Source organism: Elgaria multicarinata, chromosome 5 (assembly GCF_023053635.1).
Source record: "Elgaria multicarinata webbii isolate HBS135686 ecotype San Diego chromosome 5, rElgMul1.1.pri, whole genome shotgun sequence".
NCBI lineage: Eukaryota > Metazoa > Chordata > Lepidosauria > Squamata > Anguidae > Elgaria > Elgaria multicarinata.
In genome coordinates, this window is record NC_086175.1 from 14,811,551 (window position 1) to 14,883,639 (window position 72,089).

Genomic DNA, 72,089 nt, shown 5'->3' on the forward strand with positions numbered 1-72,089 from the left:
CCTAATTTTAAGCATTACTGTGCTAAATATAAGGTGATTTGCACCTTATGAAGATTAAATAAGAGACAAAATGAGCAAGTGTATTGTAGGCAGTGAAGCAAATGATTAAAATTTCATACAGATACGAAGGCAATTGCATTTGTTTGTGTCACAAAACAAAACAAGAGGTGATGCCATCTGCCAGAGAAATCATCACTGAAATCTGTTGAAGTCACAATTGTGCAAAATAAGGACACCTTATTTTCCAGCATTTCCAGCATTGGGCGTGTTGGCTGAGCTACAAGCAAGGCAGATAAATAAAACTCGCAAGGCATTTTAAAAGTACCTTCAACTAATCATCACTAATAAAGATTCCTTTACCCATAACCATTTGCCAAGCGGTAATTTATCATAGTATGCACATAACCTGCTGGAAAGCAGGTAATCTATAGTCAAGTGCTGACGAGTAGCCTGGTATCAACATATGGCAACCTGGAGCAGCTGCCAGGGTCCCAGCATTCTAGGAAAGACAAATGATATTGACATTTAAAGGGTCTTGGTTCCCTAGTGATGGGTAGGGGGCAGCTAAGGGCAAGTTGGTGGGTTCTGGGAGCCAAATTCAACCCCATGGAACATCCTATCAGATTCATTACCAAATTTTGGCAGAAGCAATGGCAAAACAATTGGCAGTTCACATGCTTTCTTTTAAACCTAAATTTGGCCTTTGTAAGCCCCTGCTACAGTTTCATGCTGAAATTCAGGCCTTTGCTAGACCAGGGGTTTATTTTATTTTATTTTATTTATTTTATTTATTACATTTTTATACCGCCCAATAGCCGAAGCTCTCTGGGCGGTTCACAAAGTATCAGCCTGGGCGGTACCCCAGCTGATACCGGGGTCGCCCCTGTGCGTCCAGATGACGCACAGGCAGGGCTGGTGCCAGACTATTTTATGCCCTAGGCAAGGTGAGCTACTTTCACCCCACCCCACCCCCCAAAATGCCAACTTTGATTTTTAAGAACATATGTTTCCTGGAAAAAATAAGAAGCACAAAACTTGAAACTGCTAAATTTATTTTAAAGTGCAAGAAATACATCATGCCAATTATAGCAAACAAATTGGAAAGGGACATCTATGGGTCTAAAATGCATTTTTTAATAGGAATAATCAAATCATCCCCCCCAACTCACATGCGCGTGCACACACAAATACTCAGCATCACTCACTCCAAACAAACACATGCATGAACACATGCATTCACTCAAAGACCCCATGCACCCCATTCACTCATACATTCTCTCTATCTCTCTCTCTTCTGGGTGCGTTCCGGAAGTCTGAACGTGGAGCCACCCCACCCCCACCCCAGCGTCCCTGGCTTCGCTTTGGCTGGGGGGGGACTATCTCGCCCACCCAGGCCCAGCTGAATCCTCGGGCCAGGCCGGCTCACAGCCAACGCACGTGAGTGCTGCCCTGTGCCCGGCGCCCCTCTTAGCTTGGCGCTCTAGGCAGCCACCTGAGAGGCCTCTATGGTAGCACTGGCCCTGCACACAGGGGATCCCGAGCTCAGGAAGGGATCATCCCTCCCTGGCCCCAGGATAAAGCCCTACACTTGGGCCTGCTTTTTCTCACAGTCTTGGGCTGAGCACAAGACCGCAAGCGTATGGCCCATTTCCGCAGCTTTTCCTGGCTCCGTGTGATTACTCGCACGAAGCCGGGAGCCGCGCATGGGGCGCAGCACTCCTCAGGAGTGCTGCACCCATCAGGGCCAGGGTGGAGGGAGTGGGAAAATCAAGGGGTTTTTTGGGAAACAACACCACACACTTACCTTGCTGCTTGTCCTCTCATGCAGCCAGCCCTTTAAAAGTTTTTTTTTAAAATGGCGGTTGCGCGGCAGCTCTCTTCTTGAGCTCATCGTGACTCACGTGTAAACAAGGGCAAGATCTCACATTATTCATAATGCAAGGTCTCCCCTCCTCTCCCCCAGATTTTCACTTAGGTCTAGCCAAGGCCTCAGTGGCAAATTCAATGGAAAAATGTATTCTAGGGAGCAATGCTATATAGAGCCTGTTCAGATGACATGCTAGGCCATGGTGGTTAAGTATTTTGAGCTAAATATTATGGTTTAGTGTGTCATGTAAACCATGTCTTAGTCCATGGCTAGATCAGGCTTATGTATATCCCGGGATTGACCCGGGATCATCCCTGTGCATCCAAATGACACACAGGGGATCCCGGTAGCAGGCAGGGATGACCCCTCCATTTGCCTGGGATAATCCTTAGGTATAGCTAAGTCCTTAGTATGCCATTCCTAACCATGGTGAACCATACCTAACTATGGTGGTTATATAACCATGATTTAAACATGCTCACTATTTCCTGAAAAAGGGCTAGCAGCTTAACAATGGCTTAGCATGTTGTCTGAATAGGCCCTTTGAATTGTTTGGTTTCTGGGCTCCAAGCTTGGAAACAGGGCTCTGTTTGGCAGTAGAGAAAACAAAGGAAAGGAAGAAATTGGGACAGTTGAGAGCTACAAGCAACGAGTGTGTTAAATGAAGATATATGTATTTCCCAGTTATTTGTTAGCTTTCGTTCACATTTTCTGATAAATTTTAGACATAATGAAAAAAATGAACAGAGAAGCACCATTAGAGTTGATTCTCACAGGCATAATCAAGGGAGTGTGAAGAGGCCATCACAGCTATGGCATAACAAGCAGAACTTTCATAACACTTGAAGCATGACGCTTCACTGTAGTGTCTGCTCACACATCCAGCTGCTAGTTATCTAAAGTACAGCAACCAAATATAAAAAAGCAATTAACAGACCTACCTGTGTAAACTATGTCACAGTGTATTTATTTATTTATTTATTTATTACATTTTTACATTTGTACGAATTGAATCAATTGAAAAGCATTGTGTCTAAGATGATGTCAGAGTTATGTCTGTGGTATATTATTTGTCTGGGATCATTCACACATATTAGTCACTGCCTGATGCTTCGTTGTCACGTGATGAACAGGCACGTGGGGAATAAGTCATGGTAAAACAAATGCCAGCCTTCTGACTCCCATTAAAAATGAACTTGATATTTCTCTCTGTGTGTCTCTCTCTGTCTCTCTCTCTTTAATCATGATGTTTCCATGAACATCTTAACTTCTCTAAAGTATACACACAAATCACATTAAGTGCTTTAACCGTATGGTAATCAAAGCTGAAATTCTGATGCAGCTGATGCACACTTAGAATAAGATGCTGGCAAGCTGACAAAAATAGATTAAAAGACTCAACTTGAAAAATGCAATTGTGAGAAGCAAATTTAAGAACTGTGGTTTTTTTAAAAAAATCCAGATTGTATGCAAGATATAAAACATGTAGATAAGTGACAAGTACAGTTATTAAACTGCCACCAATAGAGATAGTGTCACAGTGATCAAAAGTCTTCTGGGAAAATATAAACAAAACAGTGCCATGCTGAAATAAACAGTGTAAGTTCCTCTAGTGCAAATTCAGAATCTGTCTTTGGTTTCAGAACACATCTACAGATAGCAGAAGCAGCGACTTTATCAAGTAAAAATGCCTTTGCCAGCAGCAAAGATAGCAGCTTTGCAGTACACAAGTGGGAGATGAAAAGGAAGCAAGGTGGAAACACCTTGAAAAACATCCCATGGAAGTATATAGAAAAACTGAACCATGGCACACACAATTTGCAAGGATAAAATGCACAGCAGAGGTCACTATGTGCCTATATCCTGATAATGGTATTGATCATTTAGCAACAAGTACGGTATATGAATCCAATTAACATTGCTACATTAGAGCAATGTTACCTATGCTTCCAACTTATCCAGCTTTATTCTGTCAAGAAATCCATTCATCATGTCCAAAACTCAGAGGAAAAGGTGCTATTGTCCATTAAGTGTGTTCTACCAATTTTTCAAATGACACTCCTAACATTGCCTCAACATTTAGTAACAAACTCTTTATGCTTAAGACAGTTTGTTCAAGAGGTAATGGCTGAAATTCTGTCCATGAATAATTTCAGTATGGATACATAGAGAAACGTTCTCACTTGTACCCCATTTCAGGAAGTTCAGAGGTGAAAGGGTCACAAAACAAGGCTTCCTAGGGGGTTGGGGGAAGCAATAGAGGCTTTCACCGTCTTTTCTTTTTAAGTTGCCCACCATGTTTGTTCTCCGATAATGCATCCTGAACAGTGTTACATCACGATGGAGCAATGTTCTGAGATTCATTGTGGGGAAGACAAGACTGACAGGATGCTTAGAGGGACAGGCAAGAAAAGAAAGTTTTAGAATCCAGAAAGGAAAAAAAGAAGACAGGAAACGTCTCTGCTTCCATGGTTAAGGTTCTGGTAAACACTTATCAAAAGTTATTTGTCTCCTGCCACCTCTGAAGATCCCCCCACAAAACCCACCACCAAATTGGAAGCCTGTGAATGCAATCACAAAAGTGGAGGGACATTTTCAGCTCATATAGTGCCAACAGCATGAACAAATTATTTTGAAGAAGTCTGGATGTCTGAGCCAAAATTGCTAGATAAAAGGCCAGTGTTGCCAGGGCAGTTTCTCCCCCGGCTACACACTCTGAGCAAACCTAAATTGTTGTGGATTATTTTCATCTTCCTTAGCCCACTGTCTACCTCTTACTAGGCATTGGAGAAAACCCTCTCACCAGGAAATAAACTTCCTGACGCTACTGAGGAGGAGTAACTATGGTTGACATTCTGTCTTCTTAGGCTATCTGGCATTTTGCAAATATTTTTAAAATAATCTCATAGAGACACCAGAGAAATCCTCAATCTATTCTAAAAAGAATAATGGGAGGAGATTTGCAAGTTTGTGTTTGTTTGCAAATGTGCACCTGTGCTAATACACATTAGTGCAAATGCACATTGCGGAAGTGGAAGGCGAAATAACAAGACGAGACAAAAGTATTGGGTTTAAATAGGGCCACATTTAGTGAGTAGAGTGAAGGGTGATGGAGGCCTAAATGGGCATCCTGACTAGGCCACTTATTAGGGATCGGGTGAGCCATTCGTATCCTGATAGGTAATGCTTGTATGTCACCACCCATCCTGATACCCCTTTTGGGGTAGGGAGGCCTTCCAATGTCACTCCCACTCATGTTGTAAAACTCTGAGTAAGGGAGTAAGCTTGGCCTCAGAGGTAACCTTATCCCATCATCTGGTGCCGCAGGACTCCCAGCTGAGGGCCTCAGGTGTTACCAATCACCTGAATGGTGCCTAAGAATGCTCACCAACCCTAACCTTGCTGCTGATGCCGATACACCTGCCCCAAGATAAATGTGACCAAACTGTACCAAATTAACCTAATTAATACTCCCCTGCTGTCTTACAGTGTGAAGTAGGCAAAAAAACCCTCCCAGTCCAAAATGATTAAGAGCAAAAAAAATCAGATTGGCCCCCTGAGGGGCAACCAGCAAAGCCGCACTGTATATAGGGAGGGAGGGAGAGAGGGAGCTGCACTAATAAGTGGTGGCTGGAAGGGGTGTCCTCCCCTTAAGGAGAGAATCACAGGCTCCTCCCCACACCGTGGCACCACGCAGAGACCTCCAATAGCACACCTCCACACCTCACTTGCCCTCACCCGCAACTGCATTACCGTGCCCAGGAAGTTGGGCGTGGGTGTAATGCCTTTTGGAAATGAATGAAATTATCATCCAAAAATCTGATTCTGTCAATGAGTAGAGAACAGAATGATAGATGCCTAACAAAAAGCAAAATACAGATGGGATGGATTTAACAAAATCTCATATGCTACATAAAATGGACAATTCAGAATCTCATATTCTCTTCTCACCCACCATCACCACAGGGATTCCTTACAGATTTTGACAGATCAACTTTCTTTGATTTGAATTGTTCTTCAACTCCACTGAAACACACACACACACACACACACACACACACACACAGAATGCTAGCCTGACCCCCAAACAATTTACCACATTCTTGCAAAGTTAGGATATAACCTTGTCAAGGAAAAAAAAACATTCTATATACTATACAAATATGAGAATTTAGCAATATAGCTAATGTTCTTGTAAAATGAATATCTTAAAATGTACTGGTTCTCAGTGCCTATATCTATAGGAAAACAGGCACTGTGTTCACAGAATAATTTAACACTTCATCATGTTTTTTCGGCAGCTTTGCTACATTGGAACAATTTCAATAACCAAAACTTTCATTCATAACAAATAAAGGCAAAGTCTCCAAAAGACTCAGTACCATATTGGCACACTCATTCTCCTATATAACTTTAAAACATTGTGTGTGTGTGTGTGTGTTTAATCAGTGTTACCACAGTGGCAGTAGTAGTAGTTTATTATCTATGGTCTACTGGCTGCATACATACCAATAAAAGAATACATAAATTCAAAATATGGTACATAAAAATTGAGAGCAGAACCAAGAAACAATCATAGAGGGTCTACATTAAAAATGGCTGCATTAATTTTTTTAGCAACTTGCTCTGTAATTGAAATGTTAGAACCCTCAAATAAAATAATCAGCAAGGACTCTAAGGTTCATCTAGGCAAAGATTTGGTAAAAGGGTAAAACAAAGTTTCTCTTGCCCCTTGATAAAAACTGTAATTGGAGGGGGACATACAGAACAGATTCCACCTCTTCAGTGCTGCACAGGCAACATCTATTATTAACTGGAATTTTATTATATCTATCATCTAGATCACATTGTACTGAACCAGAGAAAAAACCAGTGAGGATAGATCACTAATTTAAATAGCACATCCCATTTTGGAAGTTTGGATTTGTCAAATGACCAAGGAGAGTATGGACTCTGTGCCTCTCCGTAAAGATCTTAGAATCAATATCTATTAGACTCTGTTTAACAATACATTTGCCTCTCTCCCAATTCACAGATAGCAAATAGGGGAAACTAGACTTAGGCCTTAGCTAGACCAGGCGAAATCCCGGGGCAAACCTCAGGATCATCCCTGTGCATCCACATGATGCACAGGGATCTTGCCCTCCACTTTGGGCCCACTTTTTCCATGGTCCTGGGCTGAGCCTGGGACCGTGGAATGTGTGGCCCATTGCCACGGGTTGACCAGCTCTGTGTGATTAGTCATACAGAGCTGGCAGCTGTGCCCATTGGGGGTAGGGTGGGGGGAGTGGGGAAATTAAGTTGAAATTTAAAAAAACCCTTACCTTTGTGCACAACCATTCATGCTCTCCGTCTCCTTTAAAAATAAAAAATGGTGGGCTCAATGCCTCTCTTCCTGAGGTCATCGCACCTCACATGTAAATGGAGGAGGGATCTCACGTTAATCGCAACACAAGATCTTCCCTCCTCCATCCAGGATTATCAGGTAGGTCTAGCTAAGGCCTCAAACAACATTCTTCACCCCTTATTTCTGCCAAGCAGACTTGCATAGACCCAGAAATATTGCTTAGGGATGTGGAAAAATCCGTAACAACCGAATGTGTTCAGATTTTCACAAATCCAACCCACAGATTTTGCTTTCACCCTTGTCAAGCAAATTCCATCACTTGTGGACCATTTTCAGGAATTTTGTGCAAATTTTGTCATAGAAAAAATATTTATTTATTTTTTAAAAAATGTATCCCTCCCTATATCACTAGGATCTCAGGGCGGCGAAAATACACAATTAAAAAAAAAACCCAGCTAAAATGTGCATTTCCCTCATAGTCTGAAGCATGAAAATGCATATTTTGCAGGAATTTGTGCATTTGGGCATAATTTACACATTTCTGCACATGCAAATTTGTGCAAATTTGGGAAGTAAAACTAAAATCCAATTCTGTTGCAATGGAACAATGGAACAAAAGGTGACTGATAATCTGCGAAACACAGGCAGAATGAATTTTACACAATCCATACATCCATAATATTACTACTCCAATGTAGCATTCAAAAGATCAATTGAAAAAAATAGGATTTATCAGAGTACCTTTTCACTTCCTCAACGTTATCTCAACTCACTTCTGCGTGTGCGTGGTGACTGGGGGGAGGATTTATCCCCATTCTCTTGTTGTTTTGGGAAATTCTCAAGGAAGTGGTATTTTGTTGTTGCCGTTGGTTGTTTTAAAGCAGCAAGGCCTACAAAACTGAAGGAGGTGCTAGCCAAAGTAGGTGCTGGGGCTTCAAAATCCTGAACCTTTATCTCAGATGTGGCAGGGCAGGGCTGGCTAAGGTCGGGAAGGAAATACGTTCAGAAGCAATTTCCTCTAATCCTACTAGGTTATATGTTCCACACAAACACTCACCACTGTTCTTCTCTCTTGCCAACTGCTTTAAATTATGATCTCCCCCTCCCTGCCCCCCCTCTCTCTCTCTCTCTCTCTCTCTCTCCCTCTCCCTCTCCCATGCACATCAATGGAACCTTTTCTTTGAAAATTGCCTGAACATTGCATCCAGAGAGAGGATCTTCCAGAGCTTTGAGCGCAAGCTCCTCTTACATTACAGTACATCCCTTGGCATCTAGCACTCCATGCAGAAAAATAAACGAAGCTCCCCTTCCCTCTAAAAAGAAAGCTTCCCCCAGGGCATATGTGCATGCAAGTATACATGTGTGTACGCATACACACTGAAAAAGGGTATGCTCTCCTCATTGCCTGGAGGAGCAATATGAGCCCTCTGCTCCTTCTGGGGCTCATATTGGATTTTCGATGCCCTTGTAGGTTAAGATGTTTGCCTGGACTGGAGAGGATGGTGGAAATGGCTTCCAGTTCATGGACAGAAAAGTGAAGACTTTTTTGGGGGGAGGGTGGTTACCTTGTAATTTTCTTTTTTAAAAAAAATGGCCTCCACAATGGGCGCGATGCCTGGGACATCACGTGGCCCATTTTGGCTGAGGAGGAGGATCTCACAATTGGCATATCATGAGATCCTCCCCCTCCCCTCCCCTGGTGTAGACATGCCTTTGTTCACCACTTTGTCGAGGGTTGATAAGCCTTGATAAGAATTAATATAATCAGGCATATAATCATGTTAAGCTTCCTTCCCCCCACCCCTTTTGACAGTATTATATATTTTAAACTCAAGCAGAGAAGAGTGAATGCCTTTCTTCATTTTAAATATGAAAAATATCAAGGTATGAATGGTTGATAGAGAAAAGTAAATGCAAAAGTGCATCACATTCAGAAACAAAAGGTGAAACATAACTGCAGAGAAAATAAAATTGTAACTAGGGGTGCTCCGCTTCACTTCCAGATCCGCGATTTTCGGATCGGGCCGCTTCGCCCCACCCCCGCTCTGCCCATTTCCACTCCGCTCCGCTCGGAGCTCCGTTTTTCCCCCCATGGGGTTGCATTGAAAGCTAAAAAAGTAAACAACTTTTTTTGGTTCAAGTTAGAAACCTCACATTTGGCACCATGACACCTCATGGACATATACACACGCACGCCAAGTTTAAAGGCAATCCCATCATCCCCTGATTTTTGGGGAATTTATGAAAATCGGGCACCCCATTCAGACCCCTTGGGATAGCTCCGTCAATTTGCACGTTAGAAACCTCAAACTTGCCACCATGACAGCTTATCCATGTGTCCACACGGACGCCCAGACTCAAGGCAGTCCCATCATCCCCTGATTTTTGGCAGGGCTCTAACCTCTAACGCACCACCCATAACCCTAAGTCACACCCCTTTTGATAGCTCCGTCAATTTGCACGTTAGAAACCTCAAACTCGGCACCATGATAGCTTATCCATGTGTCCACATGAACGCCAAGTTTCAAGGAAATCCCATCATCCCCTGATTTTTGGGGAATTTTTGAAAATCGGGCACCCCATTCACACCCCTTTCGATAGCTCTGTCAATTTGCATGTTAGAAACCTCAAACTCGCCACCATGAAAGCTTATCCAGGGATACATAAGCCACACGCCAAGACTCAAGGCAGTCCCATCATCCCCTGTTTTTTGGCGGGGCTTAAACCTGCAGACATCTCAATGGGGCCATTTCAAAGGAAATCCCAACATGCCATGAATTGGGGAGTAGAGATCAACCTATATGAATCTTCTTCCACACTTGAAAAATGGATTTGGAACTTCCAAAACTCCAAGTGAGTGCAGGAAGGACTTCTCCCCTGAGTCAAAGCCAGACACACACAACATCCCTGCAAGGTGGGCAGGGGAGGAGAGAGGGAAGGCAGGCAGGCAGGCAGCAGACATTTCTGGGGGCATAAAGAAATGAGCCAAGGATATAAGCCAGAAATGCATATAAAATGGAATAAATAAATAAATAAACAAAGGAGGGGTGGAATTAAAAGCAGCAGTGTTGCTGAATAAACAGCAAGAAGAACTTTTTTTAAAAGGCTATACCTGTCTTTTACCAGCAATAGGGGGACGTGCCCAGGGGAGGGGGAAGCAGCAGCTGCCAATTTGACTGGTCAACCAGTCTTTTAAGAAGCAAGGCTGTCAGTTCAACTCATGAAAGCCATTGCTCCACCGCTAAGAAGTAGAACTGTCACTTCAACTCATGATAGGCATCGCTCCACCACTAAGAGAAGTAGACCGCTCACTTCAACTCATGATAGGCATTGCTCCACCGGGTTACTCTCTTTGGAAGGCTCTGATGGCCTTCCAAGTACAGGAGAGAGTGGGGGCACATCCACAATGAGATGCCCTAGGGGAGCTCATCCCCTTGCACCACATCTTTTCAGTTGTTCCCCAAAGTTAGGGTGGGTAGCAGTGCTGTGTTTCTATCTCTTATTATTGGCTTAGTATATGATTTCACAGGTTGTGTTTGTGCATTTGGTGGGGCTACTGTTTTAAAAAACACTGGGAAAAGTCTGTTCAGACTAAGAAAGAGAAGTTCCCAGAATCCCAAGTTACCCGTTTTGCCTATCCCCTCCTCCAACTTTGGGATCATGTGATCATGACCGGGAGTTGACTCTGCCCCTCAGCAATCGAAAAGGTAATCTTTTTCCCGCCTTTACCCTACTTTTTAAAAAATTCTAGCGCACGACCCGCACCACGCAGAGAGGTGAGAGTAGTCTCAAATGACCCCCATCCACAACTGTCTAAGCACAAGAATTTTCAGAACGATAGCTTAAAAAACAACCCAGTTATCCCCGATTCTTTTCCGCAATGCAATCCTATGGCGAAAACCGCCGTTTGACCCGCGCTGTCCGTTTGTTTACCCAATTTTTTAAAAAATATAGCACGCGACCCGCATGACACAAAGAGGTGAGAGTAGTCTCAAAATGACCCCCATCCACGACTGTCTAAGCACAAGAATTTCCAGAATGATAGCTTCAAAAACAACCCAGTTATCTATGGGCGAAATGTTTCAAGATGGCGATCGGAGGGCTCCGCAGAAAGAGAAGCGCTCCGAAAATGGTCGCTTCTCTTCGCCTTGCTTCTAGGGGTCCGCGGTCCGCTTCTACTCCGCCTCTGGGCAAGGCGGAGCAGGCCAATTCGCTCCTGCTTCTGCACTTCTAATAGGAGCGGAGCACATGCCTAATTGTAACTATGAAACATAATGCCATGTGACTGATACATGTAAAATTTACACCATGTAACGTTAGCTACAGTTTAACTCTTGCTGAGGCCTATTAGAAAAAAAACTGTATTAGGTTATCAAATGGAATACATCTGGCATACAAAAGTTATAAATGGCCAAACTAGCAGCATTTTAAATTGTTACTTGCTTCACTTAAACTCCCACCAGGGCACACTAGTTAAATGCAACACTTAAAGCTTCCAACTATATATAGCTGTGAAAGTTCAAGCCTTTAGAGAAAAGAAAGCAGGGATGAAAAGGGAAATCATAGCTACCTATCCCAAGGAAAAATCTAAGGAAAAGGCTCGTGTGAACCCAGAGAAAGATTGATAAAGACTTCTCCCTAGGTCTAAGGTGTAGAACTCAGCCAAATTCAAATGGAAAAATTAATCCAAGTAGAAAGTGAAGAAAATATTTTAAAATAGAAAAAGGAGAACCTCACCAGTGAGTAAAACCAAAGTGCTTAGGCGCTAGGCATCTAGCTGCAAATGAATAGCTCATTTAAAAAAAGAAAGGAAGGACAGCAGCAGCCTCAAGACTGAAGAACAATCATGATCAAAGTAAGAAATCCCTTCTTCTCTCTAAAAGAAGGAAAACATACAAATTGTGTCCTAAACCCCCTCAAGCAACAAAAAAGCAAACACTTGAGTTATGTAAAAAAGAATATATATATATATATATATATATATATATATATATATATATATATATGTGTGTGTGTGTGTGTGTGTGTGTGTGTGTGTGTGTGTGTGTGTGTGTGTGTGTGTGTGAAAGAAAGTCCCCTTTTTATGGTTCAGGAGCTTTTGATCAACTGACTCTACCAACAAAAGCAAAGCAAAACAAAACAAAAACTCTGCCTTTTGATTTGCCTTCTGTTTACTTCCCAGTTACAAACTAGAAAATTGGTTCTGGAATGGTGAATGACATATTGGGTAAACAGAAACATGCAAAAAAATAGTTTTAAGCAGCTCAAGTTACCCTCTGCTTTATGAGGTTACACAGGAATACTCCAGACTCAGGGAGCCACTAGCTGCAGTGAGTAACAAATGTTGTAACTTCTTCTCATACGGGACCATTGATCCATGGCTTGATCCATAGTTTTGTCACTATCACTGTCTGCCTCTCAAACTCTCATTTCTGCCATCTAGTAAAGACAGGACTGCTTGTGAACCCAAGCCTAACACCATCCCATTACACAGCTCCCCTATCTGCCCTCTGTCCTCAACACCAGAATCCCTAAAAAAATGACCTGAGTAACATGAATAATGGCAAAATTTCGAATAAATTGGTCCCACTCTGAAATTAAAACAGAGGAATCAGAACGTCAAAATCTGGAAAGAAATTTGGATGAGAAGAATTTTCATTCATTCTAGGAGGAGGGCTTTCTCCGCTGTGGCACCTCGGTTGTGGAATGAGCTCCCCAGAGAGGTCCGCCTGGCGCCTACACTGTACTCCTTTCGTCGCCAGCTGAAGACCTTTTTATTCACTCAGTATTTTAACACTTAATTTTAAATTAAATTTAAATTATACTGTTTTAACTCTGTATTTTAACCTTATATCAATTTTGCTGCGTGGTTTTATCCTGGTTGTGCTTTTTATATTGTATTTTGTATTTGTATTTTTAACTTGTTGGTTGTTTTATGATGGTTTTAATTTTTGTGAACCGCCCAGAGAGCTTCGGCTATTGGGCGGTATAAAAATGTAATAAATAAATAAATAAATAAATATAAAGAGGTTTCCAGGTTAACCCTGTGTATTACTCTAAATCAGAGATGGGTTTTCAATGGCTGAGAAGCTCTTGGAGGACACATTCCAGTGGTGGGTGGAACCAAAATCAAAGGGGGTGGAGCCAAAAGAGGTGGAGCTTAAAGCTCTTACCGCCAGTAACAATGGCTTAGAAGAGGCATCTGACCTCTTTAGAATGGGGAAAAGATTTCCGAAGTCAAGGAAATTACCAATTGATAGGTAAATGGGAAAAAGGGAGAAGGCCTTCTGGGGACTCCCAGGAGGGCCAGACCTGGTCCCTGGGCCTAAGGTTCCCCACCCCTGCTCTAAATGTACATCAACACTTGGCCAGGGTTGTATATGTGGACCCTGGAGACCTTTTGAAAAATGGTTTTGTAGGGAGAGCAGGAGCCTGGATTTCCATTTATTCCCAAGGTCTAAATTGAGTAGGAAAGCCAGTCTGTGTCAGAATATGAGTTGGATTAGTCAGCATGCTGTAGAGCAGGGATGATGAAGTGGAGATTCCTGGATCATGTCCGGGTGCTGAGGCAACTCTACCTGGCCCTTTACAACCCTTCCAAAATTCTGCCCTCTTTCTCCTCCTACTCCTTTTTTTTAAAGTCTTTCTTTCTGCAGAGCCCCAGCTGTTCCATGTTCCATTATGTTGAAATCAGCCCCTATGTATTTATAACTATAGAACATTATGTCAGAAAAAGTTCACAGTACCAACATTTTTTCTCCAGTGAGTTAATAAAGACAATGCAATTTCCTATATATTTTCCAGTCCAGTTTGCATTCCTCTAAAATTCTCAATCTGTGACACCTTCCTCCCATTTAAACTCGAGTATTTGCTCCTCATGTACAAAGCTGAAGAGGAAGCACTCCAAAATATTTAGGCAGTAGCCATGGAATAGCATAAAACTCTTTAGAACTTTACTGTTCAGCTATGTGAAACCATTGTTTTACACTCTGTGGGTATTCTGTTTTATTGTGGAGGTATAATTTCCATTCATCAACAAACCTTTTCCAATGAAGCCAGCATCCTTCCTTCCATGGAACATATCATCAATTTGCCCCTGGGGGGTGGGGTGGAGAATGCCATTACATCCATACAGCTCTAAGAAAGCAGTCATCCGCTGAACAGAAACCACATAACCTAAGGCACATAAAAATGTTCTCCATCCGATGTGGGGAAAAATGTGTTTAAAGTTTGTAATAAATGGTAGAAAAGAATCACTGCTTGGCAGATGTGGAGAAGATTTCTCTTTGAAAATAAAATTTGCACTGTGGGATAATTTTAGATGATACTGCCATTTTCTATGCTTTGATATCTTCTGATTATAGAGATCCCTTAGCCCTTTGCAGGCAGGTTGCCCTGATGGATGACCTTTAGAGAGAGAGAGAGAGAGAGAGAGAGAAAGAGAGAGAGAGGAGGAGTGCAACCCTGTTAATCCTGCTCGATCTCTCATCGGCTTTTGATACCATCGACTATGGTATCCTCCTGGATCGACTCTGTGGGATGGGCATTGGAGGCACTGTGCTACAGTGGTTCCGGTCCTACCTACAGGGTCGTTTTCAGAGAGTAGCACTGGGTGACCAGTTCTCAGCCCCTTGGCAATTGAACTATAGGGTGCCACAGGGCATCATCTTGTCCCCAATGTTATTTAACATCTATATGAAGCCATTGGGAATGGTCATTAGGGGATTTGGAGCTAAATGCCATCAATATGATGATGACACACAACTCTATCTCCCTGTGACAACTGAATCAGGTGAGGCTGTGCAGGTGCCTAGATTTAGTAATGGGCTGGATAAGGGCCAATAAACTGAAAGTGAATCCTGGCAAGATGGAAGCCCTTTGGGGGAGTGCTTCCCGAGTCAGGGAGATAGGCTCATTGCATGTTCTGGATGGGGTTGCACTCCCTTTGAAAGATCAGGTTCGGGGGGCGGAGCTTGGCAGCCTGAGCGATGGCGGGTTTCTTCTGAGGCTCTGAACGGCGCTTGCCGGAAAAGGCAATTATCTCTCTTCTAATGGGCATAAATCTTTGAGCAACCGACAGAAAATGATTATAAAACCAACAGGAGCTGGGAAAGTGGAGAGATTTGAAGAAGGGAGGTGAGATGAACTATGATTAATGCAATGTCTGTCTAAACGGCAACTCTATCAAAAGCGAAAGTAAACGCTGACTCTGACGCAGTTTAAAAAGAAGGAATTTACGCTTGCTGGACATTGATTTGTGTTATAACCTTTCATCTTTATCTCACATGGGAACGATTGAAATGCTGGCTTTCTAAGGTGGAAGTTGTTGATTGGATTTATTGGCGTGGCGAGAAGGGGGGGGTGAAGGGGCGAAAAAAGCTGCATTTGGCATTCGGTGAGGGAGATGTGGGATGTTGAGAGACTGTGAATGATTAAATCTGATCCCCTCTAGTGAATGCTGTTGTGAACTGGATATTTCCCCCCTTCTCGTGAAGAAGGAGCTGTGAGTGCTACATAACAGAGAAGCCAGCATAAGTTGCTAAGGAAGAGAGTTGGACTCTAAGATTTATGCCCTACCCAGAAGGGACCCATGCCCAACGTTAAAAAAAAGATCAAAAGTTGGGAAAAGCTTAATATATTAAAAAAGAAACCTTCAAATCATAATTTGGCTTACCTCTCCTTCCTGGAAAGTACAGCCCCTGGAGTTGAACAGGAAGAGGAAGATATAGACCCAATAAACTGAAAGTGAATCCTGGCAAGATGGAAGCCCTTTGGGGGAGTGCTTCCCGAGTCAGGGAGATAGGCTCATTGCATGTTCTGGATGGGGTTGCACTCCCTTTGAAAGATCAGGTTCGTAGTTTGGGGGTACTCTTAGATCCATCTTTGTCGCTGGAGGCTCAAGTGGCAATGGTGGCTTGGAGTGCCTTTTACCTTCTAACCAAGGAACACTTCTCTATCAGGCCTCTCAAACACACAGAGGCCTTTACTTCCACTCAAGGGAACACAAGTAGAAGACCCCGTCAGTCCTTACCCCTCAATATTGGATTGAAGTAAGAGGGATTAAGGGGGTGGAACTTGAATATACACCCACATTCTCTCTCCACTTTAACCTTCATGTGACCATTTTGAACACCTACCTGCGACTCTTGTTTTCTGTTGCTCCATAGAGTGGGACATAGTTTAAACTGACAAGAAAAGGGATTTTGATTTAGAAGAACTTTGTTTATTAAACTTTTTTATCCTGTCCTATATTGCCGGGATCTCAGGGCAGCATACAGATAAAATCATAGAAACTTTCCAGCTGTTTGACAGGGGAACAGTCTGCTTTGAAGGGAATGGCTACCAAATAGCTACACTTGTATAGTGATGCTTTTGTGCAATGGCAAGTTGATCTTTGAGAGCCCTCCTTATTCTATTGCATGGTTCTGTTTTCAGCCTGGTTCTCATTTATTTTTAGGGCAGAAATTGTAGGGAAAGCCTCCCTGTCTCTGATGCAGAGCTGGATTAGACATTGCACTATTTATTTATTTATTTATTTATTTATTTATTTATTACATTTTTATACCGCCCAATAGCCGAAGCTCTCTGGGCAGTTCACAAAAATTAAAACCATGAAGAGCATAAAACAACCAACAATTGAAAAACATGAATACAAAATACAATATAAAAAGCACAACCAGGATTAAAACCACACAGCAAAAATTGATATAGGTTAAAATATAGAATTAAAACAGCAAAGTTTAAATTTAAGTTCAATTAAGTGTTAAAATGCTGAGAAAATTAAAAAAAAAACTTCAGCTGGCGACGAAAGGAGTACACTGTAGGTGCCAAGCGTACCTCTCTGGGGAGCTCATTCCACTTCCGGGGTGCCACAGTGGAGAAAGCCATCCTCCTAGTAGCCACCTGCCTCACTTCCTTTGGCAGGGGCTCACGGAGAAGGGCCCCTGTAAATGATTTTAAGGTCCAGGCAGGCACATATGGGAAGAGGCATTCCTTCAAATAACCTGGCCCCAGCCATTTAGGCTTTGAATGTTAGTACAAACATTAGTACTAACTAATGTTAGTTGGGCCTGGACCTGGATTGGCAGCCAATGAAGTTGTAGAAGGACTGGCGTGATATGGTCTCACCAGCCAGTCCCTGTTAATAGGTGGGCTGTAGTCCAAAGGTGGGCAACTGGCCTCCCACCACCTCAAACTGAATCAAGATAAGGAAGGCCCACACTCATACAGAAACACTTGGGCTTCTCTAAATGATCTGGCTCCTGACTGAAAGGCATTTAGGTCAGTGAATATCTGAAGGGCTGTCACAGAGAAGATGAAACAGACTTCTTCTGTATTGCTCCAGAGGGCCGAGTGCTAGAGCGAATGGGTAAAAAGGGCAAGGAATCAGATTTTAGGCAGACTTCTTTAGGAGCTCGTAGGCTCTCCTGTGTTGGAAATATTTAGGCAGAAGCTAGACAGCCATCGGCCAGGAATGCTGTAGTTGCAAGATTCGTTCACTAAGGAGGAGATTGGGGTATATGACCTCCATGGTACCGTACAATTCTAAATTACTGTTGGGAGCATGCAAGAGGTTGTCTAATCTGCGGAAGGGGGAGCCTGCTGCATCTTACTTCAGGAGTGATCGAATGATCCAGTCACACCTGATATGGAGATGAAACAAATTTTCTCTGTACATTAGAGGAGGCTAATTAGAAAGAGGCCAGGCCAGGCCAGGTCAGAGCAGTCAATCACCCAGAAAAGCTTGAGGCCAACCTCCTCTGTAGATGTTTATTTTGGACTCACAGAAGGATGCAATTGTTCAATCTATTTCTTGCTTTACTCCTACATAGTTCATGGTTAAGGGGATGCTTCCAGTAACCTCAGTGGACAAGTAAACGATGCCCCTTGGGAAAGTGCAGAAGCTCTCAAATTTAGGGACGGATGAATCTGTCAGTTTCACCTTTGTTTGAGTTTTTTATATATATATATATATATATAGAGAGAGAGAGAGAGAGAGAGAGAGAGAGAGAGAGAGCACCAACAATGTACTTGGTGCTGTACAAAATATACAAATAAAACAGCGATACCCTGCCTCGAGACTTACAATCTAAAAAGTTCTTTCCATTCCAAATATGAAGAAATTTGCAAATATTGGACAGCTCTTATTAAAAAAGGAACAATATGAAATTCTCACCTATCCTTACTACGATTTAGGTGTAAAATCTTATTGAACTCAAAAGATTTAGTTCTGGATAGTAAGGGCATACACCAACTATGAGAGGGAGGTTGTTATGTGATTCACTTCTCCTTGCCCTCTTCATGTTTTATAGGTGTATGGGGGAGGTTGGGGGGTTGGCATTTTATATGAAAATGGTGAATTTCATAGAGATATCCATAGGCAAGAAGCCTACAAAGATTTCAGAAGGATAGTTGCAGGTGTTAGGAAATTAGGATGAATGAAAAATAGTTTAAGACTTTGTGTGTGTGTGTGTGTGTGTGTGTGTGTGTGTGTGTGTTTGTTTCCTGCTCAGTTGGTACCAAACTCATAGAAAGTGCAATAGGTCAGGGAGATGATGGATGTGGAGCATACAGTGGCAAAGGCAGAAGGGCATGAACATCCAACATTTTCCACACAAGCACCCAAGGACACACATTCCCAGGTTCCATAGGCTCCACTAAATCTCTTTTAGCATTCCTGCTACTGGGAGACAGAACTAGTAAAGAACACTGAATGCAGGATCAGTCTTATGTTAAATAACTTCAACATATCTCACCCGAAGCACAGGAATTGGAGAGTCCTGGGCCCTATTCACACCTGCCTAGAGGGGGGCAGGGTAACTTTGGCAAGTGGAGGGGTAACGGAACCATGACAAGTGGACCCGTCACACAAAGAAGAACCATGCCATGCCCCATGGCTCTTCTACCCACCGCCCCTCCATAGTTCCATACAATTTAACAGCACATCCTGCTGTCCTCCACTCCACAAACAGACACCCAGCAGCAACTCTGCCAAAAAAAAAAAGATAGAAAAAAGGTTCCTGACCATAGAGAAAGTCTGGGGTGGCAAGAGTGTCAATGGAAATGGAGTCGTTCTTGCTGGCAGATGCTGTGGTTGATGGCGTTTTTAATTCACATATACACACACACACACACACACCCTGAAATGACGAGAAAAACCTACAGAGTTCCTGCCAAATGAGGTGGGAACTACATGGGTGGTCCACTGACCCTTGTGCAGCAGGTGAGTATTGGGCATGAGTACTCTGCCCATCATGGGTGTCAGGGGGAGAATCCTGCTGCACCCATCCTCTCACCTCTAACCCATCAGGGTTTGAATTTACAATCTACAGTGGGTTACCTTAACGCCTGAACAGACCATTGATAAAACCAATAACTGTGGTTAGAATCTAGAGCTGCCAGTGACACACCCTTCCCTCTCTGTATACCTTGATGGTTTTTTTTCCCTCCTAATGTGGAGAGCATGGAGAGAAATGTATCAGTTTTTGGAGATTCGCTGTGCTCTATGTCCCTCTGAATCCTGTTTCTTCAGGAGTGTTCAGATTGTTCAGAGTGTTCAGGGGTGTATCTTCAGGAGTGTTCAGCCTACACTGTACTGCTTTCGTCGCCAGCTGAAGACCTTTTTATTCTCTCAGTATTTTAACACTTAATTTTAACTTAAATTTTACTGTTCTAACTCTGTATTTTAATCTTATATCAATTTTGTTGTGTGCTTTTATCCTGGTTGTGCTTTTTAGACTGTATTTTGTAATTGTGCTTTTAACATGTTGGTTGTTTTATCATGGTTTTAATTTTTGTGAACCGCCCAGAGAGCTTCGGCTATTGGGCGGTATAGAAATGTAATAAATAAATAAATAAATAAATAAAATTTGGTTTGGTCTGTCTAGGAGTAGAGATGTCTTCTATTCAGACATCTTCCAATACTGTCCAAAACAGCCCAATTGGTTAATGGATTCGACCAAAACTGATGCATACCCCTACTGAATAAACATGTGTAGAGCTCAAATGCCAGACTCACCTTCAATAACTTGTAAAGTCTATATTCACAAGAGCAAATACCATAGTTTGTTTCATTTAATGAAGGCAACATCTCAAAATGTTAGGCTATTCAGGTTTTGTTTGTTTGTTCATTTTTAAGTACAACCAACACCATTTCCTGGGATAAATGCAGGTAATATTGTTTCAAGCTCATCGATGCTGATTTAATTTCTCTCTATAACTCCTTTCATTTAGTCTATATTTCATTTCTTGGGGTGGGGGAAAACCAGAGTATTTTCTCCTGAGCAATGTTTTGATTGATTTGCTGTCTTTATTTTCTGGTAATCTTTTGACAGAGAAATATTAGTAGAGAAGGGGAGAAAATGCTTTCTCCTAACCACAGTGCTTATGATCATAGTTTCGAAATGACCAATATATCCTGATCAAAACAAATGAGAAATGTAAATTGTACTAATTACACAGTGAGATTAAACACCATAGTGTTATTAACCTCTGTGAAAGGCAGATCATGGACATCAATGAATCCACATCAAAATAAAATGTATCCATGGGGAGAAAAGGAGCAATTAAACAATGTGGATTGCAATGGTGTGTAGAGAAGTGGAGATTACATCCCAAACCACTGATGTGGTCTGTGCAAAGAAACTGAGAAACCCTCAGCCATCATTGCTGTCTCTAGAGATGACAGCCACAGATATGCCGCTGTGAACCTCAAGTACTTTGCGGCTTCTTGCATAAGAATCAATTTGATGTAATGGAAAGACTGTTGTGTTGGGGAACTCTGTATTCAACTTAACTTGGGCCATCACTGTTGGGTAACACGAAAACAACAAATTGTTTGTTACTTAAATATTGAGCTCCATCACACCTAGGAAAAAATGCTGGCTACCGTCACTTCTCCGTCGTTGCTCAGTTACTTCCTGTTTGAAAACAGGAAGTAAGCAAGGAAGGAGCACAAGGCCCATTCAGTTGGGTGTTGTAATCATGCTGCTTCTCCCACACATAGCAGGAGAGAGCAGCAACTGGACTTTTTCTGTTTTTTCTTGTGATGCAAGGAAGGCCAGAAGGGGTGGAAGGCACATGAGAGGCAGACAACGTCATGTGATGGACCTCCTTTTCTGCCTTGGGTTCCAAAATAAATTGGGCAGCCTTGGTTAGTATTAGGGAGTATACACATTCTCTTGGGTCTGGGTGGCAGGGAGGTATCATTTGCAATTCTGCTTCAAGCTGGAAAATTCTTTGGACTGGCCATTGTTGTTCCACACTGAAGTTCTACCAGTGTTTGTGTTGAATTTCACTGATTATAGGGAGAGAAATCACATGAATTCCAGTATCATGCACATGAGAGTGCCAGTCACATATGTGATGAGATGTGCGTTACTGACCTGTCACCAGACAAAATGGAGTGCTGCCCACTGGGAATATGAACTGGTACTATGCTTCAGTCTAACATACATCACAAAGATTAAATACCAACTTGTCCTCTTCTTACTTGTAATGTCTCACACCATACGCTTCATATCTTACACCATATTCTAGGGCAGTGGTCCTCAGTCTTTTTAAAACCTTTAATCCCATCCTTCAACATTGCAACCCTCTCTAGATATTTTAATACAATCTCCAACTTCGTCCCCCACTCCCCTTCTGTTATTACATAGGAAGCTTCCTTACGACGAGATGGACCATTGGCCATCTACCTGCAGCGGCTCTTCAGGTTGTCAGGTTTGATTCTTTCCTAGATTTATGGGGGTTGACACTGGCTCCTTCAGGAGGTAAAGCATGCTGTCTGCCATTGTAATATGGCCTTTCTCCCCTTTCTCCTGTATCTTCTATTCCTACTTTAAAAATACCCTGAACAAAAGTGGAGGGAAATGGGGAACAGACATCCAGGCAGGCTGCTGTTTAAGATTTGTAAATCTAACTCATGAGGCATACTTCTCTTGGAAGGAATGAACAAAGAAAGGTATGCCAATTTGTAGAAGCAGGAATGCTAATTTTGGATTGTCAGTGAAGAAATGCTCAAAACCTTTACATGGATATAATGGTAGGAGATCAGATAATTATAAGTACAGCTCTGTAACCTTGCTCTCAAATTAGTGCTACCAACTCTATTAAAAAGCAGGGAAATGGCAGCATGTCTGGATCCAGATATTTCCCATTTCATCAGCACTTTGTTGGGCAACTTTTTAAAAAATAAAAAATAAATGCTGATTAATGCATAAATTCATTAGAGAAGTATCTATTAAGCTGAGTAAGTTTAATGAGGTGTGTTAATATGCAATGATTCTAAACTGCCACAGGGTGGTAGGAGACGCACTTTCCAGAACATTTATCTAATTTGCAGAACTAACTGCTTTGCTACACTTCTGCCACAATCAAACCCCTTATTAGGATCTGTGTTATTTTTAGTACTCAGGAGCAACCAAAAATAATTAATAAAAATACATTAAAGTGGAGTCAAATAGTTGCTCCATTTTTTCCACCATGGACTGAAATAGTGCAATCAATTAAAAAGGATGTTTGTTGACTGAATGCAGAATTCAGAAGGGCTTGAAGGTCATTCAGTTAATGGGACACGGCTGCCTTGTTCCAAATCCCTTCCTACATCAATTGCTGGGGATGCAGAGCTGGGCCTTCTCTGGGGTGGTGTTTGTCTTAGGTAAGACCCTGCTAGGAAAAGTCATCCTGCAACATCTTGAACGTGTTTCTTCTGACAGGTAAAGACACACCTTTTCTTGCAAGCTTTCCAAATCATCAGTCAATTTAAGCATTTACTACTGAGAAAGCAAGGCAGCAAGCCCTGATATACCTGCTCTTTATGAAGGCCTCTGTATATAGTTTGGTTGTGAGTGGAGAAGGAAGCATGGAATAAAGACACAGACACCAGAGACTGATAAACTAGGGCCTAACCATAGTGGCTACATAACTGTGGTTTAAACATGATCAGTAACAACTTGGTGCAAAAGAGATGGTGGCCTAAGGTCATGGTGTCCTGTGACCACCTCCACTTCCTTACGGGATGAATGGAAAATACACTATATCATCATGTAGTAAATCCAAAAGTGGATAGATCAATCACAACATTTACACATGGAATATGAAGATTTCAGTAGCTGGTCATACCCCAAAGAGAGCCTGGTCATCTTTATTCTCAGAGGTTCTTCTAAGCTTTACACAGTGACACTGGAACTGGATGTGCATTTTGACTTGCATTCTTTGCAGATGGTCAAACTCTAAAAACAAAATTGGCACTCTGTAGCTCTGAGGTCCTCAGTGTGGTACCTCTGGACACCTCTCTTGCTGCCCACCATGTTCCCTGCTCCTTCTGGTTATCTTATTTTATTTCTTACTCTCTCTCTCTCTCTCTCTCTCTCTCTCTCTCTCTCTCTCTATATATATATATATATATATATATATATATATATATGTGTGTGTGTGTGTGTGTGTGTGTGTGTGTGTGTATGTATGTATGGGAGGCTGGCATGCTGCAAAGTAAAGTGTCACCCTCCAGTGCCACATTTATTGGGGTTCAAAAGAGTTGTTTTGTGTTTTGGAGCTCAGCCTCCACTTCTGCCTAGGGATGGAATGAACATCTGTCTGGGTCTGTGAGGTTAGTGGGCTCCCTACATGCAGCCCTTGGAGACCCAGTTGGATGTAATTGGAACTAGGGATGTGCTCTGCTTCTCTTTGGTTCAGAGAAGCAGGAGCGAGGCGGCCTAATTCACCTCTGGAAAAGGCTGAGGCGAAGAGAGTCGGGGGGCTGCGGATCAAGGCGAAGAGGATCGCCTCAATTCGGAGCTTCGCCTGAAGGTAAGTGGGGGGGAGGGGGACTAATTTGGCGCTGCCGGTGCCACCATCCATGCAGCGGCAGCGGCAGCACCAGGTAAGGGAGCAGGGAGGAGGGACGCTTACCTTCCTCCATCGCGGGCTTCAATTGAGGCCCCGGTTGAAGCCGGAAGTGAAGGCCGAGGCCTCTTCCGGCTTCAATCGGGGCCTCAACTGAATCCCACAATGGAGGAAGGTAAGGGGGCGGGGGCAGGGGCAGGGTCTGGCCTACCTGACACCACCGGTGCCACCATCCATCCGGCGGTGGCGGCGGCACCAGGTAAGGGAGCAGGGAGGAGGGACACTTACCTTCCTCCGTCGTGGGCTTCAATTGAGGCCCCGGTTGAAGCTGGAAGTGAAGGACGAGGCCTCTTCCGGCTTCAACTGGGGCCTCAATTGAATCCCGCGACAGAGGAAGGTAAGGGGGTGGGGTGGGTGGGTGGTTTCTCTTGCGCCGCCGCCACCGTCCATATAGTGACGGCGGCAAAGCCAGATCTCACTCCGCGGAGCGGGAGACGGGCAAAGCGGTGTGAAGAGGATCGGGCCCGAAGCGGATTGGGGGGTCCGTGCACACCCCTAATTGGAACACTGTGCCAAGTGTTTGTGAGATCCTGTGCCCAAGTGTCTCTGGAAATCGCATGTTTGTCGTCGTCCCCCCAGGTGCTTATTGGGTAAAAGACAGTGTGGAAGGAGGGATGCACAATTTCTGGAGGCATCAGAGAACATGTGTTTCCCCCCATTTTGCACCAGTGAGGGCCTTAAAGTTGTTAATAGAGCCTTCAAAGTCCTCATTGATGCAGGGCAGGGGAGAATGCACAATCTCCAAAGGCTCCAAAAAATTGCACATTTCCCCCTGCTGGGTTAATGGCGGCCACCATTAATGCAGCAGTCATCATTAACACAGGAAGGGGGGAGGGCCAGAAGTCAGGACGGGCAGCTGCTGAGCACTTGTGAGCCTTGCAAGCATTCACAGCCCATTTTCTGCCTAGTAACTGAGGTTCATGCAGAAGTTTCTTTTCTTTTCCCCTTACCAGTTTGCCTTCTGGGAATTTAGTGTTTTGTGAATGGCCATGCCACCCCATGGTAGTCATTTAATGAATGGGCAACCACCTGATGGCAACCATTTTGTGAGTGTACCCCTGGTGTTCTCTCAAAATTTTAAATATGCTCACTGACCCTAAAAGATTGGGAAGCCCTGCTATACCTATAAGGACTTCTCAGCTATGGAAGGCATTGCATGGCAATCAAGAGGGGATTTTGAAAATTAATTGTAAAAGTGTGAACTACATTCTTTTTTTTTACAAGTTGAGAAATCTTTTGTCCTCTTTCCCAAGAGGGTGAGACTGTAGCCAAACTTTTTACTAGATCTTGATTAAGGTTTGGCCAGATAAAATTGCTTTTGGGGCGACATCAGCTCTCACAGTCCAAAAATATGTATCACAACAAGAACCTGCATGTACAAAACCAGCCATAGTTGTGGGCAAACAAATCACAGAGACATGAAGAATGGCTCTTCATTCTGATGCCTGTTCCCAGAAATGAGGCCGCCTTTCCTGAGAAAGATTCATTTTTCATTTTGCAGGTGAATGCTAGCCACTTAATGTCTAACAGTATCTCTTTTTGTTTAGGTGATCCTAGCACAATGCAAGCTGTTGTATTACCAAAAGAAAATAAATATACACACACACCGTCAAAAAAACCTCTGAATACACTGTTTCTGTTCTTTCAGTTGTTCCATTGCCTGAGTGCTATGTTGGGCATTCATATGGTTTCTTGAAACAACAAAATTCAGAAGTGATGTAAGCTACTATTTTAGTGTGGACAGTATGCTGGAGCAGGAGATGTGTTCAAATGTGACTCAGCTAGGAATATTAGTAAGGCTGAAGTCCTATGAATACTTAACTGGGTCTTTGTCTAAACTTGCTATTTTCTGGATTATGCAAGCAGTATCCAGAAAAGTACAGAAATTAGAGCATCAGAGTAAAAGCTTGCATATAGCTCTCTATCTTACAGGCTATTTTACTCCATGCAGGAAACGTTGTATGTTAGTTACACATGGTTTCAGTTGAAAACTATGGGCCTGAAATCATGACTAAATTGTCTACTGATTGCTATGGAACCTAAGGGCAACCAACTTTATCTGAACCCAAGAATTCGATTGATCTCCTGGTTGACCACTATGCATTTTTCGTGGGCGGCACCAAACTTGGTAGGTCACAGGTATTGCAGACTTCCTATAGTCTATTGGACACCTCTAGAGAGAAAAGGAAATATACAGTGTCATGCAATAATAATAATAATAATAATAATAATAATAATAATAATAATAATAATAATAATTTATAATTCCTTTAAAATTCACCATTGTAGGATCCTCCATATTTCATATAACCAAACATAACAGAGTCCTTTTACATGGCTACTGACAATATGAAAAAGTACTGGCTTTACCTGCAATTCTTCATTGTCGCTGCTCCTTAACATGAAATTTCTGGCATAGACCAACTGGCAAGATTAATGCTATCTACTGTAGTTCACCTTTCTCTACTATCCTCATTAACATTACTCATCCTCAAAGCTCATTTGATGCCGGCACAAGTTAATACCTGACTGAAAAAATATACTTCTAATTCTCAGAGAGTTGTGTCTATTAATAAGTCAGGGGAGATGTGCCTTGTCTAATTTTAGAGTGCAGGTTATACCTAGTAAATTCTCCAACCATCAAAGTATCAAATACAAAGTGTTAAGGATGGTAGTATTTAAATAAATATGTCATCTGGGAGCCAGGAAGTCCCCATTTCAAATCTCACCTCAATCATGAGCTCATTAGATAGCTTTAGGCAAGCCCCTAATGGAGATAATAATATTGACCACCCCTACAGAGTTGTTGTAAGAATTGATGAGGCAATGCATGTGAAGTGCTTTGAGCACTCAAGAAACACAAGATAATTATACTTTTTAAAATTATTGATTGATTGATGTGGAGAATGCCAAATTTAGCTGTCCTACAGTACAACTCTGCACTGGAGGAAAAGGATTTTATACCAGCTGCATTCTCTGAGCATCCGTCCCCTTCAGCTACTATTTGTCCCCTTCAACCCAATTCGGCTTCTTTTGACTTTTTTTAACAAATTATATAGTAGCTAAAATTAACTCCAGCTTTGTTAATATAAATACTGCCTAGTTTATGTCTACTTTGGTTTTTCCTCTGTCCAAGGAACCTGTCTGGTCTCACTAGGATGGAAACAGTTCTAAGTTAACAGTTGGATTTTATCTTTTCAGAAATTTATTTATTTATGTATTTATTACATTTCTATACCACCCAACAGCCGGAGCTCTCTGGGCAGTTCACAAAAATGGAGGTTTAACAATTGTCTTCTACTTCCTTGCTCACAGTGGGTCTAGGGGGCACTGAAACCTGCAACCATCACATCACCTGTTAGAGTCAAATCAGCAAACCATTCCCCAATCTTAAAGTGTAATCCCCACTCATGTGTAACCTAACTGTATAGGGTAAACACAGGAGCCAGGGGTGTGTGCTAGCCTCATCCCTTCCTCATGGATTTCTGTCACACTCTGCTGCTGGGAGTGATGTTCCCCAAATGAGAGCTTCCTCTTTCTAGGGAGGCTCTCCACATGATCTGTAATAATGGAAAGTCAGTGTTGAAAATTTCACTGAAAGCCTTCATGGATAGGGGTGTCAATCCTTTTTTGAACGTTGCCCTCTAACTGAAGGCGGCAAAGGAAATGTTTCTGGAGGGCACAGGGCTAGTACGTTCCCACTCCTCATGTTTTATATCCTACACAGTTAAGGAACACTAAAATACCTGAGAAAGAGGGCCTTCTCCCTTACTAAACTGCCCGGTCACTGAGGTCCATCAGAGGGCATGTGCCTGGTGATTCCACATGGACTTATGGCCCAACTGTAGCTACTCCTCTTTGGAGCTCCCTGTCCCTGGAGGCCAGGCTGGTGCCACCACTGTGCTGCTTCTGGTGCCTCCTGAAAACAGCTGTTCTCCAGGAAGTATTCATCTGGCCAGCCAACATTTGTTTTTGTATTCTGTTTTAAATTGAATTTTAATTTGCTTTTTAAATCCTTTTTACTGTTTTATTCCTATATCTATTTTATATATGGAGTGATATATAAATTAGGCATGTGCTCCGCTCCGATTATAAGCGTAGAAGCAGGAGCGAATTGGCCTGCTCCGCCTTGCCCAGAGGCGGAATAGAAGCAGACCGGGGACCCATAGAAGCACGGCGAAGAGAAGGTAAAGGCGGGAAAAAGGTTACCTGTTTCGATTGCTGAGGGGCAGAGTCAACTCCCGGTCATGATCACATGATCCCAAAGTTGGAGGAGGGTATAGGCAAAACAGGTAACTTGGGATTCTGGGAACTTCTCTTTCTTAGTCTGAACGGACTTTTCCCAGTGTTTTTTAAAACAGTAGCCCCACCAAATGCACAAACACAACCTGAAATCATATACTAAGCCAATAATAAGAGAGCACTGCTACCCACCCTAACTTTGGGGAACAACTGAAAAGATGTGGTGCAAGGGGATGAGCTCCCCTAGGGCATGCCATGTGGACATGCCCCCACTCTCTCCTGTACTTAGAGGGCTATGAGAGCCCTCCAAAGAGAGTAACCCGGTGGAGCAATGCCTATCATGAGTTGAAGTGAGAGCTTTACTCCTTAGTAGAGCTCTCGTGGTGGAGCAATGGCTTTCATGAGTTGAACTGACAGCGTTGCTTCTTATAAGACTGGTTCTTAGACAGGACCAGTTAAATTGGCCGATGATTCCCCCTCCCCTGGGCACGTCCCCCTATTGCTGGTAAAAGACAGATATAGCCTTTTTAAAAAAGTTCTTCTTGTTGTTTATTCAGCAACACTGCTGCTTTTAATTCCACCCCTCTTTCATTTATTTATTTATTCCATTTTATATGCATTACTGGCTTATCCTTGGCTCACTTCCTTATGCCCCCAGAAATGTCTGCTGCCTGCCTGCCTTCCCTCCCTCCTCCCCTGCCCACCTCGCAGGGAGGTTATTTGTGTCTGGCTTTGACTCAGGGAAGAAGTCCTTCCTGCGCTCAATTAGACTTTTGGAAGTTCCAAATCCATTTTTCAAGTGTGGAAGAAGATTCATATTAGGTTGATGATCTCTACTCCCAAATTCATGGCATCTTGGGATTTCCTTTGAAATGGCCCCATTGAGCTGTCTGCAGGTTTAAGCCCCGCCAAAAATCAGGGGATGATGGGACTGCCTTGAGTCTGGGTGTGCGTGTGTATCCCTGGATAAGCTATCATGGTGGTGAGTTTGAGGTTTTTAACGTGCACATTGACGGAGCTATGGAAAGGGGTGTGAATGGGGTGTTGGATTTTCATAAATTCCCCAAAAATCAGGGGATGATGGGACTGCCTTGAGTCTTGGCGTGCGTGTGTATCCCTGGATAAGCTATCATGGTGGTGAGTTTGAGGTTTTTAACATGCACATTGACGGAGCTATCGAAAGGGGTGTGAATGGGGTGCCCGATTTTCATAAATTCCCCAAAAATCAGGGGATGATGGGATTGCCTTGAGTCTTGGCGTGCGTGTGTATACCTCCACGAGGTGTCATGGTGCCAAACCTGAGGTTTCTAACTTTCACATAAAAAAAGTTGTATATTTTTTTAGCTTAATGCAAGCCTATGGGGGGGGAAACGGAGCTCCGATCCAGATCCGGAGCTCCGCAGCGGAGCGGAGCGGACATGGGCGGAGCGGGGGTGGAGCGAAGTGGCCCAATCCACAAATCGTGGATCTGGATGAGAAGCGGAGCGGGGGGTCCGTGCACACCCCTAATATAAATATTGTAAATAAATAAAATAGGGCTTCTGACGTCATAGACATCATGACTTCCAATATGGACTCTGAAAAGGAAGTGTTAGACATGATTGATAATGGTTTGCCACTAATATTAGATTGTGAGGATATACTATATTATTTTGAAGTCACGCTTTTAATGAAATCCTTGTTGTGAGGTATTTAGAGGGATACACACACACACACACACACACACACACACACACACATATATCTATATCTATATCTATATCTATATCAATCCAGGCAAGGAGTTCTACACATAGAATGTGGCTTCCATGCACATACCAGGAACTGTGAGAGTAAATAAGATACTTCCTCCAAGTGAGATGTTGTGCCACTTGTTCTGCATTAGTTACAATGAGAGGCAGATTTGGAATGCATTCTCGTTCATATCTGGATTGGGATACATATTTGGCAGGGATGTTGGAGGAATCTGGTTAAGGGGATTTGCCATGACTCCATTTCTACTTCCACCTGCTTGGTGTGCAAAGAGTCAAGACAAGTGGTGGAATTGCTGTATATCTATATCATCATCATCATCATAGCACAGCCACTTAGTGCGTAGGGACAGTTTAAGTTTCCTCCTGAGAAGCAAGCTGTCACTTCAACTCATGGACTTCCCCTATGTGCGGGTGGTACTCCAGGTGTCCACCGATCGCCCATACCACAGCCACTTTGTGTGTACGGACAGTTTAATTTTCCTGAGAAGTGAGCACTCACTTCAACTCATGGACTTCCCCAATTGCGGCTGGTACTCCAACAGTCCACCGAACGCCCATATCACAGCCACTTAGTGCATAGGGACAGTTTAAGTTTCCTCCTGAGAAGTGAGCTTTCACTTCGACTCATGACAGCCATTGACTTCACCACAGCCACTTCTCGGTGGATGCTTTGTTCCACCAGGATGTGGGTGAGGAGGATTAGTTGCAGCAGCTGGCCGAGCGTCTCTCCCCAGTCTCGCAATTCAAGTTATCTGAGAAGTGAGCTTTCACTTCGACTCATGGACTTCCCCTATGTGTGGGAGGTACTCCAGCAGTCGACCGATCGCCCATAGAACAGCCACTTAGTGTGTACGGACAGTTTAATTTTCCTGAGAAGTGAGCACTCACTTCAACTCATGAAACTCATGAAAGCCATAGACTTCCGAAGCAACCTCTCTCTCCTCAGTCTCATCCTCTTCCTCTTCCCCTTCTGCTGTAACCCGTCTTTGAGAAGCAAGCTTTCACTTAAACTCATCATTCACTTCCCCAACTGAGGGAGGTAAAGTCCAGCAGTCCACGGGTCGCCCTTTGGAGTGCCCTGGGAGTGGAAGACGTACTCCCTGATCCCGAAGTATGGTTTTGAGAAGTAAGCTGTCACTTGAACTCATGAGCCTCTGTGCAAAAGCTGTCCTTGTGTGTGTGGTTGTGAGTGTTACTGCAGCTGCCTGTCTCGCTGCGAAAATGAAACAGGCAAGTCCTCGCCTTTGAGAAGCAACCTTTCACTTAAACTCATGGAAGTCATTGACTTCAGCACAGCCACTACGTAGAGGCTGTGGACCTCTGGGTGACCCGATCAGTGTGCTGATTTTGAGAAGCAACCTTTCACTGAAACTCATTCACTTCCCCAATTGCGGCTGGTACTCCAGTAGTCCACCGAACTCCCATAGCACAGCCACTTAGTGCATAGGGACAGTTTAAGTTTCCTCCTGAGAAGTGAGCACTCACTTCAACTCATGACAGCCATTGACTTCACCACAGCCACTACTGCGGATGCTGTGGTCCTCCAGGATGTGGGTGAGGATTAGTCGCAGCAGCTGGTCGAGCTCCTCTCCCTGGTCTCGTCCCACCCCTCTTCCGCTGTAACGCCCTCTTTGAGAAGCAAGCTGTCACTGAAACTCATGAAAGCCATAGACTTCCGAAGCAACCTTTCACTTCAACTCATTGACTTCCCCTTTGAGAAAAAGCTAAGCTCCAGTAATGCACCGTTTTTCCGTGGGACAGCTCTCTTTCGAGAAGCTGCACTGCATATGCAGCAGTGCCATGGCTTTGAGAAGCCGAGACCCATCCCAGCCACCGGGAACCGGAGGAAAACTCCAGCAGTCCACGGGTCACCCTTTAGATAGCTCGGGGATCAAATGGAGTCCTTGATCTGTGTGCTGATTTTGAGAAGCAACCTTTCACTGAAACTCATTCACTTCCCCAATTGCGGCTGGTACTCCAACAGTCCACCGAACTCCCATAGCACAGCCACTTAGTGCATACTAGGGACAGTTTAAGTTTCCTCCTGAGAAGTCAGCACTCACTTCGACTCATGACAGCCATTGACTTCACCACAGCCACTTTGTGTGGGATGCTGTGGTCCTCCAGGATGTGGGGATTAGTAGTAGTCACTGGTCGAGCTTGTCTCCCCGGTCTCGTCCCACCCCTCTTCCGCTGTAACCCTGTCTTTGAGAAGCAAGCTGTCACTTCAACTCATGGACTTCCCCTCAGAGAAAAAGCTAAGCTCCAGCAGTCCACCGATCTCCCGTAGCACAGCCACTACGTTTCCTGAGAAGTGAGCTCTCACTTCAACTCGTCTTGTAGTGCGCCCGCCGAGTTGAGCACAGCCACTACAGTGGAGGCGCCTGCCCGCCTGCCTGGGAGCCATCCTTGTGAGGTAGCTGGATCTGCTGGGACTGACTCCCCCACAGATCTATGGCTTACTTGTGCAAGGTACCAGCTTTTCTGGGCCCGCCAACCCATGCCTGCCTGCCTGTCTGCCCGCCTCCCCCGGGGTGCTGCTGTGGTGGGGCATCTGCCAGGACTGACTCCTCGCCTACTCTGCCTGCCTCTCTGCCCGCCTGGTGCCTGGTTTGCTCCCAATCGTCCTCCTCTGTGCCCCTCAAGGCGTAACTGCTGGCTTAGAAAGAAAGAACCAGCCATCTTTGCCTCACTTTGCGCCCACTTATGGGTTGGTTTGCTATGCGTTAGTGCTCAAGCCATCCTTGCGGCACTACAATGCATGCTGCCTGCCTGCTTTCCCTCCCTTCTCCCCTTCCCGCCTTGCAGCGATGGTGTATGTGTCTTGCTTTGACTAAGGGGAGAAGTCCTTCCTGCGCTCACTTAGACTTTATCAAATTCAATAATCCCTTTTTCAAATGTGCCAGAAGATTTAGGGTTATCTCGTGGCATGTTGGGATTGCCTTGGAACTGGCCCCATTGAGCTGTCTGCAATTGCAACTTTAAATCCCTGACATACTGGAGTGTTCAAATTTCAAAAGTTCCCCTAACATCAGGGGATGATGGGATTGCCTTGAAACTTGGTGTCCATGGGGACACATGGGTAAGCTGTCATGGGACCAAAGGATAGGTTTCTAACGTGCAAATTGACGTAGTTGTAGAATGGGACTTGATTTGGGGTGAGTTAAAAAGTTTAAGCCGCGCCAAAAATCAGGGGATGATGGGATTTGCTTGCAACTTGGCGTGCATGTGGACACATGGATAAGCTCTCATGGTGCCGAGTTTGAGGTTTCTAACATGCAAATTGACGGAGCTATCCCAAGGGGTGTGAATGGGGTGCCCGATTTTCATAAATTCCCCAAAAATCAGGGGATGATGGGATTGCCTTGAAACTTGGCGTGCATGTGGACACGTGGATAAGCTATCATGGTGCTGAGTTTGAGGTTTCTAACGTGCAAATTGACGTAGTTGTAGAATGGGACAATTTGGGGTGAGTTAAGCCATGCCAAAAATCAGGGGATGATGGGATTTGCTTGCAACTTGGCGTGCATGTGGACACATGGATAAGCTGCCCTGGTGCCGAGTTTGAGGTTTCTAACATGCAAATTGACGGAGCTATCCCAAGGGGTGTGAATGGGGTGCCCGATTTTCATAAATTCCCCAAAAATCAGGGGATGATGGGATTGCCTTGAAACTTGGCGTGCATGTGGACACGTGGATAAGCTATCATGGTGCTGAGTTTGAGGTTTCTAACGTGCAAATTGACGGAGCTATCTAAAGGGGTGTGAATTAGGGTTATGGGAGGTGCGTTAGAGGGTAGAGCCGCGCCAAAAATCAGGGGATGATGGGATTTGCTTGCAACTTGGCGTGCATGTGGACACATGGATAAGCTGCCCTGGTGCCGAGTTTGAGGTTTCTAACATGCAAATTGACGGAGCTATCCCAAGGGGTGTGAATGGGGTGCCCGATTTTCAAAAATTCGCCAAAAATCAGGGGATGATGGGATTGCCTTGAAACTTGGCGTGTGTGTGTATACGCCCATGAGGTGTCATGGTGCCAAACGTGAGGTTTCTAACTTCAACGGAAAAAAAGTTGTTTACTTTTTTAGCTTTCAATGCAACCCTATGGGGGGGCAAAAACGGAGCTCCGGATCCGATCCGGAGCTCCGAGCGGAGCGGAGCGGAAGTGGGCGGAGCGGGGGCGGGGCGGAGCGACCCGCTCCGAAAAATGGCGGATCTGCAAGTGAAGCGGAGCGGGGGGTCCGTGCACACCCCTACTAATCATGTTTTTAATCATCGTCCCCCTCATGAGGTTGTTACTATCTATATTATTTTGAGTGCATATTAGAATTAACTGTATATTAGAATCAAAAATTTGAGCACAAAAATCATTGACAAATAAAGATTGGATTCTCAAATGAAAATAAATATACATGGGATCTACTTCTAGCATAGGCAGACCAAAATGAGCACGTATTGATTCGTTCAGAGACAATTAAATACGTGAAGATTGTGAGACAGAAAAGGAAAATAGCAGAAAACCAGAAAGAGTCGATCATTAGATTCATCAAAGAATTAATTTACAGTTACATTTTCTAAATTTTGAAGAATGAGCGTGAAGGAACATCTGGGTAATCAATTCCATCTAATGGTAAATCAGAAGGAACTGGGAAACGAGGAGCTCCATCATACAATTTTTAACTCTTATTTCAAAATTATGGAGGAAATCTCTACAAAGATAGGAGTCTCTTCCCTTCATCTTCCATATGTAGAGGGTGACAGAACTGCATGAGAAGCGGGTGGAGCAAGGCTTTTTCTTATTTATTTATTACATTTTTATACCGCCCAATAGCCGAACCTCTGGGCGGTTCACAAAAATTAAAACCATCATAAAACAACCAACAGGTTAAAAACACAAATACAAAATACAGTATAAAAAGCACAACCAGGATAAAACCACGCAACAAAATTGATATAAGGTTAAAATACAGAGTTAAAACAGTATAATTTAAATTTAATTTAAAATTAAGTGTTAAAATACTGAGTGAATAAAAAGGTCTTCAGCTGGCGACGAAAGCAGTACAGTGTAGGCGCCAGGCGGACCTCTCTGGGGAGCTCGTTCCACAACCAGGGTACCACAGTGGAGAAAGCCCTCCTCCTAGTAGCCACCTGCCTCACTTCCTTTGGCAGGGGCTCACGGAGAAGGGCCCCTGTAGATGATCTTAAGGTCCGGGTAGGTACATATGGGAGGAGGCGTTCCTTCAAATAACCTGGCCCCAAACCGTTTAGGGCTTTAAATGTCAATACCAGCACTTTGAATCAGGCCCGGACCTGGACTGGCAGCCAATGAAGTTGTAAAAGGACTGGCGTAATGTGATCTCGCCAGCCAGTCCCTGTTAGTAAACGGGCTGCCCTGTTTTGTACCAGCTGAAGCTTCTGGACCATTTTCAAAGGCAGCCCCACGTATAACGCATTGCAGTAATCCAAACCAGAGGTTATCAGAGCATGGATAACTGTAGCTAGGCTATCTCTGTCCAGATAAGGGCGCAGTTGGTATATCAGCCTAAGCTGATAAAAGGTGCTCTTTGCCACTGAGTTCACCTGTGCCTCAAGTGACAGTTCTGGATCCAAGAGCACCCCCAAACTACGGACCCGATTCTTTAGGGAGAGTGCAACCCCGTCCAGGACAGGGCAAACATCACCTCGCCGGACAAATGAACCACCCGCTAACAGTACCTCCGTCTTGTCTGGATTGAGTCTCAGTTTGTTAGCCCTCATCCAGTCCATTACCGTGCCCAGGCACTGGTTCAGAACAGTCACTGCCTCACCTGGGTTTGATGAAAAGGAAAGGTAGAGCAGGGTATCATCCGCATATTGATGACACCTCAGTCCACATCTCCGGATAACCTCCCCCAGCAACTTCATGTATATGTTAAACAGCACAGGGGATAAAATAGAGCCCTGCGGAACCCCATGGCTTAGGTGCCACGGCACAGAGCAATAATCCCCCAGCACCACCTTCTGGAATCGGACATCCAAGTAGGAGCGGAACCACTGCAACGCAGTACCTCCAACTCCCAAATCAGACAACCTATCCAGAAGGATACCATGGTCGATGGTATCGAAGGCCGCTGAGAGGTCTAGGAGAACCAACAGGGTCGCACTCCCCCTGTCCCTCTCCCGACAGAGGTCATCCCACAGGGTGACCAAGGCAGTTTCCGTTCAAAAACCAGGCCTGAAACCCGATTGAAATGGGGTTTCTTCTGCTCATGGGTTTAATCTCAACATATTCCTAATGCCTGATTAGGGTTATTGTCACTTGTTTTTTCAGGTCACACATTTATCATGCAATCCTATACATGTTTACTCAGAAGCAAGTGCCTTTATGTACAAGGTGTCTTACTCCCTAGTAAATGTGTTTAGGATTTCTGTCTCCGTTGTGTGGCCTCAGGAGTAGACCATTCAACTGTAAACTAGGGCCCTTTCTACACCTAAGAATTATCCCAGGAAAATGGAGGGATCATCCCAGCCTGTTTCCAGGATCCCCTGTGTGCCATTTGAATGCACAGGGATGATCCCGGGATAAATGGCTGGTGTAGACATGCCCTAGGCCTCAGGCCTTCAATTGTTGGGCTGTTGGTGTATTGGTGAACTTTTTTGCTGTCAATGGGTTTGTTTGTTTTTTATTCCCCTTTGATTCCAAGTGAATTCTGATTAGTATTCGTAACTTCTTCCCTAATAGGGGAAGAAAACAACAACACCTTAACAAGTGAATACTTTAATTTGTAGAACTCTGACATTAAAGAGAATCCTTCCATTCAAATGTCATTGCTTAAGGCAACACCCTTTCCAACTAGGAGAACCTTTTTGGCTCTTGTTCTGTGTCTGGAACAATTCAAGCCACTTTCATTTGAAATAATCCCCTGACTTTCCCTCCTTCAAGCAATTTGGCTGCACACATTTGTACTCTGCCTCTTCAACTTTCATTAAACGGCAATTCACTTTGTTTCACTGTATGCAGCTGTAACTGTTTTCAGATTTGGGCTTACCTTAGGATGGTGAGATATTTAGAGGATAATTGCAGGTTAATTACTTTCAACATTTTAAACTGTTGCAAGGAGTTTTGGGTTGCTTTAATCTGAATTAGATCAGTGTTATAACAACTAACCCTTGACCATTTTCTGGCCGTCTTTAGCCTATTGTAACCTTCCTCTTGCTCACTTTTCATTTAACTGTATCTTTGCCTCTCTCTAAATAATTGACTTTACCTCAACAAGGGAGAGGGATGGGCCCACACCAAGTGATCCCACCCCATTGAAATATGTGTCATTTAGCTCCTCCCCCAGGCATTTATGTATATTATGTGAATGCCTGCACGGGGGACTTTGTGCATTCAGCTATATGGATGGAAGCTTCCATATGAGCTGCAACCCCACAGGCTTGCAAGGAGGCCTCTGAGGATACAGCTGTATGTGCAAATGCCTCCCCTTACAGATGTTTGCACTCTGTATGCACATACCTGAGGGAAGAGCTAAACAGTGCAAATAACATTGGCAGGCAGGAGCTACTCAATGCAGACCATCCTGTATGCATGTTGAAGTAAATTGTTTTTCCCTCCCTAATGGCTGAATAGAGCTTCAGTCAGTTTAGAAAATCTGCTCTTCTCCATCTCTATGATGATGACCAGTCTGTGCCTTAAATCAGAAATGGGCAGGAAGTAGACTTCCATATGTTTTCAGCTCTCAGCATTACTTACTATTGACCATGCTGACAGGGGCTTCTGGAAATCTACCTTTTGCCAACCTCTGCCTTAAACATAGGCCTTACCTAGACCTACAGCGGACGAGGAAAGATCTCACATTGTGTTTACACGTGAGGCATGATGACCTCAGGAAGGGAGGCGTTGCGCCCACCATTTTTATTTTTAAAGAGGAAGGAGCGCATGAACGGTTGTGTGCTAAAGATAAGTGTTTTTTTTTTTTCAATTTTAACCTGATGGGTGCAGCTCCTGGCTCTGTGCGAGTAATTGCATGGAGCCGGGTCAAACCATGGCAATGGGTGTTCTGTGGTCTCGGGCTCAGCCCAGGACCATGGAAAAAGCAGGCCCAAAGGGAAGGGCTCTATCCCGGGACAAGGGAGGGATGATCCCTCCCTGATCCCGGGATCCCCTGTGTGTCATGATCCCGGGGCTTGCCCAGTGATAAAGCCCGGTCTAGCAAAGGCCATACTCTGCCAAACTAACCTCTGTTTTTTAAGGATAATGTTTGTGAGTATCCCTCTTGATTCTGCTCATGGACCAGGTGCAGCCCTTCAAAGCAGCCCCTTTTGAAACTTATGGGGGGGGGGGAAAGATGTCTCCATTGGGGAAACTGCTCCTGGAGAAACTGCTGCAGGTGGAGGGAGCAGGCAAAAACCCACCTTCTCCAGGGGACTCTTGGGACATGAGCACCCCACCCACCCACTCCAGCAGTTTTCCTACCAGCAGTTCTTCAAATCAGGGTTCAAGGAGCAAATAGTTTTTGAGAGCATTCTTTTTGAGCCCTCAATTATTATTATTTTTGAGCACACAAAGGAAAAAATGGAGTATTTATTTCCTCAAATATTTCAAGTCTCTCCCAGCCCTAAGATTATTCATTCAGGCCGTTGCTATCAAGGATAGCACATGTGCAACTTAGAGAACCATTATAGACTCTTAAATTTTAATACAACAAGTAACCCAGCAAATTGAGTGAAATAGCAAAATCATAAGGGAAACACAAGCAGTGTTTATGTATATGACAAGTGTAGCTTAGTTTTAATAATGTATGATAATCCTTCATGGTTAACAAGCACTTTTTTGTTTATTTGTTTTGGAATATTGGTTAGAAGTATTAAATTAGGAATGTGAAACCTTGCTGAAGTACTGAGCAATTATTTTTGCATTAAGGCCTTACAACCACGCCCGGCTTGCCTGGGTGTTGCAGGGGAGTGGAGAGAGACAAGTGGCAGCTTGCCATAGGCTGCCTCCATTTTGGTGCCACCAATGTGGCGAGGGGACAGGATGCCCTATTTAAGGAGTGCTCACCCTCCCCTGCCTCCTCTTCATCTTTTATGGCTCCCTCCCTCTCTGTAGACAGTGTGGGTTCACCAGTTGCCCCTGGGGGGGGGGGCAAGTAGGATTTTTTTTTTTTTTTGCTCTCAAACATTTCTTTGGGGAGTTTTTTCACCTACTTCACACTGTAAGATAGCAGGGGAGTATTAACTAGGCTAATTGGTTGTATTTGGTCACATTTTGACTGGGGGCAGGTGTGTGGGCATGGGGAGCAAGGATAAGGTTGGTGATCATTAGGCATCATTGTGGTGATTGGTAATACCTGAGGCCCTCAGCTGGGAGTCCTGTGGCAGCAGAGGATGGGATAAGGGTTACCTCTTGGGCCAACTTTACTCACTTAGAGTTTTGCAACCTGATGGGGAGTGACATCATAAGGCCTACCTACCCCAAAAGGGGAATCCTGACAGGTGACGATAAGAGACATGTCACAGGTCAGGATATGAATGGATTGCCCGATCCCAATTATGGCCAAGATGTTGGCCAAGATAGGATGCCTGCCTAGGCCTCCATCTTCCTTTGCAGGTATTCATAAATAAATGTGGCCCTATTTTAAATCCATCTTCTTTTCTCATCTCGTTATTTCACCTTCCATCTGCAATATACATTCAGTGTTATATGTAGGGATGGATGGACTCACCTGCATCTGACTCTGTCAGATGTCCACCAAGCTGCCACCACCTGTCCCTGCTTGTGGTGCCGAGCGAGCTGGCAAGCACCCCACAAAGCTGTGATGCTGCCTGCCCTCATCTGGAGCCTCCATTCTTGGAGGCTCTGGAAATTGCATATTTCCCATGCCTGTGAAGGTCCCATTCACAAAGGGATTGTGTTCGTTCCTTTAAACTTGCAAAAATGGGGCCTTTATGGCAGGCATTTAGACCATGTGGGAAATAAGCAGGTTTTGCAGCCTCTGCATTGGCCAAGCTGCAGAGCACTCAAAGAGTGGGCCTATGAATGTTCTACAGGCCAACGAGCTGGGTCCAGGGCAGCAGACAAGGGAAAGGCTGTCAGACTCCTGGACTCACCTATGGGCACCTACGACATCCCTCGTTATATGGATCATTCTCCATCTTTCTCAAAATGCTCCAAAAGTATTTGAGTTAGTCAAATTCTGCTTACTAAAGCTATGAGGACAAAGCATTTACCTAGAACTAGAATAGCATTTAGATTAGGAGCTGTATCAAGAGTGCAGAATTGGCTTTTGATGGGGGCCTAATTGCTCTCCAGCAGGCCCTCCACTGGCCAGAATAACAAACGGTCCACTGAGTGGTCAGAGTCAGAGAAATATGAACCCATTTGATTCCATTGTGGATTTCCCCAACATCCCTAGCTGCAGATGTATTAGACTCAAACGCCTATCATCCTTGGGATGATAGGGCTTCCCTCCAACACATCTTCAGGGCACCTAAGTTGAGGGAGGCTACCACAAAGCATTGTTTCCATTTGGTTTTGCTTTTCAGTTGTGCATTACATTTGATAATAGAGACTGACTTCCAAAACTCTATTTTGGAACTGAAACAAGCAAAAACAAGCCAATGCCTATAAATCCACTACAAGCGATAGATCATTTTGTTCAAAATTGCTACAAACTTTTGTCTGGAAGCAAAGTGGTTTATTTAGATGCTAGTTTGAAACTTATTTACATCTTGGCTCTTTGCCTTGCTTTTTCTGGCGGTCTATGTATCCCTATAGCTCTTACCTTTCCAATATCTTTTCCCATTGCCATAGCAATATGATTTCCCTTCTGATTCTCTCACTGCTGCCACAACTAAAATAATAATCCTGACTTGGAGCACTAGTTTGCCTTCTGATAGTATACAATGAGAGCAAAGTTATGACTCATTATTCTTATTATCATTTGTCATTAACCAAGGGGAATAGGATCAAGCCAATAGGAACAGAAAGTTCCTCAGTTCAGGGATTTATTATTTCAAATTAGCACTGAATTCCTTCTAGAGTTTTAGGGCAAATTTGAGGGTTTCTGCATGGATGAAATTCTGAGGCATTTTAAGAAAAAGAAAAGATGTTTCACTGCCACCAAGTTCTGCCTAAACTAAAAATTCAAAGCTAATTTTGAGGCTTGGGCCTGAGCGAAGCTTCTGAGGAATTTTTCAAGGCATGAAAGCATTTCAGCAAGGCTAGCAAACGTTATCAGGAGCACTCTCTAATGAAACAGAAAGCAAAGAAAATCTAGCAGACGATACCTTTATTAAGCTGAGGTATGCAAGGGGGAAAATGATGTTGCAAAATAGGACTTTTACATTTCTTTGTTACTCTTCAGACCTTCACATAAAAATATGCAGGATAGGAATAGATCTGCTCCAGTATGTTCATTCTACTCAAAATGAAGGTCTGAACAGCTGTATGGTAAATAAGTATTCTAATTTGAAACAAAAACTGTAAATTGCCAAGTTTTGTTTTCCTGCAGGTGTTAGCAATTGAAGTAGTGGGTCATTTTTATCCCCCTCCACTGGTGGGCTGTTCTCCCCAACATACATGGATGTTGAAAAAGAATTGAAATATGATGATGATGATGATGATGATGATGATGATGATAAAGAAAAGGGGGCTCAGTGGCTGAGTTTGGGTTGTTTTGAACCATGGATTGTTTGTTGAACTATGGGTTAGTATGTTGTCTGAACACCCAACGTTTTCCACAGGATGGGATATTGTGTTGTCTGAACGTAGCCGGTGTGGCTTGTTAACCATCCTGAATAACTCAACACCAAACCATGGGTTCTCAAGGTGGCTTGTTTGAGAAAATAAGCCACATAGTTTGGTGAATAAGCCATCCTGGCTGCATTCAGACAACACAATTCAACAAATAACCTCTGGTTCAAAACAACCCATTCTCAACCACTGAGTTATGAGAACACTGTGTTAGGTGCGTTGCGTCAACAGTCCCAAAATAGCAGCTACAGAGTGTCAAAAGGATTAGCTTGCAAGCTATTATTATTATTATTATTATTATTATTATTATTATTATTATTATTATTACTTTTATTCCGCCTTTTGCCCAATACTGGACCTCAAGGCGGCCTTACAAAGTTTAAAACATACATTGTAAAACCTAGGAAAAGAAATGTACAAAAAAATTAAATTTAAAAAATTAAAACATAAACGTTTCAAATACATGACAAAATTATAACATAGTTGGAGGACCAGATTATTCTCCAAAGGCCTGCTGGTACAAACAAGTTTTAGCCTGCTTCTGAAAGCCCATCAAGGAGGGAGCCAGTGTAGCTTCCTCGAGAAGAGAATGTTGACTCTTTTGGCACTCTGTTACCATTAAGTATGCCATTTTTTTGTTTCAACAATATATTTTTTAACTTAAATCAAGAGCAGTGGGGGTAGCCTCTGAGTTGCATGTTGCCCTCTCTGCTTTACCCTATCTTCTCTTCACTTGGCCCCTGCTCATTGTGATTGATTCCTTTTCCTCTGTCAACTTCCTGTCTATTCCTACCCCCAGACGTACTTTCCCTTCCTGTGAATCAATCCACATATGGGTATGCAGCTTCAGCTCACTCTACTTTCCCCATCAGTATTGGAATACACCCCTGTCTTCTTTGTGACCTGTTTGGAACTCTTAGCTTACTAAGCCGAGGCATTCAGGAGCCACACTCGCCAACCTTGCACCATCCCTTCACTACTTGGCATGTCATCATTCAATATTTCCTTTGCTATTTAACCATAGTTTCCCATAACACCCAAACTGGAAAACTCTGAATAACAGGGTCAGAGAAAGCCAGGATCTTTAACAACTGTTTGAAGTTGATTAATGACTTTCTTTTGTTCTTATCCTGATAGCCATATTTTTTTTCGAGTTCGGATGTAATAGGAAACTGTGGTTAAGTAATATTGAATTATGACACATGGAGAAGGTTGGATGGAAAAGGCAGTGCAAGAAAGTGGTATGAGCACATATGCATATCTTGGCTTAGTAAACTGAGATGTATATATTCCAACTGGGCCTATAGCTGTGTTCCATTCCTGTTTACAGACCTTATTTATCCTCCCCACTCTTTCATGTTTCTTCTCCAGTTGGCCCTGCAAGCCCCTCCTCAACCTACCTTATTTTGTCATCCTACACCCATCTGATCAAACTACCTATTGTCACTCGATTCTGACCTCATCTTGCTCTCAACTTATGATTCTCAGCTTCCCCACCCTCAATGCGGTCAGTTTGACCTACATCCCCTTCATGTAGCAGGTGAGCAAGTAAACAGAATGAAAAGAAAAGCAAGCATTATGGGCATGGTGGCTATAAGCACCGGTTCTGAGAAATAGCACAAGTATCCTCTAGAACCGTCTATAAACATACAACCTGTGAGGGCTTAAGCTATTCTGTTTATTTGGATGCATTGTTTACATTGAGTTATTAGATCACTCCTTCTATTATTCTCCACCTCCAATCCCTCCATAGCAAGGATGCATCAACATAAACAGTCTCAAGGTCACTTAAAGGGCAAACTTAAAGGATGTATGTATGTACAGTCCAAGTCAATAACATGAGTATTCATCTTACAGCAGATAACCTTCGACAGAGAAACATTTGCTTATTATGACACTTGAAAGCTACTATTCCAGAAGCACCTTGACATTCTGTTTTCTACAATAATGATGATCAATAAAGATGACAAGGAATTGTGCTATAGGAAACCAGCCTTTATAAAAATCTATTCTTTTCTTCCAGTACTCATCAATCATAAGGTTAGATACAACAGGGTCATAGCTTGTTTATGTACCTCGTACACTTTTTTCCTGTCATATTTGCTACACACATTTTGTACAGCCATGGTAAACCAGCTACTTGACCAAACATTTAATACATGGGTGGGGGAAGGTAGCCTTCATATTGATAGTTGCCTCTCAAGTTATTTAAAAGCATAAAATCTGCAAGGGCTGCAATAAAGTTAATGATTTGGTCAATGCAGTTACAGGAAAAATGGTATTTCTAGAGCAGAAATACCTAGGTGACTGATAGCACCCAAACATGATTTCCCCCCAAACTACTAAGACATATTCATTAAAAAGAAAAAAAGGAAAAAGATAAAATTTCATTGATTTCTTCCCTCCTTCTCATGTAGAAAAGAAGATAGTGAAAATAAGGGTGCCATGCATACTTGTTAATGGTATAGACCCAAAGAAAATGTCTCAGCTTGGGACAAGGAGGAAAAGAATCAGCCAAACCAGCAATTATATCCTTACACCCCTAATTAAAACTATGCAGTGTTTTAGACGAATGATAGCTAGATATGAAAATGCTTTATGATTTCCATTAGGAATACTGGAAACCACACCAAAATTTCTGTAGACTTCTCAGAACTATTTTAGCTTTACTTGCAATTCCTCAGTTGTTTCCCCTGATGAGGAATCTTGAAATTTGCTTTCAATTTTGAATTTGGCATCATGTGGAGGTCGGATTTGCCTGATTCAGGCATTCTCCTTCATGCACTTGTAATTGCATAAAGAACAAAGCGGGTCTGTGCCGCCTGCTGTCCTATTTCTGTGAACTCTCCACTATTGCAGGGGTCCCCATCAGTGCCAGCTCCAGGTTTCTGAGGGCTGTTGGACAAGACATACCCAATGCCCCCATCCTTCAGTGAGTCTACATTCTCACTGCCATTGTCACCAGCTACTGGTGAGATTGCTCCTCATCTTCTTTCTCATCTTTGGTACCACCTGCTTGCTTGACAGGCAGTGAGCCAGTGAGCATGTAGTTAGTGACATCTACTACTCCTCTTTCTCACTATCCCTGTTGTCTGGGCCAGAATGAGAAGCAAGTGAATAAACAGGTTGCAACTGTGAGAAGGAGGAGCAACTCCAGGTTGCTGTTGCGAATGAGTCCCTGCTGGGGTGTTGGGCCTCAGCAGGTGCCCAACCCTGCCTACTCTTGATACTGCTCCTAATGGATGGCCCTGCTACCTGCACATGTGTGGACGTAAGTGGGTTTAAGAATGCCCGAATAGGGCTACTGTGAATCCAGGATATTGGAAAAGTATGTGGATTAAACTGAAAGTTACAGTTAAGTTGCTGAAGCAGTCTCCTGCCTTGAAGTATCAGTGTCCACCTAAACAAATCACCACCAAAACCTAAAAAAAGCCACAGCCAAAGAACGAACAAGCACACAAGCTATGATGCTGACATTGCCCTAGTCAAAGATCCTATTTCCAACAGATCAAGGTAATTCCGTTATAATTGTGCTGGCAATGGTCATCCTCATTCTAAATGTGCTGAACCATTCGACAGTGAGCGAGTGAAAGAGAAGCTAATTACCAAAGGACAGCATGAAGTATCACAGAAAGGTTTGTCACCTCGAAAGTCAGCAGATAGCTGAAATATAGGAATTAATGCTCAGTGAACAAGTCAATTGAAGCAAATATAAAAGGAATTAGGAGGTGATCCATGCTATATCCCGGTATTAACTGATGGAGTTGAGTGCAACTGCTTCCTAGGCACAGGTTCACAGGTGACAGGAATTGTTCACAAATTCTGTAGAAACCAAATGACACATGAGAAATTGCACCAATGGAGAGCACCAAGTTGGGGACATCTGCTAGGGAGTCCTACAACTTTAGGGGAGCATGAAAGGTTCCCTTCATCGTACTCCCCCCCCCCTTTTGCTCAACATATTTTATCTCAGCATAAAATAAGGATGTCTACATATAAGGATTTCCAAATATATTTTATCTCAACTGCACATTTCGAAACACATTTTTGGTATGGGTTTGAGCCAAGAACAACATTTGGAAAAGTGAGAAATCTGGTGCAGAGTAACATTGTAATCTGCACATTGGTCCAGGAGGTTCAGATCAAGTTAGTTCATAGAAGAAAGAGCTTGTCCACTGCTATTAATCTACTCCTACAAAGCATGGTCAGCGTTGGTGGTAGCATAAGACATGTTCTGGGTTGCACTGTCCGTTTACGCAGAGCCACCAAGAGGTCCCAAATAATTGGCCAGTAGTGAATGAAATAAATGGCCATACACATGAAGGCTCTCAATGAATCTTGTGCAAGTAACCCTTTCCTTGCAGGCAATACAATGTGGAAAATACAGACGAGGGCAGTGACCCTGTCTGGTCACTGAGACTATTGGATGAGGTGCTCCAGGTGAAGTTGTTTTACAAGCCACGTGAAGCGGCCTAGCTCCCTATCCAGTTGATGTCACGCAGGTGCTAGCTTTAGTAATTTGCAAAGGACACGTTTTATTTAAACGAGCTTTTCTTGGACATCCAGCCATGGTTTTATGAGTATAAACTGATTTTACATATTTGTATCCATCTGTATTTTCATTCTTTTTTCATTACTATTCAGTGCTCAGGAATCTTTTTTTTAGATATAGAACAGTTTATAAATAATAAAAAATGTAAATAATTTTGTTTGGTCCATCCTTTTAAGCAAACTGACCTAATTTGCACTTCCTAGACCAATATGCAGACTCTCCTTCAATTTTGTTCACTTTTCCAGATTTTGCAATGCAAATTGTATACAAAAATGTGTATATTAGGAACAGTGACATACGGAATGTGTATAACAGGGAAAGCTGCATACAAAACATATAAAGGGAACCTGTTTTTTAAAATAAATGTGCTTGTGTGTAGTTTTTAATAATAATAATAATGCAAGCTGATGTGAAAATTGGATGGGATGTACTTATGACTGAATTCAAGCAAAGTTTATGGAACAGAAACTGTCTGATTTGTCCATCCCTAATGGTAAAGAGTCCATGAGGGTAGGATGCTTGAAAACCACTGATGTAAATTTTATATTCATGCAATAGAAAACCATTTCCACCTTAAACATGAAGCAAGACTCAATATTAAACTACCCACTAGCAATCTATCCACTTGTAAAATTGACTTTTAGCTTGTATCTCTTTCTAGTTAATTCAGTCAACTGTTGTATCTGTTGGGCTTTTGTTTTAATGCTTCAAATAGGCTGCAGAAGTATTAAAGATGAATCATTAATATTGATCAGCGGAGTGATTTAAAGTGGCAAACTGCATCTTTTGTGGATTTTAAGAGAGGGGGCTCTTTGTCATTGCACCATTGAATTCGAGACATACAAAGCAGAAACACAGGAGATTGCAGGAGAAACTTGAAAACTTTGTATGCATCTTGCTTTTTAAACCCCAGAAGAGAGAAGCATTTCCTGCTCAATTAAGGTTCCTGACATTACAAAGAGAGACAGAAACAGAGAGACAGAGAGAGAGAGATTTGTGCAGGACAGAATGCACAGTGGTTATAATGGAATGGAATTGGAAATCAAATATATTACCTAATTACAGGGGCCGGATATCGTTATACAGTGTTTATTATATGTCACATTTCTGTGGCTTAAATTATAAAAGTTTAACAAGGGAAAGAGTATTTCCATTTTGTTTTTTTCCCTACAGAGCATGTTAAGACATTGATGCATTAAAAAAAAGGAGTTGGATATGCACTGGCCATCATTCCTTCCCCACACACTCAAGGCATACTGTTTTTTGCAGCTGCAGTTAGGGATGTCAGAGAAATTGGCAATGAATTCAAAACAGTTCAGATTTCTGTGGATCTGACCTGCAGATTTCACAGCGGACCAGCTTTTTCCAAGTTATGCAGATTCCATGAAGTTGCAGACAAGTGAAAAATATATATACTGGGAGAGAGATTTCCTCAAATGTGCATTTGCACAAAAGGGACAAAATTCTCATACATCCTTGAAAAGAATCTGATTCTATCAATGAACAGATGACAGAAGGAAAGATGCAGGACAATCCACAAAACACAGGCAGAATGGATTTTGCTAAATCCATACACCCCAAGCTGCAGTACAAAGATTATATTCAGTTTGCACCCCCATTCTTCACTGCTCATTCAAGATGAGACATAGCAAGATGAATATGTCCATATTTTGAATGTAAACCCTTCCTGTCGAAACACTCAATATAGTTATTGCTAGCGTATGATTGGGTTCATTATAAGTCCATTCTAAGCCCACTGCCTCCAGATGTATTCCTCTCTTCCAGGTCCAGCTTTAGTGTGCTAAATTTTGAAATTTTCACAGCAGTCCCAAAGGAGAGGTGAAAAATACAGGGTTCCTCTCTCCCTCTCTCTCTCTCTCTCTCTCTCTCTCTCTCTCTCTCTGTCTCTCTCTCTCACACACACACACAGTTTTTCTACATGAGACATTTATTGAGTGCTCATGATCCCTTACTCATGGTTGTTCATGAGTTCTTCAGACAACATCATAACCCTCCAGTTTTACTTTTTGTTTTCTAAGAAAACTTTCCTGGAGAGAAAGGTTAAAGCAGAGGAAATGGAGTATTATTTCCAAAAGCGAAAGAAAATGTATTTTCCTACATGTGCAATTGTGCTATTCTGATATAGTATACCACCACCTAGAGGTTATCTAGTGGGAAAGCAGGAAAGGGAAAACTCTTTGTGGAGCGCTCAGATCTCAATTCTGTGATGAAACCAAAAGTAGATATAGTGGGTTAACAGCATAGTGTAGAAAAACTCGAAGTATTTTTTTTTCTGTAAATCTTGAAAGTTTCGTGAATTTACCAAAAAAAAAAAAAAAACCAAAAAAAACCTCCAACCTGGATAGCTCCATTTCACTGCAGTTCTCATTGGCATGGGCTCACCAAGTTTTTAATCTTACATATAACATTCACAATCAGGACAATATGCAAATCAACATTATAATACAAGAATAAGCTGCCCAGGGAAAGCCATTGAAAGGTGGAGTATAAATTTCAGAAATAAATTTAAGAAGAGTTGTAACTTCCCCATGAACTGTACTTTCCAGCTGCATTACAGATATGGTCCATGGGTGTGTATGTTTAGGTTTGCAGTGCCAATATTTTAAAAGTTTTGCTGAAAAAATACCTATTAGTCACTGTCAATAAGCTCAAAGAGACCCGTCTTCTACTTTAATGTTATAGATTTCACATTATTTCACAGTTAGAGCTCTCAATTGTGTAATTAAAAAGTAATTTTAGTATTTTTAGACCTCTCTAAAGTATAATGAAGTCAAAGTACCTGCCACATCCGATTATGATATAAATCATCCAGGTAAGGATAGAGAGTAATATCTGGAAGAAGAAAAAAATACCTTTAAAAATACATTGTCCATGCCTCAAATAGAATGCAACACATGTGGTTTCCCTCTCCTCCCTCACTTGTAAAAAACAAATAAAATGTTAGTATCAAGTCCTCGAATGTCAAGATACATCAAGAGAGAACCATAATGATAGTGCTATAAAGCTTTGAAAATGGAATCACATAATGGAAGGGATGATAAAATCCTGATTATAGTGTGAAAGAGACATTATAATTGTCATTGTGTCACACATACTAGCTGTGACAATTTGTGAATTACAAATGGTTGAATCTTTAGGAATGTATGAAAAGTGCATACTTTGTAATTCATGGCCCTGCTGCTTATTTGATATAATACCTACTGTTCATTTCTTTGAGATTGGTTTTTAACACTGCTTGGAGACTCGGCATGTTAGCAAACGGTATCTGAAGGTCCATGGTTTCCAAACTGGATTCCCTAGGAAACCAATGAGAAGACTGGAAAGAGTGTACAAACTTAGTGAAAGACACTAGGAGTGTGCACGGACCCCCTGATCCGCTTCTCTTCCAGATCCGCAACTTCTGGATCGGGTCCGCTCCGCTCTGCCTATAGTCCACTCCAGTTCACTGCGAAGCTCCAGATCCGGATCGGAGCTCCGCTTTCCCCCCCCATAGGCTTGCATTGAAATTCAAAAAACCTTACAACTTTTTTTCTGTTAAAGTTAGAAACCTCAAATTCATCACCATGACACCTCATGCATGTATACACACGCATGCCAAGACTCAAGCCAATCCAAGCCTCTCCTGATTTTTTGGGAATTTTTGAAAATCGGACACCCCATTTTCAGACATGGACTGTTCTCCGACATTTTGACAGATAAAAAAACTTGGAAGCAGGCACATCCGGATTCATGGCAAGTTTCAAGCAGATTCCATCATCCCCTGATTTTGGGGGGGGGGGCTTTAACCTCCAATGCAGTATCCCTAACCCCAATTCAAACACCCCTTTCTATATCTCCATCAATTTTCATGTTAGAAACCTCAAGTTAGGCACCATGACACCTCATGCACGTATACACATGTTTGCCAAGACTCAAGCCAATCCAAGCCTCCCCTGATTTTTGGGGAATTTTTGAAAATCGGACACCCCAGTATCTCAGGGATTTAAAGCTGCAGACAGCTCAATGGGGCCATTTTGAAGGAAATCCCAACATGCCATGAATTGGGGAGTAGATAAACCTAAATATGAATCTTCTTCCACACTTGAAAAATTGATTTGGAACTTCAAAAAGTCTAAGTGAGTGCAGGAAGGACTTATCCCCTGAGTCAAAGCAAGACACACACAAACCATCCCTGTGAGGCGGGCATTGGAGGAGGGAGGAAAGGCAGGCAGGCAGCAGACATTTCTGGGGGCACAAGGAAGTGCGGCAAGGATGGCTTGTTTCTTTCTAAGCCAGCAGTAACGCATTGCAAACCAACCCTGTGAGGCGGGCACAAGGAGTGAGCAAAGGATGGCTTTTTTCTTTCAAAGCCAGCAGTAACGCATTGCAAACCAGCCCTGCGAGGTGGGCACAAGGAGTGAGCAAAGGATGGCTTGTTTCTTTCTAAGCCAGCAGTAATGCATTGCAAACCATCCCTGTGAGGCGGTCACAGAGGAGGAGGACAGGTGGGCAGAGAGCCAGGCAGAGATATGCCATAGATCTAGTATGGGGGAGTCAGTCCCGGCAGATGCCCCACCACAGGGGGGGGGGGAAGCAGGCAGGCAGCAGACATTTCTGGGGGCACAAGGAAGTGAGCCAAGGATAGTTTCAAAGCCAGTAATGCAAACCATCCCTGTGAGGTGGGAGCAGCACAGAGAGATGCCTTTTCTTTTGCATCCCATAACTAAGAGGCTAGGAGGATAAGAGTAAAGCTTTGTGATCCTTGCTTCAGAGTTGATTGACTACACTGTGATCACAGCCATTATTAAACAACAACAACAACAATAGTAACGTTAATAATAGCAGTACTAATTAATATTAATAGCAATAACAACAACAACAACAACAACAACAACAACGAGTTGAACCACAATGAAAGCCTGCCTGACTTCACTGAAGAGGAAAAGCCAGTAGAGCTTGGGCTACGGGGTGTAAATATAAAATGGAATAAATAAATAAATAAATAAATAAATAAATAAATAAAGGAGGGGTGGAATTAAAAGCAGCAGTGTTGCTGAATAAACAACAACAAGAATTTTTTTTTAAAGGCTATGTCTGTATTTTACCAGTAAGAGGAAAGTGGACATGCCCAGGTGGAGGGGGATATGCCAATTTTTGACTGGCCCTAAGTAAGTACCAGTCTTAAGAAGCTACCTGTCACTTCAACTTATGACAGGCATTAGCTTCAGTCTCTCCACTGGGTTACTCTTTGGAGGGCTCTGATGACCCTCCAGGGTGGGAGAGTGTGTGCACTGGGCACGTCCACATGCCCTAGGGGACCTAATCCCCTTGCACCACATCTATTCAGTTGTTCACCAAGGTTAGGGTGGGTAGCAGTGCTGTGTTTCCTATCTGTTATTTATTTGCTTAGTATATGATTTCAGGTTGTGTTTGTGCATTTGGTGGGGCTACTGTTTTAAAAAACACTGGGAAAAGTCCGTTCAGACTAAGAAAGAGAAGTTTCCCAGTATCCCAAGTTACTAAGTATCCCGTTTTGCCTATCCCCTCCTCCAACTTTGGGGTCATGTAATCATGACTGGGAGTTGAATCTGCCTCTCAGTACTTCAAAAAGGTACCTCTCCCGCTTTTTTAACCCAATTTTTTTAAAAAATATAGCACGCGAACTGCACCATGCAGAGTGCTGAGAGTAGGCTCAGAATGACCCCCAGCCACAACTCTCTAAGCACAAGAAATTTCAGAAAGACAGCTTTAAAAACAACACAGTTATGCCTTAATCTTTTCTGCAATGCAATCCTATGGGCGAAATTATCCAAAATGGCGGGCGGATCGCTCCGCGAAAGGAGAAGCGCTCCTCCTATGGCCGCTTCTCTTCGCCATGCTTCTAAGGGTCCCCGGTTCACTTCTACTCCACCTCTGGGCAAGGCGGAGCAGGCCAATTCGCTTCTGATTCTCCGATTCTAAGCGGAGCAGAGCACATCCCTAAAAGACACCACACACCTCTGTAGCAATATTCCACTGCAATGCAGGGTTGCAATGCATTCTAGGATATACACTCAGATTGACAATTGATGTAACTAGGGATGTCTGAAAGTGGAATCTCCTTGCTTGGAATGACACTCCCATTTCCAGTTGGGGAGGGGAGCAGCACGCTAAGTGCTTTGTCCTCCTGGTGTCAATCCCAATAGAGGAAGATGCAAGGCAGAACAAGCCATTCCTATCCAAAGCAGCAGGTAGAAAAGTTCCATCTGGCTCTTTGGTCAGGGACTTCACCTCCTCTGCACCATTCCTGATGGGTGAAAGTGCAGGATTGACAAAGCCTGGAACACAACTCTTCCTGGGAGGAGTAGCCACTGTCCCCAGCTCCAGCTGAGTCTTTCTGCATAGTGCAGAAAGCTTATGCGGGCAAGTCACAAAATACATTCAACAATTGGACAAAACTGAAATTAACTTGGTAGTTGAAAATTGCAGTGATATATATGTCGATATTCCTCAAGATACTCTTATTGTTCCAGATGTTACCTAATTGACAAGAAATGCTCATGGTATATCCACTACCCATCAATAGAACTCTATACTTGATTGTGTGAAATAACTATATAGATAATGGTACATATAACTATATTTTAACGGACAACCTATGCACAATTGAAGCCCAGGAAATACAGTGTCATTCCATATGAACTATACATGTACTGAAAAAAATGAATTCCCTGAAAAAACCAATATGGAGACTTTTTGTAATATTGTATTGTTGTTTAATGAGTGGTTAGATTTTAAAATGAGTAAAACTAAAAATAAATAAATAAAATGTGTATTTCAGGTGATTCTCATGTGATGGGGAGTAAATTCTGCTTCTGAACAACACCATGGGATGTAGAGGAATTGTAGTAATAACAAGCCATTGCATGACTAGAAGTCCAAAATGGGCATTGGAGAAAATTTCTCATCCATCCCTTGTCACAGTCAGGAAAAGGAGGAGAAGGAGGCCCATTGCTTTGTTTCTTATGAACTTTACCCAGAAACAGGGTCATGAAATTCAGGCAACATTTAATTTCAGCCCTACGATTCTCTATCTATCATCTATCTAGCCCGTGTGGTGTACTGGGAGTCAGGAAATGCGGGTTCTAGTCCCCACTCGGCCACGGAAACCCACTGGGTGACTTTGGGCCAGTCACAGACTCTCAGCCCAACCTACCTCACAGGGTTGTTGTTGTGAGGATAAAATGGAGAGGAGGAGGATTATGTACATTGCCTTGGGTTCCTTGGAGAAAAAAGGCGGCATATAAATGCACTCATCACCATCACCATCATCATCTAAATACATACGTATTAGTTGTGAATTTACCTAATTTACCTAATTTTGTACTTTCAGACTGTTATGGAAACTGAAGCTCATTTATTCTTCACAATTTAAACTTCTCTGAATTTTGCAACAGACTTCTCTAATCAAAAGATATGTACACAAATTTGTATATTAGGGGGATTAACATTTTAAAATGCATTATATTAGAAACAGTGCTTGCAAAAATGTGTATATTAGGCAAAATGCATACAAAATGCATGTATTAAGATGAATGTGCAGAAAATACTCGTGAATTCACATGAGATTTTAAAACCCCTCAAAGTTCAGAATGAAAGCAATTTCAGAAAGCAATCCCCCCCTTTATTTTTATCAAAGTGAATGAGATTTGGGGCGATGGGAAATTTCCATCATAGCAGTGGGGCAGACACAAAACTATGAGCCAGTGTGGTGTAGTGGCTAAAGTGTTGGACGGGGAGTTGGGAGATCCGGGTTCTAGTCCCCACTTGGCCATGGAAACCCACTGGGTGACTTTGGGCCAGTCACAGACTCTCAGCCCAACCCACCTCACAGGGTTGTTGTTGTGAGGATAAAATGGAGAGGAAGAGGAGGACTATGTATGCAGCCTTGGGTTTCTTGGAGGAAAAAAGGTGGGATATAAATGCAATAAATAAATGTATGAATAAAATGTGTGCACATGTGAAAGTGACATGGACTAGTAATAGACTAGTTCTGCCTGTTAAATATTTAGACTATTACATGCACACTATTTGCCCTTGGCATTATTTGCTCTTTGGAGAACAATCTTAGGCATTTTCAGAGACATCATAAACTGAGGTTTATGAATATTGGTTATTGGAAACTAGGAATTATGATTATTAGATTTATTATAAAGAACAAAACAAAAATCCCAGAAATATATGCTCATTAAAACTTTCTCCCATTGTAATTTAAGTCCTTTCTTTTGGGTTGTTGTTTTTTTAATGCAGAAATTGCATTATTTTGTAATGAGAATATCTTTCAGTAATCTCTTTCTGAAACACTGAAAGTCACTTTGCTAGTTTCCACAATTGAATTCATTTATTGAAAGCTCAGCTGTAACTTTATTGACTTCAATGGAGCTACACAGAGCATAAATAAGCTCATTGCACCAGTAGCACATTTGTTCCTTGTTGGCCTTCAGATTCCTTAAACGTTGTTTTAAGATTGCTTTTTAATATGTGAAATGAAGTCTCAAGATATTTTTTTGTATAAACTGGGGTAATATAGCGGTTAATCACCAGGCTATACATTACTTTAAAGACCTATCTAGGAGCTAGACCTTTTTTCTTTTCTTTTTAACTCTAAAGTAAATGCAGGTGACCCAATCCAGATTAGGACCCTAGTGTGTGGGGTGGGGGGCTGTAGCACTTTGCCCTTTTTCTGGTCCTGATTTATTAGTATATTTTATTTAGCATTACAGCCATTTTATTTTCACAATAAACCTATGAGATAGGTTACACTGAGAGTCAGTAACTGGCTGAAAGTCACCCAGTGGGCTTCATGGCTGAGAGGGGTCTTGAACCCCGCAGTCCTGAGTCCCTGTCGAACACTAACCAGTACACATTGACAATTGAAATCAGAAGCTCCATTCTTGCAATTTATATTGCAAAAGAATGATGCCTACCCAGGAAGGTCAGAGGAATCTGTTTTGGGGCGGGGATAGAGTTCAGCAAGCTTTCTCCAGCTCAGTCCCCCAGACTGACTCAAAATCCACCAGATGGCCTAGCTAGCAGATTTTCTGCCATTGTACAGCAGTGGCGGCAGCAGCAGAGTGATGGGAGCAATAATAATAATAATAATAATAATAATAATAATAATAATAATAATAATAATAATAATGTAATAATAGTACATTATTTCTTACCCGCGTCTCCTCTGGATCGAGGTGGGGAACAATATCATTTATAAAAATACTATAAAATATATAAAACTTATTAAAAACATATAAAACAAATACATTATTAAAATAACAGCCAGACATTTTAAAATTTGACTGGGTAGGCCTGCCGGAAGAGTCTTTATAGCTTTTTTTAAAATTCAGAAAGACTGTTAAGTTGGCAAATCTCTCCTGGCAGGCCATTCCACCATCTGAGAGTGGCAGAAGAGAAGGTCCTCTGGGTAATGGTTGTCAGCAGGATCTACATTACTGCCTTAAAGTGCTTTAAAACACTTTATAACAGTTTTGACAACGGTTGGGGCCCAGGTCACACTCCATAAACAGTTTGCAAAACGTTTTCAAAGTGCTTTAAGGTGCTTTAAAGGAGTAGTGGAGATCCCCTAGTTTTCACTGACTGAAGTAAATTCTTCCCACAGGACCTGAGTGTGCAGGGCAGATGGTATGGGACAAGGCGATCCCACAGGTAGCCTGGACCCAACCATGTAGGGCTTTAAAGGTAATAACCCTTTATACTTCACAACTAATTGGCAGCCAGTGCAGAGATTTTAAAACTGGTGTAATGTGGTCACCCCTAGATGTACCGGTGACCAGCCTGGCTGCCATATTTTGAACTAATTGAAGTTTCCAGACTAGGCACAAAGGTAGCCCTATGTAGAGCGCATTGCAGAAGATGAGCCTCAAAGTTACCAGCACATGCACTACCGTCCTTAGGACTTCCAATTCTAGGAAGGGGCGTGGCTGGTGTATCAGCTGAAGCTGATAGTAGGCACTATGGGCCATTACACTCCCTTCACACCCTCCTCCTGCTGTTGGCACCGTGCAAGTTTCCTTTTCTTTCTGCTGGGTCCAACCTTGGCAGAGAGAGGTGGATAATGGTTGTGTGGTCCTTATGGCACTCCCCCCTCACCCTTCCACTGCTGCTGTTTGTGCCACTATGCTGCTGCCACCACACAACTTTCAGACCCCTCTCTCTGCTAGGGCCAACCCTAGCAGAGAGAGATGGATGACAGTTTGCATGGCAGTGGTGGTTGTGTGAGAGGGGAGCAGTGAGAGGGGAGCACCATGGTGTTCCCTTCTCATCCTCCTGACGCCTCACCACCACACAACCACCCCAACTTTCTCTGCTGGGATTGTTGTGCCTTCCTGCTCTTCTGACGCCACTCCAGGAACTTTTTTCTCTCTCCCTAGGCCGGAATGTGCACACATTCTGCTAACCTGGAATGTGTGCACAATCTGGGTTATGGAAAAAAAGAAAGTAAACCCAGGCAAGTTCCCATATTTCAAGGGGGTACCCCTGGCTTGGCTCACATGGGCAAGGGCTAGCCAAGCCAGGAGTAAATGAGGAATCTGACATGCCCTTAAAAAGCAAGATTCCCATGTGACAGAGATTCCTATGCCTACCCTCTAAATGGATCTGCCCCATGAACTCAGTGCATGTCTAGGCCTACAGAGGGGAGGGGGAGGATCTCACGGTATGGTGATCGTGAGATCCTCCCCCTCAGTCCACACATGGCATGCAACATCCCGGGAGGAAGAGGACGTCACGTCCGCCATTTTGTTTTTGTTTTTTTTCTTGAAGATGAGTGCTCCATCAAAAAGATTAGTTTTTAAAATAAAACAAAACAAAAAGACCCTGCACCCCCTCCCACCCCCAATGGGCACAGAGCTCCTGAAGAGCTCTGTGCCCCATGCCTGGTTCCTGGCTCCTCACATTTACACCTGAGGAGCTGGACTAAACTGTGATGGCTTCCCACATATCCCACAGTCCTGGGACAATCCCAAGACCGTGGGGAAAATTGGGCTAAAAGCCATCCTGCTTATCCCGGGGAAAGGGAGGGATTATCCCTCCCTGCCCCCAGGATCCCCTGTGCATCATGCGAATGCACAGGGATGATCCCGGGGCAATTCCTGGGATAACCCATCATTTAGAAATTATGCACAGCACTGTCTGTCAACCTTGGTACCATATATGCAATATGGGGGATAAAACTACAGACATACTTTATAAGATTGTTGTAAGTATTTCAACTAAAAAAAGCTCATGTAGTGCTTTGAACCCCTAGATGCATCATACAGATGTTATTAGTATTATTACTTAGTTTGTTCGGCACAAAACTCTACACAGGTAAAAAGCTGACTGCCTCAAGTCTCCAACCACACACTCGATTACTCTTTTTGGGAAGAACTAACGCTGGATATATCCAATTCCGGCCCTTCCTCCCACTCCTTAATCTATAAAACTCCAAACAAACCCAAATTAAACCCAATACAGTTAGAAGTAATGCTGCTTGTCGGCTGAAATTATTTGCGCCTCTACAATACACGCTCTTGTGCTTGTGTTTACTTGCAAAATATTGCCATATAAAATCAAACTATCAGACAATTAAAGTTTACAAATGGGGGGAAAGCGTATTACCACAGTGACATTGTAATTTACTGACAGATACTGTCTGGTAACATTGCAACGGCCCACCGCCAGAGAGGCACAGTGCAGATGGTCTGTGCACCTGCAAGCAATTGGAAGATACCTTCTTTTTTTCTTGGTTGCTTTCTTTCTCTCTCTTGTTTTGGAGCACTATATTTAGATTTCATGAGGGAGCCTGTTCTGAATGTTTTCTGAATGTTAAATGTGATGCCCAGAAATGGTGACTTCTTTTCTTCAGTTTATTCCTCTCTAGAAATGCAAAATGGTGATTAGGAAAGTTTTGACTTTACTGTAAATGGAATAAAAAAGGAAGGAGACCTTTAAAAGTGACACAATAGCAAATCAGCTGTATGTCATACAATGGCATTCTTCCAGCGTTTTGACCTTGTATTGTTTTGGATTTTATGAATGCTGCATAATCTGACGGAAATTTGGTAGTTCCTCTTCAGGGACTTTTCACAGGGTGTGAAGAGAGTTTTGCTGAAAACTGGCATTTCTTAGGAGGGATTTCTCACATCTGTAGGCCTTATAAAGTGAATTTGGAGACATTTTGGTGGAATTTCCAAGGAATCCAAAAAATTTAATGAGACCAAGGCCTTAGCTAGACCTAACTGAAAGTCCAGGGGAGAGAAGGGGAGACCTCGCATTGCGATTAATGCGAGATCTTGCCCTCATTTACACATAAGGCACGACAACCTCAAGAAGAGGTGTCACACCCACCATTTTTTAATTTTTAAAGGAGACAGAGTCCACAAACACTTGTGCACAAAGGTAAGATTTTTTTTAAATTTTAACTACTTTCCTGCTCCCACCACCCTACCCTTGATGGGCGTAGCACTGTGTGCAGCTCCTCGCTCCGCACGAGTAATCGCATGGAGCCAGGTAAACCTGTGGAAATGGGCCACATGCTCCGCGGTCTCAGGCTCAGCCCGAGCCCATGGAAAAAGTGGGCCCAACATGTAGGGCTGTATCCCAGGGCAAGGGAGGGATGATCCCTACCTGATCCTGGGATCCCCTGTGCCTCATGCGGTTTGCCCCAGGATATAGCCAGGTCTAGCTAAGGCCCAAGTCTAATAGCGCAGCAAGTTATGAATCCCTTAAAAAAAAGAGAGGAAACACACCACCAAAAGAGGGTAAAAGAGGGCTTAAATTTGCATATACTAATATAGATGTTTATTTAAAAATAATGATTATAATTTAAATAGAAATACAGTGATGAGGTGACTTCATTGGCTTGCTCAGTCCACTCTGTAGTTGCTGCTGATGGGTGGCTTCATGGTCCATCTCTTCCTTCTGATGTTTCTTTCAACTGGGCTTGGACTGGACAGTTCTTCTGTAGAGGATAGTCCTCTGCCAATGCTTCAAATAGGATTATCTTTGTTATTTCCTCTCCCATCTCACCCTACTATTGCCCCCCTCACAGTTGAAATTTAGAGCTTTAGGAGTGGGCAAGGATTGTAAAAACTAGGGATGCGCACGGACCCCCCCGATTCACTTCTCTTCCAGATTCGCAATTTCCAGATCGGGTCCGCTCCGCTCCGCCTGTAGTCTGCTCCGGTTCGCTACAAAGATCCAGATCCGGATCGGAGCTCCGCTTCCCCCCCCCCCATAGACTTGCATTGAAATCCAAAAATAATAATAATAATAATAATAATAATAATAATTATTATTATTATTATTATTATTATTATTATTATTATTATTATTATTATTATTATTATTTTATTTATTTGTATAGCACCATCATTGTACATGGTGCTGTACAGAGTAAAACAATAAAATAGCAGAACCCTGCCACATAGGCTTACATTCCACATTCATGGCAAGTTTCAAGCAAATCCCATCATCCCCTGATTTTTGGTGGAGGGTTAACCTTTTAACTCACACCAATTCAAGTCCCATGCTAGAACTCTGTCAATTTTCATGTTAGAAATGTCAAATTAGGCACCATGACACCTGATGCATGTATACACATGCATGCAAAGTCTCAAGCAAATCCAAGCCTCCCCTGATTTTTGGGGAATGTTTGAAAATCAGAAACCCGAGTACCTTAGGGATTTAAAGCTGCAGATAGCTCAATGGGCTTTATTCATGGCCATTTCAAAGGAAATCCCAACATGCCATGAATTGGGGAGTAAATAAACCTAAATATGAATCTTCTTCCACACTTGAAAAATTGATTTGGAACTTCAAAAAGTCTAAGTGAGCGCAGGAAGGACTTATCCCCTGAGTCAAAGCAAGACACACACAAACCATCCCTCTGAGGTGGGCACAGAGGAGGACAGGCAGCACTGGGAGCAAGCATGCCAGAGGCTTGTGGGGTTGAACCACAAAGCCCATCATGTAGTACAGCTCCCAGGCACCAGGCGGGCAGAGAGGCAGGTGGAGATGTACGACTATGCCAAATACCTATGAGGAAGTCAGTCCAAGCAGATACCCCAAAACAACAGCACCCAGGCGGAGGTGGGAAAGCAGGCATGGAGCAGATATTTCTGGGGGCACAAGAAAGTGAGCCAAGGATTGTTTCAAAGCCAGTAATGCAAACCATCCCTGTGGGGTGGGAGCAGAGAGATGCCTTTTCTTTTGCATCCCATAACTAGGAGGCTAGGAGGATAAGAGTAAAGCTTTGTGATCCTTGCTTCAGAGTTGATTGACTGCATTGTGATCACAGCCATTATTAAACAACAACAAAATAATAACGTTAATAGCAGTACTAATTAATATTAGTAGCAATAATAATAACAACAACAACAATAAGGAGTTGAACCACAATGAAAGCCTGCCTGACTTCACTGAAGAGGAAAAGCCAGGAGAGCTTGGGCTGTAGGGTGTATAAATATAAAATGTAATAAATAAATAAATAAACAAAGGAGGGGTGGAATTAAAAGCAGCGAGTACGACGACCTAAGTGTGATCTTCTGTGAGGCATTATTTGGATGAAGTAAAGCAGATTGTTTGGTTTTTTAAAAAGGATGTTTTTACGGTGAGGAGGTTAGTGGAAACTCCTGGCAGTTACCTTTCTTCAGAACGTGTAACTGTTACAGGTGGGACATCTATATTCACTCAGCCAATTGTGAGAGAACATGCAAATAGGAGAGGAGGCAGAGGCAGTGGATTGGCCTACTGGTTGGCGATGTCACAATGACCTATATGAGCAAATAGAAGAGAACATGCAAATAGGAGAGGAGGCAGAGGCAGTGGATTGGCCTACTGGTTGGTGATGTCACAATGATCAGCAGGACTGGTTTTGAGGAGGCCTATTTCTTTGATTTTAAGACAAACTTTTGACCCCATATAGAACATAGTTAACAACGCTCGCGTATTCAAATGCAATGTTGTGTCAAAATTTCAAAGCAATCGGTGAAGAACTTTCGGAGATATAACATCTGTTTCAAACGAACATTTACATTTTTATTTATATAGACTAGCTGTACCCGGCCACGCGTTGCTGTGGCTCAGTCTGGTTAAATTGAAAAGAAAGAAAAGACAAAGCAGATGTTTCTAATATGTTTAATTTCACAATGCTTGTGGATATACAATATTTTTAGTTGTTCCATTGTCTGTGTAGATATAGAGATTGTCTGGTTTGCCGACTCTAGAACAAGCAACATATAATTGTCCATGTGAGAAGCAATCTGTGTCTAGATCTAAACCGCACAATTCTAAAGATTGGCCCTGAGCTTTGTTGATGGTGATTGCAAACGCCAATCGAATTGGGAATTGCAATCTCTTAAATTGAAATGACATATCTGTTGGAATCATAGGAATGCGAGGAATGAGGACATCTTCACCTTTGAAAGGTCCTGTCAAGATTGATCTCTGACTATAACAATTGCCACTTCGTTTATAGTTGGAGCATTGAATCTTCGCACATGTTCTCCAGCAGGCGTTTTGTCAGCATGAATAACAATCTTGTGTGTATCAGATGGCGTCATGTCAATTGCTGTTTTGAACAAATGTACTAAATTGTTTTTTTCATGAAGTAGTTGTTGCAGTTTTGAAATGACGGACCTTTTTATGCCGGTATAAATTCCGCAGCGTGCATTCAATTCATCATTGCCATCACCAATGAAATACATTTGTAGGAATTTATGTTGACTATCTTGAAACGGAAGGAAGGAGCCGGCTTTATGATAAATTTGTCCTTTGACTTTGAAAGTTGGTATAAATGGAGCTGTGATGATTTCTGCGCCGAACGACATCATTTGGAAGCATGAGTTGTATTTCCTGATGTTAGATAGGAAATGCTTTGATTCTGCGGTATATCCGGCAAGCAAAGTTTGTAATGGCTCTGGTGGTTCTCCAAGTTGAGGCAGTTTAATTTTTCCAGCAGCGCAACACATTCCTTTTGTTTCTCCATTAAATTTAAGAGCCTTGCTATAAGGACACACTTCAGTCATAGTGCTGATGAGAACATGCCACCTCAAACTATAATCATCAGCTGGGTTGTACCGGAATGCAAGGCGATTGTAATCGTGTGATTGTTTACCACGGAGTCGTGTTTGATGCTGATGTGCTGTTTTTCGTTGACGTCTTTCAGCCCCTCTCAGCCTGTTGCGTTCATTCTGTTGAGAACAAAGCAGATCTGAAGCTGTAGAACGCGATTGCCGTGCTCGCAATCGTGCATCCTCAAGTCTGGCTGAATGTTGCTTGCCTGGTTCCTTGGCATGTATTTGAGGCATTCTTTTTCTTTTTTTCTCGTTTGCTGATGCCTGTTCTTCCTCAGTCTGATTTGCAATTTCTCGTCGCAGTGCTTCCGCTCTGCGAGTACAACGACCTAAGTGTGATCTTCTGCGAGGCATTATTTGGATGAAGTAAAGCAAATTGTTTGGTTTTTTAAAAAGGATGTTTTTACGGTGAGGAGGTTAGCGGAAACTCCTGGCAGTTACCTTTCTTCAGAACGTGTAACTGTCACAGGTGTGACATCTATATTCACTCAGCCAATTGTGAGAGAACATGCAAATAAGAGAGGAGGCAGAGGCAGCGGATTGGCCTACTGGTTGGCGATGTCACAATGATCAGCAGGACTGGTTTTGAGGAGGCCTATTTCTTCAATTTTAAGACAAACCTTTGACCCCATATAGAACATAGTTACATAACAATGCTCGCGTATTCGAATGCAACGTTGTGTCAAAATTTCAATGCAATCGGTGAAGAACTTTCGGAGATATAACGTCTGTTTCGAACGAACATTTACATTTTTATTTATATAGATTATGGTTTTATACTGTTGTTTTATTCTTTGAATGGTTTTAATTTTTGTGAACCGCCCAGAGAGCTCCGGCTATTGGGCAGTATAGAAATGTAATAAATAAATAAATAAATAAATAAATGTTTTCAGGTTGTGTTTGTGCATTTGGTGGGCTACTGTTTAAAAAAACACTGGGAAAAGTCTATTCAGAGACAAGAAAGAGAAGTTTCTCAGTATTCCAAGTTACTAAGTATCCCGTTCTGCATATTCCTCCCCTCCAACTTTGGGATTGGAGGATGCTTCATCAGGTGATCATGACTGGGAGTTGAATCTGCCTCTCAGCACTTCAAAAAGGTACCTCTCCCGCTTTTTTTACCCTATTTTTTAAAAAATATAGCAAGCAAACCGCAGCACGCAGAGTGCTGAAAATAGGCTCAAAATGACCCCCACCCACGACTCTCTAAGCACAGGGAATTTCAAATAGTTAGCTTGAAAAACAAAAAAGTTATCCACTAATCTTTTCAGCAATGCAATCCTATGGGTGAAAAAATCCAAAATGGCGGGCGGAGCGCTCTGCGAAAAGAGGAGTGCTCCGCTTATCGTTGCTTCTCTTCACCATGCTTTTCCAGCCGCCTGATTCACTTCTCCTCCACCTGTAGGGGAAGTGACTCACCCCGGTTCGCTGTTGCTTCTACGATTCTAAGCGAAGCAGATCACACCCCTAGTAAAAACATCCTCATTCTCTCTCTCTCTCTCCCTCATTTAGAATATATATATATATATAATTTTGATATTAAAATTGTTTGATACAAGTACCAAAATATACAAAACTTAAAACGAACACTCCATTATAAGAAAACACATTTCTATAGAAGGCCATACATTCACTACAGGCACAACAAAATGTTAAACTCTATACAAGGTTTATCCATTCAAACTAACCTTAAGAACATAGGAAGTGGAGTAGAACAAACTGAGTCAGACCATTGGTCCATCTAGCCCAGTATTGTCTTAATGACTGGCAGTAGCTCTCTGGATTTTCAAGCAGGAGTTTTTCCTGCTCTACCTGGAGATGTCAGGGATCAAACCTGGGACCTTCTGTATGCAAAGCAGATGGTCTACTTAAGGACCAAGTGACAATGCATACTTTATGCACACAATTACTGGGCTCCATATTTCAAGGACATGATCAAATACATTTGAAGACTTATGGTATAGACCATCAACTCTCCAAAACTTCCCTCCCCTGCTATACACATTTACTTAAGAGTAGGCCTCATTAAAATCAACAGGACGTATTTCTGGATAGACATGTATAGAATTGCACTGAAAACCTGGCATAACGTTGAGTAAGCCAGCCTCTAAGATCCATATTAATATTAACAAAGTCTATATTACTCGGACAAATAATTTCCCAAAACATGTGAGCTTTGTAACACATCCCCTACATGTGGGAAAAGTCTGATCTGTTTTTGGCACAGAAGGAACAGTTATTATGTCCCATTTTATACGTCTCCACTAGTTTCAATAGGGATGTAGGAGATATTTTTTTCAATTTCCCAACTACTCAAAAACACCCCATTTGCAACCACAAACATGAACAATAGCACATGTTCACTGGAAATGTTCACACATTCCTAAATTTGTGTACACATTTGCAAAATGCACACTTTTAAAAACACACAACTTTTGATAAATGTGTAATTTTCCCATTTGAGTGAACTGAAAAAAAAAAACAAGCCATAAATGAGAATGGGAAAGAGCAGAACTAAGATTTGAAGTAAATTTCAGAGCATATCAATTGGGCTTGAGCATCCTCAGTTGTCTCATTCCTGTGTTTCAGAGCTGTTAAAACTCATTGTAGTGCCATTTTATATAGGCCGCTCTTGATGCTCACAGTAAATCAAGTTCCAGGTCCAAGAAGAAGAAGAAGAAGAAGAAGAAGAAGAAGAAGAAGAAGAAGAAGAAGAAGAAGAAGAAGGAGGAGGAGGAGGACAAGGAGGAGGAGGAGGAGGAGGAGGGGGAGACTTGGTTGAAATTTCCTTTTCTGAACCATTTCCCCATTTTGTTGATAATACTTTGCACCTGCACTATTAATATCTTTTTGAGGGGGGGAGATATAGGACTTCCCCCCCCATAATCAGTCAGATTCCTGAGAAGTGAATGTTCTTTAACTTGTGTTGAAAGAACATACTTTTTCTGGAGATATTGAAATATTTATTATTTATTTATTTAATTACATTTATATACCGCCCCACAGCCGAAGCTCTCTGGGCAGTTTACAACAATTAAAAATAGTAAACATTAAAAGTATACAAAAATTTAAAAAACATAAAAACAACAGTATCCATTTAAAAACAACAATTCTGGGGTCCATTAAAAACAAACTTAACGTTGTTAAATGCTGTTAAAATGCCTGGGAGAAGAGAAAAGTCTTGACCTGGAGCCGAAAAGATAACAGCGTTGGCGCCAGGCGAGCCTCATCGGGAAGATCATTCCACAGTCGGGGGGCAACCACTGAGAAGGCCCTCTCCCTTGTTGCTATTAGGCATGTGCTCCGCTCCGATTAGGAGCGGAGAAGCAGTAGCGGATTGGCCTGCTCCGCCTTACCCAGAGGCGGAGTAGACCCCTAGAAGCAAGGCGAAGAGAAGCGGCCATTTTTCGGAGCTCCTAGTTCAGGCGGAGCGCTCCGATCGCCATCTTGAAAACATTTCGCCATAGGATTGCATTGCGGGAAATAATCGCGGATAACTAGGTTGTTTTTGAAGCTATCGTTCTGGAAATTCTTGTGCACAGAGAGCCATGGATAGGGGTCATTTTGAGACTACTCTCACCTCTCTGCGTCGTGCGGGTCGCATGCTAGAATTTTTTAAAAATTGGGTCAACAAACAGGGACAGCGCGGCTCAAATGGCGGTTTTCGGCTTTTCGCCCATAGGATTGCATTGTGGGAAAGAATCGGGGATAACTGGGTTGTTTTTTAAGCTATCGTTCTGAAAATTCTTGTGCTTAGACAGTCGTGGATGGGGGTCATTTTGAGACTACTCTCAACTTTCTGCGTTCTGTGGTTCACGTGCTAGAATTTTTTAAAAATCGGGTCAACAAACGGTTTGGGTTTTTTTTTAATTTTTGAAGCGATGACAGGCACATTCAACTCCCAATACACACGCTCCGAGCGGAGTGGAGCGGAAGTGGGCGGAGCAGGGGCGGGGTGAAGCGGGCTGCTCCGAAAATGGCAGATCTGGAAATGAAGCGGAGCGGGGGGTCCGTGCACACCCCTAGTTGCTATCCTCCGAGCTTCCCTCGGAGTAGGCACTCGGAGGAGGACCTTAGATGTTGAGCGCAGTGTACGGGTAGGTTCATGTCGGGAGAGGTGTTCCAGCAGGTATTGTAGTCAATACCTGATGGAATAAGGGCAATTAGAATTCTAGGCTGCATTGACTTAACTCTTGGTAAGAGAGAATGCTAGTATTTTCAATGAAGTCTAGATAATAGTACATTTTATGTTATAAACAATAAAAGTTTTCCCCTTTCTAACTTACCTATGGAGACTGAAATCTGGATCTGTGAACATTAAAGCAAGTCAGGAGACTGAAGGTGAAATCTTACTCTGATCATTGCCCCATGTGGGCAATAAGATATTAATAACATCTTGAAACATTAGGAAGGGTAATCTTTTCTTCTTTGCTATCCAAAGGACAGAGTGCAAAAAGTATACATTGATTGTTCAATATTTCTGCTGGATCATCTTTCTCTTTTAGCCAGTTTGTATCCAGTCACATTCAGCAGCACAACAGTAAAGAAGGAAATTGAATTCCACAGCATCCATTAGATTAACATCTGCAACATCATCTTTGTACTACTGAAACTGGACAAAATAGTTCTAGTGCTAGGATCCAATCCTGTGAGCCACTGTGCCAGTAAATATATAAATACAATGTCCAATGTAGCAATATAGTGCCAGGACTTGTAGCATTTCCTTAACAATTATCTTGCATTGCTAGGACTGGTTCACACATGTATGTTTATCATTTGATGACCTCCACTTGCAATCCAGGAAAACTATAGTTTGAGCATGATTTTGATGGAATAGAATGCCTCTCTGTATGCAGCTGTATGGAGGAAGTAACGATTGGACTCATACATCCATAACTACAGGTGTTCGTTAGGTGCAAGTAGTAACTCTGAGAGCTTTGGCAATAGAGCAGCTCATATATTGAATGAATGAATGAATATCCTGGTGGTGATTTATATAAGCATCGCAGCTGTAATCACATGCACAAATTGCTAGGAGGAGGTGGCACATGTAGCCATATATGCATTGCTTTATATAAGACAGGGGTGGGAAGCTTGTGGCCCTCCAAATGCTTTTACTTACAATGGGATGCTTCCACCCCACCAATTATCTTGTGGAGCAGTGATTTAACACTTCCAGGGCAACCTGAAATGAGCAGAAATGATGGAAGGAGGTGTAAGAGTGCTCCACCAACCTGCCTCCTTCCAGAAATGATTCTATTCATTTCAGGGCGTCTCCTAGGAAATGCTAAATATCTCTTGTGTAAGTGGTGGGTCTCATTTCCGGAACACAATTAGCAGGACCTGCCCTTTGTGCAATGGAATTGGTGGGGCAGAAAATAATCGATGGAGGCATGAATGTCTTGTTGGATACTTCTCACAACTTCCATCAGCTCTAGCCAGCATAGCCTATGATGAGGGATCATGGCAGTTGTAGAGCACAACATCTAGAGGGCCACAATTTGCCCATCCTTGAAGTAAAGAGCCACTTTACCAAGACATATGAATTTGCTCATGGATTATCCAGGAATTTCCATGAAGGTTAAGATTATGGCTAAATGAACTGCTGGAATGTGCCTGCCAGCTATGGTACATCCAGTTTTTCTATATTTCAGATATGCATTCCTTGAGATCAATATGATAGAATTGCAGATTAAAAAATAATATGGTTTTATGCAATAGTCACTATAAGCAATATTTCGAGCTAGTTACTGAATTTATAACACAATTGGAAAAGAGAGAAAAAGAAATGTCTCATTTGGGAAATGCACATAAAAATCTTCATTGTTGGGTTTGTCAGAAGTTACCACCATAAATATATTTAGATTCAGTTAATGCTTGTTATGGAATTGCAGCACTTTTATTAAATTGTGGGAGTGAGCATCTCAATTTTATTGGACTAAGTCTGAATTTTATATATTCAGTTTATTGCCCTGTTGTTTATTACCTTGTTTTTGACAATATTCTGCTACTAAAGAAGCCAAAGGGATCTTTTATTTCTGACTTTGAATTTCCTTGGAGTATAAAAATAAAAGGCATTTGGGTAAAGCAAAGATAACAAAAATCAATTTTAAATGTATTGATTTGTAGCTGAATTGCAAGTACAAAAACTTACGAGGTTCTCAAGGATTTATACTCTGAAGAGGGAGAGATCAAAGATGGTCAGTATTCTCCATTGATCATTTGATACTTACAATCACATCCAAACGAATCCAACAGGTTATTCTGAATAAGAAGTACTGACATCTACATAATTGCTTGGTGTACTGTGGTTAGTATACAATTTCACATCACTAGGTTTCACCCTTTTACCTAGTGCCATTGGTAACTCATTTGCAAATCAGATTGAGTCGTCCATACATGAGTCATCATTTGAGCACATTGGTGTTTCTCCAGTTCAGGCCAATATCAGTGAAGCTGTTTACATCTTTGAGACAATGGTGTATTTAGGGCAGGATTGGGGGGCAAAGGCACAGAAGCCCTCTCAACAAGAATAGCAGGAGGGTTGCTAATTCCAGGAGGGCTGGATTGCCTTTTTTTTAAAATGTAAACCAAGAAATACACATGACCATCTGATGAGGGGGAACCCATAACATCATTTTGTCCAGAGACTAAAATTACCTAAATACACCACTGCTGTCGAACTTCAGTTTTGGGTAGTTTTAGAAAACAAAACTAAAGCAAAATAAAGCCATGTAAATGACCTAGTAAAAACTTCTTCTGATAGATGTCCTTCATTTATCCATAAGCCATGGTTCAGATTGTACAAAGAAAAGTGCTTCTTCACAGAATGCGTAATTATCAAATATATAATACACTACTATCACAAGATGTAGTAACGCTCACTAGGTTAGATAGCTTTCAAACAGAACTAGATACATTCATTAAGTATAGAACTATCAATAAGACTATTAGAAATAGCTGGATACACCCTCACACACCATATCCAATTTGTACTTGACCCATTAAAATGGACCAATGAAGAGGATGTCCATATAGCATCACCAGACCTAGAAGACTACTTGAAGCCTGCACCCATTCTCATCTGGATGGGACAATCCTGCCCATACAAACCGTGCTTCACATTGCTTACCAGAGATGTGTGGTGGAAGGAGTAAGGGTCTTGTTCAGGCTGGGGAGAACACAAGTTTCAAGTAATGCTCCTTGACAGCTACAGCCTTTGAGATCCAAACCAGATTAAAGCCAGATTGGGACCCTAGTGTGGGGTAAGGGTTTTGTTTTGTTTTTTAAGATCCAGATTGCCGCCCTCCACTGAACCTTCTCTCTCTCTCTCTCTCTCTCTCTCTGTCTCTCTCTCTCTCTCTTATTGTGTGTGAATATCTAGGTACAAATGTAAAATGTCTAAATGTGCCAAAAAATTCTCCTATTAAAATTTCAACCATTCTCACTCAATTTGATAGAAAAGAAATGGCTTTCAAAAAGAAATTCAAAGGAGAAGACATTTCAGAGAAATTCTCTTGGGTTTGGTTTAGGGTTCTTGTGCTTACCTTACTTATAAGATGACTGAGGAGCACCTTTAGTGCACTATCTTTTATTTACAATCATCTTCCCAACAGCCTGTAGCCTCCTTGGCTTCCTGCACTTCCCGCACAGGGGAAGACATCATAAATTTATTCTTCCAATAGAGCCTTTGCAGTGACAGTGCAAACAAATAATAATAATAAAAACATTTAGGGGAGATAAGAAAGAAGCTGTTCTACAACCCTTGCCAATGGTGATGTCTACCTTGCCAATGCATCACCATTGTTGGAAAATTTCTCCTCCTGCTGGAGAAATTTTGGTGAACACCCCCCCCCCCCCAATTTCTTTATCCACAAAGAGGGTGGAAAATTTGGAGAGGCCATTTGTGTACAGCTCTACCTGTTTTGGCTCTCAGTTGAGTCAGTTCACACATTGAGCTGAGTCATCAAACAATGTACATGCATGTGTGAACCAGATCTGAAATGAAGACCTTGTTCAAGAATCATGTGTTCTAGTGCACAACACCTGAGAAGAAGAGAAGGGTTGTAGCTAAGGGTTTCCTGTAAGTAGGGGAGCAACCAAAATTGGTCAAGCACCACTGTGTATTGTGTTGGTTTGGCTTCAAATCAGGATGCCTCTTTGGCTTGCAACTGCTGTTGTATTTGAGGAGTTAATGTAATGAAGAACATTCTGATATACATCTCTTCTTTGGTAGGTTTGGCACCTTGGGATATTAATATCAAAATAGATCGGAAGTTAATTTTCAGAAGTGCAGAGCTATAAAAACAAGGTCTATCCAAACTCTCTGTATTAATAATTAAACCAGGGATGTATGTGTGAAGTGCTTCTTAAGTAATGAACATTAGTCATAAATATTTATCAGTTGTGCTTATGAAATATGCCCTAAATTATAACGAAACGTTAACAAGGATGCCTTATACTTGACAGAACAATGCAGCCCATGAATATTTCAAAGGAGTCTGTCTGACAGGTGGAAGTGAATGAGACACATGCTCTTCCTCTGTCTCCATTAGGCTAACACTGGAACCCTTCGCTCCACACCATTGTTCATTTACATGGAATAGCAGGCTGATCTTAGCTTAATAATAATAATAAAAAACCACATCATCTTCCCCAGTGTTAGCATTTATAGCACATAGTCCGACTATGCAGAGAAGTCTTTTGAAAGGATATTGGCTAAACACATGTTCAATAGCATTATCAAATCTATAAAGAAGACAGGAGGGATGTACCATTTGGAATTAAATTCTTACTGAAGATAGAGTAGAGATGGGTGAGAAATTCATTCAGTTCACCATTTAATGCAAACTTGCCAAATTTGCACTTCCCGAATAAAAATTCATACATCTACACTGTTTGCAATGCAGTTTGCAAATAAATAAATAAATAAATAAGGTGTACTAAAATATGTATATTTGAAAAGTACACACAAACAATTTATACCTTTGAAATAGTGCATATAGAAATGTGTAAGTTTTGGAGAAATGTGCATAAAAATGCACTCATTTTACCAATGATTTTTCAATGTCAAAAATGTGTGTGTGTGTGTGTGTGTGTGTGTGTGTGTGTATAATACAAAATGCATCTATTTTGAAAAATCTACACAAAAAGCCATATGAATTCTGATGTAGACTATCACAATCCGATGTGGAGATTAGAGAAGGCTTTTGTTACCCCAGAACCAGCGAATCCAGAAGTTCAACACTGAAAGTGTTGATAAGATTGAAAAAAAGATGTGAGGCAGGAAGGGCGAAATGAATGAGTATTCCATTGCACCAAGCCAACCATAGCCCATCAGTCGGGATGTAAGAGAAATTTGCCTCAGTTCATTTTTTACCAGAATTTACCTAATTCACACCTCCCGAATGCAGACTCAAACTCCATCTGAGCTTGTGATGTATTTCGTGGCTCCCAAAAATATGTTTGACGACATGCATACATTTTGGGGGAAAAATGCATGAAAAATGTGTACATTTTGAAAATGTACACAATTGATCCATTTATTTGGAAAACTGCAGATCTTTTGTGGAATGTA